Source organism: Pongo abelii, chromosome 5, assembly GCF_028885655.2.
Source record: "Pongo abelii isolate AG06213 chromosome 5, NHGRI_mPonAbe1-v2.0_pri, whole genome shotgun sequence".
NCBI lineage: Eukaryota > Metazoa > Chordata > Mammalia > Primates > Hominidae > Pongo > Pongo abelii.
In genome coordinates, this window is record NC_071990.2 from 29,592,781 (window position 1) to 29,650,197 (window position 57,417).

At 45.9% G+C, this 57,417-nt stretch overlaps 2 protein-coding genes and 1 pseudogene across 3 annotated transcripts; 2 read left to right on the top strand and 1 right to left on the bottom strand.

Moving 5' to 3' along the window:
- Positions 1-8,377: 8,377 nt before the first annotated feature.
- On the top strand, positions 8,378-23,533 carry MOG (myelin oligodendrocyte glycoprotein). Of its 2 annotated transcripts, NM_001132521.1 has the most exon segments (8): positions 8,378-8,621; positions 10,634-10,981; positions 17,269-17,382; positions 18,835-18,855; positions 19,096-19,116; positions 21,491-21,607; positions 21,909-21,929; positions 22,373-23,533. In NM_001132521.1, coding segments are annotated over 8 exon segments (741 nt in total). In that variant the 5' UTR covers positions 8,378-8,536; the 3' UTR covers positions 22,387-23,533.
- A 5-nt stretch (positions 23,534-23,538) lies between these two features.
- Positions 23,539-28,416, bottom strand: ZFP57 (ZFP57 zinc finger protein). Its single transcript, XM_002816626.5, has 4 exons — positions 27,875-28,416; positions 26,946-27,072; positions 26,398-26,499; positions 23,539-24,931 (listed from the first exon to the last, which is right to left on the bottom strand). The coding sequence occupies exons 1-4, from the start codon at positions 28,295-28,297 to the stop codon at positions 23,673-23,675; spliced, it is 1,911 nt and encodes a 636-aa protein (XP_002816672.2). The 5' UTR covers positions 28,298-28,416; the 3' UTR covers positions 23,539-23,672.
- A 21,113-nt stretch (positions 28,417-49,529) lies between these two features.
- Positions 49,530-49,809, top strand: LOC100433630 (immediate early response 3-interacting protein 1-like; annotated as a pseudogene).
- Positions 49,810-57,417: the final 7,608 nt, after the last annotated feature.

Consider the following 57,417-nt stretch of genomic DNA (forward strand, 5'->3'; position numbering starts at 1 on the left):
ACTAAAAATACAAAATTAGCAGGGCATGGTGGCGCATGCCTGTAATCCCAGCTACTCGGAAGGCTGAGGCAGGAGAATCACTTGAATCCAGGAGGTGGAGGTTGCGGTGAGCTGAGATCGCGCCACTGCACTCCAGCCTAGGCAACAAGAGCAAAACTCCGTTTCAAAAAAAAAAAAAGATTTCTTTAAGCTCTTTGCCTAGGGTCACAGGTCTTTCCACAGGACCGTAGACTAGCGTCAGATGTGTTCCTCAATCAATTAGGAAAGGGCGGTGCTGGAATTTGCATCTGAGTATTCCAAGCTTCTATATTCTCATATTCTGGAATGAGGATATTATGAGTCCTGAGACAACTCTAGAAATTCTAGGCTACATAATTATCCCTCCATAAAGTGTTCTCTGCCAGAATAATAATGAAAAAAAAGTACCGTGGTGGCCAGACCCCAAGATGATTGGCGAAGTGAAAATTGCCCAGTTCCAAAATGGCCACCACCGCACTTTCCTGGCGTCGGAGCGACTACGTAGTGACAGAAGGACCATCAGCAGGTAGGTGCTCACAGGGACTGTGCCAGTTGCCAGACTGGCCACCTGGGCCTTTCTTCTCCTGAGCAACAGCCAAGCAGCATTATAGACTTCAGGCCTACCTAGCCCAGGCTGGGTTAAAGCAGATAAACGAAGCGGACAGCGGAGGAAAAGCACGTAACCAAGGGCAGTGGGTCTGAAGCGAAAGGCAAGAAAGGCTCTGCCCTTAGGAACGGGGTGTCACTGCGCCGCTCGCAGGCACCTCTCTTTGACCTATTTGTAATCTGCGACTTATTCTCCGCCCCCAAAGGCTGCTGGTAACCAATTATCGATGGTGAAGCCGTGACGTCAGCTGTTGCGGGTCAGATTGGGAGAGCTTCCTGGTCCTTACCTAGCAAGATCCTGCCGCTAGGTGGCGAAAAGCGAAGGGGCCAAAGAAATGGAAAAGAGGCAAGAGAAAGCGGGAGAAGATGGGGAAGGAAAATGTATATTCTTGTATCATCCTACAGCTAGGCAAAAATATTAGGATAATGTGGCCTAACCTCCAGTTCTATGTTGGCTGGAAAATCCAGGAATGGGAAGCTCACTCCCGCAGTTCCCACTCATTCCCACCACGGTTGGACGGCTCTGAAAGAGGGAAAATTCTTTCTTTTGAGCTGAAATCTGCCTTCAGAGTCTCGCACCCAGCTGTTCTACCCCACGGGGACCTACAAAACAGTCCAAAGCCTCTTACGCAGGACAACCCATTGCATTTTGGTTAAAATCAGCGCAAACCCATTCCCATTTGGTGAGGGGGTAAGGGGAGGGGCAAGCCTCAGTGCCTGATTCACTTGACTCATAAGAAGCTGAGTGTTTTTCCTTTTGAAAGATAAAAATATTGGTGAATCTCAGACTAACAATAGGGAATACACAAAAATGGAAAAAATGTTGATAGATAAAATTTAAACCTTTGGTAGAACATAATTAGTTTTTTGTTCTCTACATTTTTCCATATCGTTTCTAATTTTTCTACACTGTATGTGTTACTTAGAGAAATAAACCAGTAGGCCGGGTGCGGTGGCTCACGCCTGTAATCCCAGCACTTTGGGAGGCCGAGGCGGGCGGATCACGAGGTCAGGAGATCGAGACCATCCTGGCTAACACGGTGAAACCCGTCTCTACTAAAAAAAATACAAAAAATTAGCCGGGCGTGGTGGCGGGCGCCTGTAGTCCCAGCTACTCAGGAGGCTGAGGCAGGAGAATGGCGTGAACCCGGGAGGCGGAGCTTGCAGTGAGCCGAGATCGTGCCACTGCACTCCAGCCTGGGCAAAAGAGCAAGACTCTGCCTCAAAAAAAAAAGAAAGAAAGAAAGAAAGAAACCAGTATGGCTGGGCGCGGTGGCTCACGCCTGCAATCCCAGCACTTTGGGATGACGAGGCGGGTGGATCACGAGGTCAGGAGATCGAGCCCATCCTGACCAATATGGTGAAACCCCGTCTCTACTAAAATACAAAAAATTAGCCGGGCGTGGTGGCGGGTGCCTGTAGTCCCAGCTACTAAGGAGGGTGAGGCAGGAGAATCGCTTGAACCCGGGAGGTGGAGGTTGCAGTGAGCCAAGATCGTGCCATTGCACTCCAGCCTGGGCAACAAGAGCGAAACTCCGTCTCAAAAAAAAAAAAGAAAGAAAAGAAACGAAAAAGAAATAAACCAGTATGAAAGAGCAGCCCCTGGCTGCATTCACCACAGCACCCATGCTCACAAATGCTACAAGCGCTCACTTGCTGGGAGCTGCCTCACATTGATTCGGATCAGTGTTCTCATTTCTCCGACCTACCTAGGAAGCATCTGGCTAAATGGATGTAAATTAGACATTTTATAGTCCATCAGTCATTGAGCCTCGGTGAAATATCTAGACCAATTTAAACACACAAATATTATGGGAAATAGGGCCACAAAAGTAGAAAAGAAAACGTGAATTCCTCTTTATATTTATGCCACTAGAGGGAGTTCCAGAAGAAAATCACTGCATGTAAGGGCTAATGACTGCATTTACTGTGTGGTTACTGTGTACCATTCACAGTTCACAGGGACTCATTCATGTCATTCTCATGATAACCCTGATGAGGTGGATAATATTATTCCCTCACTCACTAAGGAGAAAGCCAGGGTACAGTGAAGTATACAACTTTGTGTAGGGCAATTTATCAATATTTATTGAAATTACCAAAAAAACATGCTCTCTGAACAAACTATCCTACCTGTGTATAAAGCAGAGTAAACTTCGTGGGTGAGTGACCAGGGCAGTCACACAAGGGCCCCATGCTTAGAAGGGGATACTGTGTTTGGGTTCTAAAGCTCTGTGGTTCCTGTCTTGAAATTCTTAGTAATTTTCTCTTTCAATTTGTATCTTATAATGAAGTCTGATGAGAAAGCAGAACGTGGGCTACAGACTTTTGGAGCCTCCACCCAAGTGAGGTCCTGCTCCCCAGTCCTCCCAGCCTCCCCAGGACTGGTTTTCAGCTGCCCGCTCCACCACCTTGTATGCAGGCTTGCTCCCAGCAGGGGCCTGGGCACAGCGGAAAGGAGGGGAGCGGTCAGGCATAAACACCTCCCTTGCCAAATGGAAGGCATGGCCCTAGGCACTTGTGAAGAGCTGCACTTCTTCTAGGTACTCCTGTGCCTGAAGGAGTGTGACATTAAATTAAAAAAAAAAAAAAAAAAAAAAAGTCCAGGGTTGCTGGCTAATGCCTGTAATCCCAGCACTTTGGGAGGCTGAGGCAGGCGGATCATGAGGTCAGGAGATCAAGACCATCCTGGCTAACACGGTGAAACCCCGCCTCTACTAAAAATACAAAAAAAATTAGCCGGGCGTGGTGGCAAGCACCTGTAGTCCCAGCTACTCCGGAGGCTGAGGCAGGAGAATGGCTTGAACCCAGGAGGCGGAGCTTGCAGTGAGCTGAGATTGCACCACTGCACTCCAGCCTGGGTGACAGAGCAAGACTCTGTCTCAAAAAAAAAAAAAAGAAAAGAAAAAAGAAAGAAAACCCACATAATAGGTTGACAGTGGAACCACAGAAAAAAAGGAAAAGGTTGTTTTTTTCCCTGCTTTTTATTTTCTATTTTATAATCTTTTAATAGATTTATTTAACTAGAGACGGGGTCTTACTATGTTGCCCAGGCTGGACTCGAGCCCCTGGGCTCAAGCGATCCTCCAACCTGGTCCTCCCAAAGTGATGGGATTACAGGCGTGAGCCACTACACCTGGCCTTTTCTTGCTATTAAACAAGGAGCTCCATAGTTTCATTTTGCCCCTCAAAATATGTAGCTGGCCTTAGTAGACTGATATTCATTGCCAAATTATATGTAAGGGCAAAAAGGTTGAAAATGATGGCCTGACATTGATCAATTTGTTCCTTTAGGTAACATACAACTGGAATATAACTGCAATACAACTAGAATATAACTCATGAAGGCAAGAATCTTGTCTGTCTTGCTGAAACTTTTATAATCAGGGCCTAATATAAAGTATGACACATAGCACTTGCTTTTAAATATGTATTGATTTAAATTAATTGAGTACATTTTTGCTTCAACCTAGTAAAAATAGATATTTAAAAAACTGAAACAGCCTAAATGTCTTGGGAAGCTACTTAAATAACTATATTATATTCATCCAATAAAATATTGTAAGCTGTATAAAAATAACAAGGATGTTCTTTAGGTACTGATAAGGAAAGAGCTTCAAGATAAATTGTTACCATTTATGTAAAACAGGTGGGAGGAGGGAGAGGGAGGGATGTGTGAGCGCTACTTTCAGTCCTCACAGGCAGTGACTTTCATGGAGCGCCCTCTAGTGGCATACATACAAATATGGAAGGATTTAGAGAAAATACAGATTGGCTTTGGATGGCTGAGATTTTCAAAGTATGTTACTTTATAAGAATCAATTTTTATTTATTTTATTTTTTTGAGATAGGGTCTCACTCTGTCGCACAGGCTGGAGTGCAGCAGCATGATCACTGCTCACTGCAGCCTCTCTCTCCTGGGCTCAACAGATTCATGTCACCACACCCAGCTAAGAATCAATTTTCAGAAGTACAAAAAGCTATATTATCTATTAATGTGGAATTATGAATTAAGTGGACAACAAGAATCAAAACAGTGTGTCTATTATCACTTCTGATAACAGATAAATAATGTAAAGATATATACTTTACAGATTATCTGGAAAATCTTATACAGCACTGTTGCTGGGTATTTATGTAGGAAAGCTACCATTTATTGAGTGCTTACTATTTCACATATGGACAGCATGCAGCATGTTAAAAAATTACCACACACATTTATTGTATTCAATGTGTCACTCTGAATATATTACTGTGTACATGGTCTGTCATTGGACATGGTGAGAGATGCAGATTAAGCTGAAATTACTGAGGACAGCAACACTGAAAGAAAATTGAGCTGGGTATGGTGGCTCAGCCTGTAATCTCAACACTTCAGAAGGCTGAGGCAGGAGGATCACTTGAGTCCAGGAGTTTGAGACCAGCCTGTGCAACATAGCAAGACCCCATGAAAGAAAGAAAGAAAGAGCCTGTGCAACATAGCAAGACCCCGTTTGAGACCAGCCTGTGCAACATAGCAAGACCCCATGAAAGAAAGAAAGAAAGAAAGAAAGAAAGAAAGAAAGAAAGAAAGAAAGAAAGAAAGAGGGAAGGAAGGAAGGAAGGAAGGAAGGAAGGAAGGAAGGAAGGAAGGAGAAGAGAAGAGAAGAGAAGAGAAGAGAAGAGAAGAGAAGAGAAGAGAAGAGAAGAGAAGAGAAGAGAAGAGAAGTTAAGTTTCCATTTAGCCAGGCATGGTGGCACATACCTGTAGTTTCAGCTACTCGGGAGGCTGAGGCATAAGGATGGCTTAAACTTGAGAGGTCAAGGCTGCAGTAAGCCCTGATCACGTCACTGCTCTCCAGCCTGTATGACAGAGAGAGACCCTGTCTCAAAAAAAAAAAAAAGAAAGAAAAAGAGGCGACTCAAGAACTCAAGAATACTTGCAGGATCTCATAACATATGCTATACAAAATCAATTAAAATAACGTTTAAGGCCGGGAGCCGTGGCTCACGCCTGTAATCCCAGCACTTTGGGAGGCCGAGGTGGGTGGATCACCTGAGGTCGGGAGTTCGAGATCAGCCTGGCTAACATGGTGAAACCCTGTCTCTACTAAATATACAAAATTAACTGGGCATGGTGGCGCATGCCTGTAGTCCCAGCTACTCAGGCGGCTGAGGCAGGAGAATCGCTTGAACCCAGGAGGCGGAGGTTGCAGTGAGCTGGGGTCATGCCACTGCACTCCAGCATGGGTGACAGAGTGAGACACTGTCTCCAAAAAATAAATAAATAAATAAATAAAAAATAACATTTAAATGCTGAAAGAAATGAGCAGCTCCCAGGGTGATACAGGGTGGTTTCACTTCTTGGACACATCTACAGCAAGCTCTATTCCTGGCAATACCTGATGTTCCTGTACCCCAGATTTCTTTTTCTATTTTATTTTATTTTATTTTGAGATGGAGTTTCACTCTTGTTGCCCAGGCTGGAGTGCAATGGCATGATCTCGGTTCACCGAAACCTCTGCCTCCCGGGTTCAAGGGATTCTCCTGCCTCAGCCTCCCGAGTAGCTGGGATTACAGGTGCACGCCACCAGGCCCGGCTAATTTTTGTATTTTTAGTAGAGACAGGGTTTCTCCATGTTGGTCAGGCTGGTCTCGAACTCCCAACCTCAGGTAATCTGCCCACCTCGGCCTCCCAAAGTGCTGGGATTACAGGTGTGAGTCACCGCGCCCGGCCCCTATGCCCCAGATTTCTGCAAGTGGCAACACCGCTGGCTTCATTTTGCTGGTGGCCCCTCTGGCCTTCCCTTATATATATCACCTTTGCCCAAAGACCATGTCAGCCAAGGGACTGCTCTCACAGCTCCAGGAATCCTCCCCTTTCAGGAGATTTGAGGCAGTTGAGGGCATGAAAGTAAGTAAGCTGAGCTCATCAGAGGCCTTGTATCGTGGTGGTTAAAAGAGCCAATTCTAGGACTAGAAAGCCTGGCTTGAAATCCCAGCTCTGCCACTCCCTAGTGGTGTGACTTTAGCAAGTTCCTTTACCTCTTTTGTACCTCCCTTTTCTCACCTGTAAGATATGGGTGATAATAGTTTAATATTTGCTTTGTTGTTGTGAGGATTAAAGGTGTTAATACAAGTAAACCACTTAGAACCATGGCACATAGAAGATCTCAGTAAGGTGGTTAGTTTGTTGTTGTTGTTGTTGTTGTTGTTGTTTTCAGAGATGCTGTGATTTCTCCAAAGTGGCTGTGATGGCTCGGCAGGCTCCTGACCCTCTCTGCTCCCACATGCCTCCACCCTCATCCTGCTCTCCCATCCAGCTTTTGACAGCTTGCTCGGTGCTGGACAATTGCACACATCCTACCGCCCCCAAACCCTGCCCAGAAGCATCTTGTGCATAACTCTCCTACCTGAATATGCATCAGGGAGAAAAAGCGTCCCAGGACATTTTAGGTTTTTGAAGGAGAAAATCCCCACTTGGTAAAAAGCCAGGGATCCACAGCGGCCACTTTTTCCATGGGATTCACCCCTGCAATCTTGACTTTCAACCACACAGCACCAGAGTAGCCAAACATTGCTTGTGTCCAAACGCTGGCTGCCTTGCAGGGTGAAAGAATAAGCAGTTCCCAAACTCAGCTGACCATAATGTCCTTCTAGCTCCATACGCCCATCTCGGACAAAAGCAGAAATATATGACTCAGTTGTGTTCCTACCCCTTGCTGCCCAATATAAATTTTTGTGTTGCCCAATATAATTTTTTGTGACGATGGAAATGTTCTGTATTTGTGTTGTCTGATGGGATAACCACTAGCTGTAGTGCTAGTGAGCATTTGAAACATGGCTAGTGTAATCAATGAACCAAATTTTTAATTTTATTTTATTGTAATTAATTTTAAGTGGCCACTTGCTGGGAGTGACTGCTGCATTGGACAGCACGGCTCTAAATTGAGCCTTTTTTCCTTATTTGATGAGGCATACTTGCCCTAAGATTGGGAAGTCTATTTTTGGAACCTGCTACCAATGCTGGTATCACGCTTGCAATTCTCAGCTAAGCCCAGAGGTGAGAGAAAGGTCATTTTCCATTCCAGATCTCACTCTCCCCTGTGACACTGAGGAAACTGGCAAGTGACCTGAAGGCTGGAGAGCGTGTCCTGTATGCTGGCTCTGTCCCTGCTGCCTGTGTTGACTGACATAGTTAGTTGCTGCCCTTGCTGGTCTCCCTTCCTCCAACCTTGCCTGTCTCAGCACACCTGAAATTCATCTCATGACTTCCCTAAAAACATTCTTTGGGAACAAGAAACTAACAAATCCCAAGTGACCTATCACATATACAAACATACAGAACAGAGTTTGGATTCGCGGTAGAAGAAAGGGAGGTTAGACATCAAGAAGAATGGTCTGGTGATGACAGTTGTGAGATAATAGAAATAGGAAAAAAAAATCTAAGTTTTCTTTCTTTTTTTAAGAACAAATAACAATTTATCTCTTTTGACTAGTCGGTAGGGCTGGGGTGGATTGGAGGAACCTTACATATTCCACAAACAAGCCTCTTCCTGAGGTCCTGTAAGTGATCCTTCCCCACTGATTAGCCCCTAGAAGACCCTTCAAAGGTTGGATCTCCAGGAGAGAGTGGGGGAGGAAAGCCCAGTACCAGGCAGGCTCTGCTCCATTGCTCCGGGGGGGTGGGGAAGGCAAACCCTGGTCATCCCCTCAGTCTGTAGCCCTTTTGTGTGAGTGCCTGGCAAGGGTGACGTGGGGCTGTTTCTGCGGGCACAGCTGCAGCACTTACCGGAGTGGAGGCAGGGCCCAGGCAGCACTGCTGTCCAAGATCTTCCCTCGGGCTTTTCAGCAGTAAGGGGACATGCACCCCAAGGGCCTCCACTTGGCCTGACCTTGCTGCGGGGGCTCTCTGTCCCCAGGAACAGTGGAGATGGCAAGCTTATCGAGACCCTCTCTGCCCAGCTGCCTCTGCTCCTTCCTCCTCCTCCTCCTCCAAGTGTCTTCCAGCTACGCAGGTAAGACATGTTTTTTTTTCTGCCCTGGGGAGACCCTGAAAACAGAAAGGCTAGTTTCCTGGGGCTTAGCTCTTTCAATCATCCTTAAGTTGCTATATTATCTTTCTAAAACATAGACCTGCTGACATGCCTCCCTTCCTCAGAAACCTTCCGTGGGTGGTTCTTACAGCCTTCAAGATGGAGTCCAGACTCTTTTTTTTTTTGAGACAGAGTCTCCCTCTGTTGCTTAGGCTGGAGTGCAGTGGCATGATCTCAGCTCACTGCAACCTCGGCCTCCCTGGTTCAAGCGATTCTCCTGCCTTGGCCTCCCAAGTAGCGGAGACTACAGGCGCCTGCCACCACGCCCAGCTAAATTTTTTCTCTCTTTTTTTTTTTTTTGTATTTTAGTAGAGACAGGGTTTCACATGTTGGCCAGGATGGTCTCGATCTCCTGACCTGCTGATCCGCCCGCCTCGGCTTCCCAAAGTACTGGGATTACAGGCGTGAGCCACTGCGCCAGGCCTAATTTTTTAATTTTTAGTAGAGACGGGGTTTTACCATGTTGGCCAGGCTGGTCTGGAACCCCTGACCTCAAGTGGTCTGCCCTCCTCAGCCTCCCAAAGTGCTGGGATTACAGGCATGAGCCATTGTGCCCGACCCAGACTCCTTAATGTGACTAACTCAAGGCTTTCCTTGAACTAGTTCTTACTTGTCTTTCCAGCTTTGTCTTTTCACCTCTCAAAGTGAGATAAAATAATAACAACCTCTTGGAGTTCTCATCAGGATTACATGAAATGAGATATGTAACATGCTTAGCAGTGCCTGTCCATAGTAAATCTCAATAAATGTTGTGGAATTATAATATCTTGTCATGTTTGAGACTTTGCTCTGCATAATCAGGCACCGGTAGGTTTTTATAAAGGAACCCGGCTGTCACGTGCAGAGGAGAAATAAACAAAGATTCCCATCCTCAGGGAGCCACCTGACTGACAGAGGCACAGTGCATCCACTCTCCAGGTCTAGGGGAGGAAGCAGCCTTATTTCTTAGTAGCTCAGAATCTGACTTGAGAAACACATCCACATAGAAAAAAACATGGAACTTGTTCGGGTCAGGGTCCAGGAGCCACAGTGAGGTGGAAGATACAGGGGAAGGAAGAGTGAAATAGAGCCATCCCCAGGGTGGAAGATCTCAGAGGAGAATTTGGGAAACAAGGTATGAACAAGGACTGAATAGTGAGAAGTGATGGAGAGACAGTTAAAGTGGATGGAGTGACAAAAGCAAAACCTCTAAGGGTAGAATAGGCAGCAATTTGGCCAAGTCCTAACAGGGAGGCCCATGGGAGGATTCAACCTCAGGATGCTGCACCACATTCCAAGAGGGAACCTAAAGCCTGGGCTGAAGAGTCAGAGATGGCTACAGCTGGCAAAAAGATGGGCAGATGCTGAGAGGAGATGATTTGTAGAATGTTCTGTCGAGGACATTCACAGTATCTCTATAACCAGAGTCTTTTTTGTTGTTGTTGTTGTTGTTGTTCTCAAGAAGGAAACTTGGGGCCGGGTGTGGTGGTTTATGCCCATAATCCCAGCACCTTGGGGCCAAGGCAGGCGGATCACCTGAGGTCAGGAGTTCGAGACCAGCCTGGCCAACAGTGTGAAACCTCATCTTTACTAAAAATACAAAAATTAGCTGGGCGTGGTGGTAGGCACCTGTAATCCCAGGTACTCAGGAGGCTGAGGCAGGAGAATCACTTGAACCTGGGAGGTGGAGGTTGCAGGGAGGCGGAGGTTGCAGTGAGCCAAGATTGCACCACTGCACTCCAGCCTGGGCGACAGAGAGTAAGACTGTCTCAAAAAAAAAAAAAAAAAAAAAAAGGGAAGAAGAAGAAGAATTGCAATCCTCCCTGGCTCTAGAATTTCATTTAAAAGTCGAGTGTCTTCTTCCTTCCCTGTTTTGAAGCAGCCCTTCTCATGACAGGCTTGCTTGCCAAGGTTCCCTCTGACCTTAAATCTCTTCCTTTTGGTGTCTTGGACAGGGCAGTTCAGAGTGATAGGACCAAGACACCCTATCCGGGCTCTGGTCGGGGATGAAGTGGAATTGCCGTGTCGCATATCTCCTGGGAAGAACGCTACAGGCATGGAGGTGGGGTGGTACCGCCCCCCCTTCTCTAGGGTGGTTCATCTCTACAGAAATGGCAAGGACCAAGACGGAGAGCAGGCACCTGAATATCGGGGCCGGACAGAGCTGCTGAAAGATGCTATTGGTGAGGGAAAGGTGACTCTCAGGATCCGGAATGTAAGGTTCTCAGATGAAGGAGGTTTCACCTGCTTTTTCCGAGATCATTCTTACCAAGAGGAGGCAGCAATGGAATTGAAAGTAGAAGGTGAGTAGTGCTATATAATATTAGGTATTAACTGTTGGGTGGCCAAGAACAATTATTCTCTCAACTGAGATGAGATCCCTCAACCCAAACATCTCACTCCTGGGAATGAATTCCATACAAATGTACACGTAAATAAACAGAAACTCATGCTTAGGGATGTCTGTTGCATCATTATTCAGAGTAGCAAGGAAATTGGGATCAAAATCAATGCCTTTGAGTAGGTAAGTGACTGAATAAACATGGTAGCCATACTGTGAATATTATGCAGGCATTAAAAAGATTATTTTAGCACTAGGCCAGTGGTTTGGAGGCCTTCTATAAGGTATTATTGAGTGATAAGAGCAAGATGCTCTAGGATACAAAAACAAAAACAAAACCCTAGGGCATGGTGGTTTGGCTCGTGGCTACTCAGGAGGCTGAGGTGGGAGGCTGGCTTGAGCCCAGGGGTTTGCAGTTACAGTGAGCTATGATTGCACCACTGCACTCCAGCCTGGGTGACAGAGCAAAGACCTTCACCCCCACTCCCTACCCCGTCTCTAAAAAAAACAAAAACAGAAAACAAAACCCTTGGGCCTGGCGCGGTGGCTCACACCTGTAATCCCAGCACATTGGGAGGCCGAGGCGGGTGGATCACAAGGTCAGGAGATCGAGACCATCCTGGCTAAAACGGTGAAACCCCGTTTCTACTAAAAATACAAAAAAAAAAAAAAAAAAATTAGCCAGGCGTGAGGCAGGAGAATGGTGTGAACCCGGAAACGGAGGTTGCAGTGAGCCGAAATCCCGCCACTGCACTCCAGCCTGGGGGACACAGCGAGACTCCATCTCAAAAAAAAAAAACTCTGTATTTGTGAGCACACACACACACACACACACACACCTGTGCTTGGTCCTAGTGAATAAGCAAGTAAATCAAATGTCTAAATATAGTTATAGAAAGGAGATGTCACCTTTTGGCTGTACCTCCACTATTTCATTCTCCAGAATTGCAGAATTTCTTTTTTTTTTCTTTCTTTTCTTTTCTTTTTTTTTTTTTTTTGAGACAGTCTCGCTCTGTCGCCCAGGCTGGAGTGCAGTGGCGCCCTCTGCCTCCTGGGTTCAAGTGATTCTCCTGCCTCAGCCTCCTGAGTAGCTGGGATTACAGGTGCCCACCACCACACCTAGCTAATTTTTGTATTTTTAGTAGAGACAGGGTTTCACCAGGTTGGCAAGGCTGGTCTCAAACTCCTGACCTCAGGTGATCCACTCGCCTCAGCCTCCCAAAGTGCTGGGATTACAGGCATGAGCCATGGTGCCCAGCCTCAGAATTTCATTTTCAACATGTTTTGCGTGATGGGTGATTTTGGAGAATATTTTTTGCTCTATCGCAGGATGATTAAGATGTGGACAAGGAGAAGTGGATGGAGGGGGAGCTTTGAAAGTTAATTGCTATTTAATTGAAGAACTAAACTGCTTTGAGAGCCTGGGGATCAGATCCTTTGCCTTTTCCTCCTCCCCACCTGCAGTTCAAACATCAGACAATTGATAACTATTGTATCTTAGAGGTGGGAGTGACCATTGCAGTGCTGGGACCAGAAGATGGCATTGTATGTGGAACAACAAAGCACTATTTCTAGGGACTGCCTGCAGGGATATGGAAATAGCTTTGTGTGTCTCAGAATGTTCTTCATACAGCTGTTTTTATTGGGGAAATTCTACTTGTCGAAAAGTTTGATAGTGAGACCCCCTCCAGTTTGCAGATTTTTCTCCTTCCTGCTCAACAACTTCCTAGCTCAGTAACTGCCTCTCCCAACAAACTCCCCCAGTTTCACCACACCAAAAAAGGAAGACAAGCCGGTTGCAGTGGCTCACACTTGTAATCCCAAAACTTTGGGAGGCCGAGGCGGGTGGATCACCTGAGGTCGGGAGTTCAAGACCAGCCTGACCAACATGGAGAAACCCTGTCTCTACTAAAAATACAAAATTAGCCTGGCATGGTGGCGCATTCCTGTAATCCCAGCTGGGAGGCTGAGGCAGGAGAATTGCCTGAACCCTTGAACCCGGGAGGCGGAGGCTGCAGTGAGCCAAGATCATGCCATTGCATTCCAGCCTGGGCAAGAAAAGTGGAACTCCATCTCAAAACAAAAAAAACAAAAAAAACAAGGAAGACAAAAAGAAAAGCAGCTAAAGACTTTGCCTCAGGGGAGAAAGTTCTCTTTGGGGTTGCTATCCACATTCCAACCTCCTGTTCCCACCTCTTAGTCTGCATGCCTAAGAACCTAAAAAGAAACTGTTTTACAAGTAAACAAGGGACCCTTTGCCTAGGCTTTGGAGCCAGGAAGTTGAGAAAAATTTAGGAATGAGATGAAGTAATGGTATTATTGCAAGTCTCAGGTGTAATTACCTCTGCTCTTTCTCTGAAGAGTTTCTAATTTCTCTTTTTTACTTATTTTTTCTTGTCATTTTTGTGATTTTATTACTAGTTGTCTCTAATCCTTTCTTTAAATTCTTCATTATGAAACATAAAAACAAATGCCAGGCACCGCGGCTCACGCCTGTAATCCCAGCACTTTGGGAGGCCAAGGCGGGCGGATCACCTGAGGTCAGGAGTTCGAGACCAGCCTGATCAACATGGAGAAACCCCTTCTCTACTAAAACATACAAAATTAGCCAGTTGTGGTGGCGCATGCCGGTAATCCCAGCTACTCGAGAGACTGAGGCAGGAGAATCGCTTGAACTTGGGAGGCAGAGGTTGCAGTGAGCCAAGAGCATGCCATTGCACTCCAGTCTAGGCAACAAGAGCAAAACTCTGTCTCAAAAAAAACACACACACAAACCAGAGATAATATTATAATGAGCCTCCAAGTGCCTACCACCTTGCTGCAGCACTTGTCAATCCAGGGACCACCCACTTCACCGGCTCCCCACTCATTACCACCCTCCCCTACTCAATTATTGAGGTAAATCCTAGGCAGCATGATCATTTCTTTTTTTTCTTTTTATTTATTTTGAGACAGGATCTGTCTCTGTCACCCGGGCTGGAGTGTAGTGGCATGATCTCTGCTCACTGCAGCCTCTGCCTCCCGGGCAGAAGCCATCCTCCCACCTCAGCCTACGTAGTAGCTGGGACCACAGGCACACACCACCATACGCTGCTAATGTTTTGTATTTTTTGTAGAGACTGGGTTTTGCCATGTTGTTGCTCAGGCTGGTCTCAAACTCTTAGGCTCAAGCAATCGTCCCACCTCGGCCTCCCAAAGTGCTAGAATTACAGGCGTGAGCCACTGCACCCAGCGAAGAACACTTTTTAAAAAATAAATAGGCCGGGTGCGGTGGCTCACGCCTGTAATCCCAGTACTTTGGGAGGCCGAGGAGGGCGAATCATGAGGTCAAGAGTTCGAGACCATCCTAGCTAACATGGTGAAACCCCATTTCTACTAAAAATACAAAAACAAAATTAGCGGGGCGTGGTGGCAGGCACCTGTAGTCCCAGCTACTTGGGAGCTGAGGCAAGAGAATGGAGTGACCCGGGAGGCGGAGCTTGCAGTGAGCTGAGATCGTGCCACTGCACTCCAGCCTGGGCAACAGAGTGAGACTCTGTCTCAAAAAAAAAAAAAAAAAAAAAAAGCCACACGCACACAATAATATAAATAAATAAATAACCACAATACTATTACCACATATTAAAAACTCAACAAAAATTTCTTAATATCATCAAATACCCAGTTTGTGTTCAAATTTTCCTGATTGTTTCATAAATATACTCTTACAGTTGGTTTCTTTTAGCGAGATTCAAACAAGACCCACCTGTTGACCTTTGCCCTTAGGGTTTTCCACGGTCTGAATTTTGTTGACAACATTCCCATGTTGCTATGTAATATGGTCCTCCATGCCCTGTGTTTTTCTGTAAACTGATAGATGTGGAGATGCAACGACATTTGTGTTTGATTTACTTTGGCAAATATAGTTCATCAGTGATACTCTATACTTCTTGTTGCTTTACATCCGGAGGCTAATAATGTCTGCTTTGCTCTCTTTTCTAATTATTTGTGAAAGGAAAAATGTGGGGGGTTGCGAGAAAAAAACCCTTAAGTACATACTCACTAAATCACGTTGCTACAGGTAACTTCCATTAAGAACTTGAAAGTAAAGCGTGCTGCATTTTCCTCTAGGGAACACAATAATAGACAGGAGCCTTAGTCTACAGCTTGAAGGATTGTAATTATACCTAAGCAACCCTCCTGGACCAGTTTAACCTTATTAGCTGTGATGTATCCCTACCTTTGATGTCAATATCCTTACTTAGCTCCCTTAAAGCAGAGATCAAGATGAAAAGGGCTTCAGCTGCAGCATGGCACGTGGAGATTAGAGTGGGGCTTTTGGATGCTGAGGAGCAGACCTAGAAAGGGAAATGGATGGGAGCCACAGAAGTGAAGGTCCCCCTCCCTACTCCACGTCTGCACATCTGTTCAGTTACTGAATCCTGTGTAAGCTACCTTCTTTTTCTTTTTTCTTTTCTTTTCTTTTTTTTTTCTCTTTTTTTTGGGACGGAGTTTTGCTCTTGTTGCCCAGGCTGGAGTGCAATGGTGTGATCTTGGCTTACTGCACCCTCCAACTCCCAGGTTCATGCAATTCTCCTTCCTCAGCCTTCCGAATAGCTGGGATTACAGGAGTGCACCACCACGTCTTGCTAATTTTTGTATTATCGGTAGAGACAGGGTTTCACCATGTTGGCCAGGCTGGTCTCCAACTCCTGACCTCTCCACCCACCTTGGCCTCCCAAAATGCTGGGATTATAGGTGTGAGCCACCGCGCCCTCTGTAAACTACCTTCTTAAAAGCTCTAGAAGAGGGCTCTTAACCTTTTGTTGTGTGTCGTGCACCTTTGGCAAGCTGATGAAGTTGATAGACCGCATCTCAGAATATTTTTTTTTTTTTGAGACAGTGTCTCAGTCTGTCACCCAGGATGGGTTGCAGTGGCACGATCATGGCTCATTGCAGCCTCCACCTCCCAGGCTCGAGTGATCCTCCTGACTCAGCCTCTTGAATAGCTGAGACCACAAGCTTGTGCCACCATGCCCGGCTAATTTTTAATTTTTTTTTTTGTAGAGGCAGGGTCTCACACTGTTGCCCAGTCTGACCTCGAGAACTCCTGGGCTCAAGCAGTCTTCCTGCCTTAGCCTCCCAAAGTGGTGGAATTACAGGGGAAAGCCACCACGCCTAGCCAGAAGAATGTTTTAACTATATCAAATAAAACATTTATACCAAAATACAGTTATCAAAATATTAAATTAACAAGAGTTAGGGTGGCCCTAGTAATTAATGTAATTTCAAAATAGTAATGAACATAAGTGATAGTTTGAGATTTCTGTGACTTTTCTAATGTGACATGAAAATATTTGTGATTTTTGTTGTTGTTGTTTTTTGAGACGGAGTTTCACTCTTGTTGCCCAGGCTGGAGTGCAATGGCATGATCTCGGGTCACCACAACCTCCGTCTCCCGGGTTCAAGCGATTCTCCTGCCTCAGCCACTAGAGTAGCTGGGATTACGGGCATGTGCCACCACGTCCGGCTTATTTTGTATTTTTAGTAGAGATGGGGTTTCTCCATGTGGGTCAGGCTGGTCTCAAACTCCCGACCTCAGGCGATCCGCCCACCTCGGCCTCCCAAAGTGCTGGGATTACAGGTGTGAGCCACTGCGCCTGGCCAATATTTGTGATTTTTATTGACGACAAAGTCAAAGGTTCTGTTCATATTATTGTGGTGTATTGCCTACAGGCATAATTAAAATAAACACTAAATTTCAGTTTAAAGTTTACTGAAAATAAATATGTATTTTTTATTTCCTATTTAAGCTTTGAATCCCCTGACTTCCCATACCATTACCACTGTCCTAGTTCAGGTTCATGTTGTTTTTTACTTTAATTGTTATCACAGTCTCTTAACATTTCTCCCTATCTTCTCCAGTCCTGTAGGTGCTAAATCTAATATAGTCACTTCTCAGCTTGGAATCCTTCAGTGCACCCCCATGACCTTGAGGATCAGATCTAAGTCCCATAGCTGCTCCTTAAAACTCCCCCAGCCTGACCCAATACACAATCTTGACTTTAAACCACTTGTCTTTCTAAATCACTAGCATTTCCTGGAAAAAAACCATTTTTTCTTCAAGGCTAAGCTCAGGGACCAATTCTGTGTCACCTTCTTTGAATCCTGATGATATTCATTTCTTTATTTGGCCTGATTTATTGGGCCCCAGGCACCATGCTGAGTGTTGAGGATTCAGCTCTGGGCAATGTCGATTCTGCCTTTCAGATCCTTTCTACTGGGTCAGCCCTGGAGTGCTGGTTCTCCTCGCGGTGCTACCTGTGCTCCTCCTGCAGATCACTGTTGGCCTCGTCTTCCTCTGCCTGCAGTATAGACTGAGAGGTACAGGGCAGAGGGTGGGTGGATCAGGATCCTTCCTTTAAATGAGCTGGCTTCTTGGAGCTACACCACTTAACATGTATTTGTGAGTGACTTCTGGGTTCGGAACTTCTTCACACTATTGAGTGATAAAGAAAAAAAAAAAACTCCATGATGAGTTTTACATCTTATGGAATGCTTTCATATGAATAATCAGACCTAGCATTTCCCTATGAGCTAACTATGGCATATAGTAACCCCATTTTACAGAGGATACAACTGAGGCCAGGCGTAGTTCAGTGACTTACTCAAACCGATGTAACTTATAAGTGGTAGAGCTGAGGCCTCTGTATCATACCTAGCAGCTCCATGCAACTTGGGAGAGTGTGAGCTTCAAAGTCAGACAGGTCTAGGCTATTAGGAGTTTTGAATAAAGATACTGAAGTGAAAGTCTCTACCACACAGTAGGCGTTCAAAAATTGTTTCCTCCTTCTCCATTAGGTTTAGCTGCTGATGAAGCTCCTCTTTTTTGCCTGGAGCTTTCATTCTGAGCCTTCTCCTCCTACCAAGTGTCTCCCCAATGCCAGAGCAAGAAAGAGTCTTCACTCCTCCCCATGTCCCACCTCCCATTTGTTACTAAGAGGAGAGGAGAAAGTAGCAAGGAGGGTATGGGGAATGTTTTTGGGGAATGGGGGTTGGTGGGATCAACAACAAAGTCCTTTCTCTCACCTTGAATTCATCCCGGATGCCTGCTTTTTTATTTACTTCTTCCACAGGAAAAAGGCCTTCAGCCCACATGGCTGAGCAGAAAGAATCTGAATGTTAGAGTCAGGCAGCCTGGGTTCCATCTCAGGTACTGCACTATATAGCAAATTCCATCTCAGGTACTGCACTATATAGCAAAATTCCATCTCAGGTACTGCACTATATAGCAAAATTCCATCTCAGGTACTGCACTATATAGCAAAATTCTTAGATTCTCCAAGCCTCAGTTGCCTTGTCTGTCAAGTAGAGAAAACATCCTCCCTCCTAAATTGTAGGGAGGATTAAAGTCATGCAAAGTGCCGACTATAAATCCAGTCACAAAGTAGCTAGCTACTCACTAAATGTTCAGCTCCTCCTTCCTCATTCAGATGGGAAGTGGCTTTAGATCTACAAAGTGGCAACACAGTGGGCTGGAGCAGCACTGTGAACTGAGAATCCAAGAAAAGGGGCGAAGAGCAGCTGGGAGGTAGTAGATCCTTGTGCTGGCTTGGGGCATTGCTCACATTCTTTATTCACTATTGTGTCTAGACTATAGCTAGAGAAAGAGCCGCAACCCTTGGCTTTAAATCCAGTGCTCTTCCTACTCTCCTAAGGTTGTTTCCGGGCTGCAGAGAAATAGCTTGAACAAGGGGCCCAGGCGCTGGGTGTGGGAGGGTCCCTACCGATAGCCAGAACATGCAGGAACTAACATGTTGCCTTTTTCTATTTTAGGAAAACTTCGAGCAGAGATAGGTGAGTTCTAGTCATCGTTTCTCCCAATTCTTGCCTTTTGGTTTTTTGTCATAATGGAAATTGTCCCATTCTTGGACCGTCTCTCCCTCTCAATACCCTGTTTTTCCCTCAGTTTCCCTTTCTCTACGGTGGGTGTGTCTTGCCTAGAACAAGTTTTAAGTAATTAAATAACAAAGACTCAGGATAAAAGATCCTTTTTGAGTGCCCTACTAAATCCATTTCCATTTGTTTCTCTTTCAGAGAATCTCCACCGGACTTTTGGTAAGTTCCGGCATGTCTAGGCCCTCCCAGGTCAACTTGGTATTTCACTCTAGTTCCGGTCACCTGGGGGAACAAGGACCCCTGGCTCCTGGTTGGGTCCCTTCCTCTCTTCTTTTTTCTTTCTTTAAATAAGAAGTCATTTGCATTTAGGATTGGTAAAATCATAACAAAAATACTCATGTACTGTTTTTATGTGCCAGGCACTATTCTAACTGCTTTACAAAAATGTTATCTTATTCTGTTTAACTCCTTATGCACATGATCTCTCTTTTCAGGAATGGCAAAACAGAGGTAAATAGATCGTTTACACGTAAACCTGATGTCTGGTTGGGGAGGTGAAACAAACAGAAAAACAAGACACAGCTGTATCACCTGTATTTATATTTCTGCTTTACAAACTCAGGATGTTTCCATGAGTACAGAACATGACTAATCAGAGAAGACCTCATGGAGGAATAGAAAAGCCACCAAGCCCCACTAGGAATTGACCCCTCGAGGACATGGTTTCTAGCCTTTTTGTTCACTGCAGATTGCCCAATGCCTAAAGACAATGGCAACAGAAGAGCACCCAAATATTTGTTAGATAAATGTTGCGGAAACTAGAAGGTGTCATTAGGGCACAGATGGTACCTTCTCTGAGCAAACTTCCTTCACAGCCCCCCCTCCCGAGCCTGTGGGGGACTCTACTCTTGTCACCTGGCACACAGAGTTCTATCCTACGATTTATGAAATTAGACCAGTGTGTGGACCACACACACACACATCTTTACACACCCAAAGAGGAGGAATAGTATCTTTGTTTTGGAGGACTTGACTATGAAAGGTCTTAACTCCTCTTTGTACCATGAATCTCTCTGGCACTCCAGTGAAGTCTAAAGGACCCCTTTGCAGAATGTTTTTAAATATACACATAAAATAGAACACTTATGATTGCAAAAACAATCATTGTATTGAAATATAGTTATCAACCAATAATCACATTTGTGATATAGTAACATAAATATTTCTTTCTTTTTTTTTTTTTTTTTTTTGAGGCAGAGTTTTGCTCTTGTCGCCCAGGCTGGAGTGCAATGGCACGATCTAGGCTCACTGAAACCTCTGCCTCCCAGGTTCAAGCGATTCTCAGCCTCCTGAGTAGCTGGGATTACAGGTGCCCGCCACCACACCCAGCTAATTTTTCTATTTTTAGTAGAGACTAGGTTTCACCAGGTTGGCCAGGCTGGCCTCGAACTCCTGACCTCAGGTGATCCACCCGCCTTGGCCTCCCAAAGTGCTGGGATTACAGGCATGAGACACCGTGCCCAGCCATAAATGTTTCTTTAGCAAAAGTAACACATTAAGTAATTAGCAGCAAGTCTAATAACCTGTAATTTCTTTCTTTTTTTCTTTTTCTTTTTGTTTTTTTTGAGATGGAGTTTTGCTCTTGTAGCCCAGGCTGGAGTGCAATGGCACGATCTCAGCTCACTGCAACCTCTGCCTCCTGGGTTCAAGCGATTCTCCTGCCTCAACCTCCCAAGTTGCTGGAACTACAGGTGCATGCCACCACGCCCAGCTAATTTTTGTATTTTTAGTAGAGACGGGATTTCACCATGTTGGCCAGGCTGGTCTTGAACCCCTGACCTCAGGTGATCTGCCTGCCTCGGCCTTCCAAAGTACTGGGATTACAGGCATGAGCCACCAGGCCTGGCCCAATAACCTTTAATTTCAAAATACTAATAAACATAAACAGTATTTCAAGATTTCTGCAATAACTCTAATGGGAATGAAAATATCTATGGCTTCCATTGGTAATTAAGTCACAGGTACTGCTCATATTGTGGCTAGTTGTAACATGTTTTGTTTTGTTTTGTTTTTTCCAAGACTTGGGGGAATGGGTGTTGGTGGGATCAACAAGAGTCTTGCTGTGTGGCCCAGGCTGGAGTGCAGGGGCAGGATCTCGGCTCACTGCAACCTCCGCCTCCCAGGTTCAAGTGATTCTCCTGCCTCAGCCTCCCGAGTAGCTGGCATTACAGGCACGCACCACCATGCCCAGCTAATTTTTACGTTCTTAGTTGAGATGGGGTTTCACCATGTTGGCCTGGCTGGTCTTGAACTCTTGGCCTCGTGATCCGCCTGCCTTGGACTCCCAAAGTGTTGGGATTACAGGCATGAGCCACCACGCCTGGCAGTTGTTACATTTTTAATGAAAGAAAATGTTAAATGTTATTGAAAATAAGGAGGCAGTACTTTTCTCATCCAAGTTCATGGACTCTCTGAATTCTGTCCCCAGAGTCCTTTGGTGTTCTAGGACCCCAGGTTAAGGAACCAAAAAAGACAGGTGGGTGGGGCATGAGGGGGAACATGTTAACCCTGTTTGTTCTGGTGAACAATTCAGATCCCCACTTTCTGAGGGTGCCCTGCTGGAAGATAACCCTGTTTGTAATTGTGCCGGTTCTTGGACCCCTGGTTGCCTTGATCATCTGCTACAACTGGCTACATCGAAGACTAGCAGGTGCAGTGGCTGGGCAGCAGGCAAGACTATCAAATAGAGGGGGACCAAGTCAGCTCTGAATGGGAAGCAGAAAGAGAATAGAAACAGGACTCAAGATTAGGGGAGCTGGGATTTCCTTATTCCTCTGTCCCCATGCCCAACCCCAGGCTCTTCTGAGAAATTGAAGAGAACCACTTACTGGATCTTTGGGGTCCCCCAGTGGAAAGGGCAGTGTGGGTCACTCCAGGTGTCCATAGGGAGGATGTGGGGAAGGAGCTATTCATCTTCTACTGATCACGTATTTGTTTCTTTTTGTTTTCAGGGCAATTCCTTGAAGAGCTAAGTAAGTTCTCTTCTCTCTCTTATAAGCAGAGAATAAAAAGCCAGGAAAGGGAGACAGAAGCAACAAGAGGAAGAGGGGGGCTATTGAGGGATCACATTCCCAGAGGAAAGGAGGAGCTGGAGAGTTGGGGAAGACTCCTCCTGGGAGGTGGAGGGGAAAGAGGCCAGCTGTTAGAGACACATTTACAGGTGGCAGAGAAGCGGGAGGCACTCCCATCTGCCGCCTGATCCATTCCTCCTTCACTGCCCCTAAGCAGGAATCCCACCTTAGCTGGTCTCATTGCCCATTCCACAGCAACTGTCCAGTGCCTCACCTCTCAGATCAACCATTGAGGCAGTAATGGAGACAAGATGACCCCAAGGGCTTTTCTTCTCCCTAGTTCAATGGTTTTATGATACAAACTACTGACATAGGTTTTTCAAGTTATTTTCTCCTTCTTCTAGGAAATCCCTTCTGAGTGATGTCACATCTTGGCAGGGGTGGAGGAGAGCCTGGTTGCCCAGGGATTGGTCCTTGGGGACATCTCATCCATCAAGTTGCACACTCACAGGCATCTTTGCTGTGGGGACATTCCAATTTGCACTTTCAGGAACACTCTGAATTCCAAGTAGAATTGATTTCCCTTCTTCTGTCATCTACCTTTTCTCTTCCTTCATTTTCCCATTTTTATTACCCTTCTTTCCATTTCTCTCTCCAGTCTTCCACCTGGAAGTCCTCTCTGGCTAAGGACAGGCAGGTGCCCCTCTCTCCATCAGAGGACACCTGTACTGGAGAGCAACACAGGATGGTCTCTGCCATGAACTGGAGGCCAGGAATCTCCTCACTGAAAATTACAGTATGATAACTTTGCAAATGGTGGTTGTTTCTTCCAAGACTCCAGCCCTGATTGCGCAAAACTGAGAGGCATGTGAAGGGAAGGAAGAGGAAGAATGCAAAACATTGAAGAGATAGCTGAGTGAGCTGAAGAGTGAGGATATAGGTAGCCCCAACCCAAATCTGGAGATGGGGAGAAACCTACAGAATACTAGCCAGAGCTCCACCTTGTCTTGGCAGCCTAGTAGGAACCTGGGGAAGCAAAAATGAAAGCTGGGCAACATGCCTGCTTTAGAATGTTTTCCTTCTACTTACACATCTTCCACAGGTCTCAGAATCTTTCCTTCCTCTCATCCTTTTTCTCCTGTCTTTATATCTATCAGAGTATCCACTGTTTATTCAACAACTACTACTTGATGGTCAGACACAAACAAACAAGCTAGGTGCTAATTAATAACGATACGAGTTTTGGCCAGGCACGGTGGCTCACGCCTGTAATCCCAGCACTTTGGGAAGCCCAGGTGGGCGGATCACGAGGTCAGGAGTTCGAGACCAGCCTGGCCAACATGGTGAAACCCCATCTCTACTAAAAATACAAACAATTAGCTGGGCATAGTGGTGGGCGCCTGTAATACCAGCTACTCGGGAGGCTGAGGCAGGAGAATCGCTTGAACCCAGGAGGCGGAGGCTGCAGTGAGCTGAGATCGCACCACTGCACTCTAGCCAGAGTGACAGAGCAAGACTCTGTCTCAAAAATAAATAAATAAATAAATAATAATGAGTTTTCATAAGCACACTTCTAACCCCTTGTCTTTTATGTATTTCCTTCTTTATCCAAGCACCCATCTCCCTCTACTCCAGCCTCATTACCCCAGAGGTCAGTCCTCAGGAAAACCAAACACAAAGAAAGAGCTCAGTCAGAAAGGCCATTTATTTATGTTTCAAGATGCTCACTGCCTCCTTTGTTTTGTCTTCTTTGCAGGCCTTCTCTCTTAGGCCTCTTCTCCTGGGGGTATGGACCCTGGGGGGAGATTGATCACCTCCATGCTTCCATTCCTCCCCAGCCATAGTGGGGGCATCATGAGAGAAGCCAAGCCACTGGCCCAGGATCACTCGGCATTTATGGTGGCTGCTCTGGCACAATTCCTTGCCTTTATAGCCCCTCCAGTGATCCATAAGGTGCTCTTTCTCCCCAAAGGAGAGGTCACAGATAGGGCAACGGTAGCTCTTCTGCTTCCAGTGGGTCTGCTGGTGTCTGACCAGCCTGGAAAATGAGCTGAAAGACTTGCTGCAATGGAAGCAGTAGTTGGGCGGCTCTGTGAGGTGGGCCTTCTGGTGTCTGGAGAGATAGGATTTCTTGCTAAAAGTCACAGGACAATGGGGGCAACAGAAGACATTGAGTCTTGAGGGCTTCACTGGATGAGAGTTGGATCTGGCATCCTGACAGGGGGTTCCAGTGATGGGTGCCTGGGTCCTGGTCACAGGTGCTTGGTTCTTAAGTACAGATGGCTGGTTCTGGGCCATAGGACCCTCAGTTCTAAATATAGGTTCCTGGGACCTGGCCACTGGTGCATGGTTCACATCCAAAAGCCCCTGGATGGACCTCTGGCTTCTGGCGATGGGTGTCTGGAATTCAGCAGGGGTGCCTGGAATCCTCAAAGTACACTCCTGGTTTCCATCCACTGGCTCCTGGTTTTGGTGTATCTTCTGGTGGCGTTTGAGTTCAGACTGGTCCCGGAAGCTCTTCCCACACACAGAGCATGAATGGGGCCGGTAACCCAGATGGACGCGGCGGTGACGACTTAGTCCAGAAGCATCACAGTAGGTCTTGTCACAGAGCGTGCAACAGAAGGGCCTCTCCCCAAGATGCATGCGTCTGTGATAGCTGAGGGACTTGGGGCTCCGAAACAACTTCCCACACTGACTGCAGCTGTTAGTCAGCTTGGGATTGTGAACAAACTGGTGGCTATAGAGGTAGGAGCGCCTGCTGAAACATTTGCCACAGGTGTGGCAAAAAAAGGGTGGCCCAGCCTGGGATGCTTGAAGCACCCGGGTCCTGTCCATAGACCCAGCTGAGGCAGATAGGGGGCACTGGCCGGCACCTCTGCATGCAAGGAAGACCTTGTCATCACTAGTCACCTCATCTCTCAGACTGGCATGTTGTTCTCGAAGCTCTTTCTTCTTGCCTTCTATAGTGAATGAGGAAGAATAACACAAAATTCACTATAAGAACTCCAATAGAGGCTGGGCACAGTGGCTTATGCCTGTAATCCCAGCACTTTGGGAGGCCGAGGCCAGTGGATCACCTGAGGTCAGGAGTTCGAAACCAGCCTGACCAACATGGTGAAACCCTGTCTCTACTACAAATACAAAAATTAGCTAGGCATCATGTTATCTGCCTGTAATCTCAGCTACTAGGGAGACTGAGGCTGGACAATCGCTTGAACCCGGGAGGCAGACGTTGCAGTGAGCTGAGATGTTGCCACTGCACTCCTGCCTGGGCAACTAGAGTGAAACTCCATCTCAAAAAGAAGAAGAAGAAGAAGAACTCCAACACAGCTCTTCATTAAGCCCAAGACACTTCTTGTCTCTGCCCTTGCTCTCCCACCCAACACATTCACCCTCACCTTTGGGCCTCATAGGCTAGAAATAAGAAAAAAAAGAAAAATTTGGCGTTTCAAATTAAAAGCAAATAAAAATTTAACTGGAATCTTTCAACACTGTCAGAAATGTGAATTTTAACTTACAACAACACTTCTTGAAATCTATCTTATCTCATTCTCAATATTGCTCAAACTTCCACAGACACTCCACAGACACCCATATAATAATGCATCATGAACATTGGGCCACTTGAGGGTGAAAAGAGGTGTTATTAATAATCAAGCTGGGATGAGAAGTATAAACCAGGACTGTCCTGGAAAACCAAAAAGTATAGTCAGCCTGGCTTGATATCTCTCTCAACTATTTACTACCAGGGAAAAGCCTCCCTTACTCCAACCCAGCATGAAGCCTATCTCCTTTGCTTCTCTTTTCTCTTGGAAAGAACATTTTAATCAGAGCAGTATCATGGACATAAGCAACCTTCATGTCATCTCTCAATCTCTAGAAACTGAAGACATTTACTTCTCCTGAAAGACTTAGATCTTCAGCCAGCCAGGCACAGTGGCTCACGCCTGTAATCCCAGCAATTTGGGAGGCCGAGGTGGGTGGATCACCTGAGGTCAAGAGATCAAGACCATCCTGGCCAACATGGTGAAACCCTGTCTCTACTAAAAATACAAAAATTATCTGGACATGGTAGCATGTGCCTGTAGTCCCAGCTACTCGAGAGGCTGAGGCAGGAGAATCGCTTGAACCCGGGAGGTGGAGGTTGCAGTAAGCCAAGATTGTGCCACTGCACTCCAGCCTGGCAACAGAGCGAGACTGTGTCTCAAAAAAAAAAAAAGAGAGAGAGAGACTTAGATCTTCAACTTGAAGTCAAGGGACTTGAGCCTATGATATTAAGCTCTCTTTCAACTCCAAGTCTGACCAGGCCGGACAGAGGTACACTAGGAGAGCATCTATAGAGCATTCATCCTCTCCATCAGCTCTCCATCCTTTCAGGGGTTATCCTGGACCCTTTTTTCCTTCCTCCCTGCTTGGCAATTCTTACCTGAAAGGCCTTCTGTGTTTGGGAGATGGACAAACTCTCTCCACTGTTCCTCTTCTTGCTCAAGCTTGGTGATTAGCTCTGGCTTATGCAGAAAGATTCTGGCTGATGTGTGGGAATGAGAAAGAGTTGAGTTGGTCCCAGGTGTGGCCCCTTCACATCTGATGGGGACAACAGGCTACCTCCTGTAGCCTTTGTTTAAGAACCATAACCTGGGACATGTAGATGCAGAAAGGAGACATTCAAAAGGCCAGCTGCTAGCAAAGTACCTGGTTCTCAGGAGTGACTTAGTAAATATGTGTTTGATGAATGGAAAAAATTGTATATTTTGAGAACACTGTCATCATGTTACAAGTGTTATCTTTGCCTTCATGTAGGCTATCATTTCTTCTCTTTACCACTGAGCTTAGTGACTCAGATCTTTCACACCTGGAAAGCATAGAACCAGGGGTCAGTGAAACTAATTATAAGCTGATCTACCTGTCCAGTGAAACCAGATGTTCCAGGGCCCTTAGGACAGGGGGCTTGCTGAGGGAAGCCCAGCCTCTTACCCACAGATGTTAGATTCTTAAAGGTTTCCGACATAACATCCTGGTAAAGGACCCTCTGGCTGGCATCTAGACAGTCCCACTCTTCCTGGGTGAAATTCACTGCCACATCCTCAAAGGTGACTGGCTTCTGGAAGAACAGGAGAGACTCAAGAAGTTTATATAAATATATGTATGTGTGTGTGTGTGTGTGTGTGTGTGTGTACAAGATTAACATCCAGTCTCAAGATTCAGAGAATTAAAACTTAAGAGAAAGATAAAACCATGGAAGGAAGAGAGAAATATTAAAAGACAGACACAAGGCCAGCAACTGTGAAGTATAGAAAGGAGGCCGGGCGCGGTGGCTCACGCCTGTAATCCCAGCACTTTGGGAGGCTGAGGCAGGCAGATCACAAGGTCAGGATTTCGAGGCCAGCCTGACCAACATGGTGAAACCTGGTCTCTACTAAAAACACAAAAATTAGCCGGGCATGGTGGCGCATGCCTGTAATCCCAGCTACTCAGGAGGCTGAGGCAGGAGAATTGCTTGAGCCTGGGAGGCAGGGTTGCAGTGAGCCAAGATCGCGCCACTGCACTCCAGCCTGGGTGACAGAGCGAGACTCCGTCTCAAAAAAAAAGGAAAGGAAAGATGAAGAGAAAGAGAAAGGGAGAAAGATAAGAAGTGGGGGAGAGGAAAGAGGATATGCAGAATATAAATAGGAAAGCAAAGCAAAGGAAAAAATGCTGCCACTCTAACAAATTTCAGGAAGTACTCCATGAAGGATGCCAGGATGGTGCGGCAGATGGAGAAAGGTCTTGCAGCTCCTTTTTCTGGATGTCGTTCAGTCTGGAACAATCTGAGATTTCATTTGACCTGCAGGCAGGAGCATGCATGAAAGAGCTCCTGGAGTCCAGGACCTGGAACCCACCTCTCTCTAGCTTAGTCTCCTCACCTTCTTCACCCATGCCTCCCTCCAGCAATCTCTCTTCATGGCTTCCTGCAGGGTGGCAGCTACCTCGCCCACCCATGGGAGCGTCTTCTGTACAGGTTCAATTGGCTTCAGCTGTTCAAACATCTTCTCTTCTGTGGTGTCTCTTTCTAGCTTTATCCACTCCTGGCCTGGTGCCCAGGGCTGACTGGATTCCTTCCTGGGGCTATCTACCTCCCAGTAACTGGGCAGATGGGGAGGCCCAGCAAAGGCCCCAGGGTTTGATGTGGCTTCCTGTGACAAATGTATCTGCTCCAAGAGGCTGTCTTCCTCTTTTGTTCTGCTGTCCAAATTCTCCTCTTCCACAATTGAGAACAACTTTGCTTCCCTCAAAGCCGGGGCCACAGAGTTCAGGGCCCTGGTCACCCTTGGCTCACCAGCTGCCATTGTTTAGTAACACCAGGCTGGGCTAGGTGTCTGCCCTCTGTTCTACCCTGCTTCTAGAAACCTGAGGTCAGAGAAAAACAAAACATATCAGCAAGAGGGAGGGTAAGAAACAGCTTCCTTATTTGGTCAGGGAATGCCAGCAGTTACTAAACCCCTGCTGTGTGCCATTGGATACTCTCAGCAATGAGGTAACAATTACTGGCCCTGTCTTAAGGACCTAATGCAGAGATGCTAAATAATTTTCCAAGGACAAATGGACATTCTTGATCTACAAAAGTTAATGTTTAAACCTAATGCTAATGTTAGACTCAGTACCATTGGAAATCATGTAGCTGGGGTAACCAGGCTAGGATCTGTTACAGATCACCTTGAGTGAGTCTCTATTCTTTCTGACTTGGTTTCATCAGAAATGTGAGAATAAAGGAGACACTCTCTAAGATCTCTTCCATTACCAAAATTATACACACACACACACACACACAATTGTGTGATCTGGATTTTCAATACATGTAGTAGTTCCCCTTTATCATGGTTTTGCTTTCCAATGCTTCAGGTTACCCATGGTCAACCATGGTTTAAAAATATTGAATGAAAAAATCCAGATGACAGGCACAGTGGCTCACGCCTATAATCCCAGCATTTTGGGAGGCTGAGGTAGGCAGATCATCTGAGGTCAGGAGTTCAAGACCAGCCTGGTCAACCTGGTGAAACCCTGTCTTTACTAAAAATACAAAAAGAAAATAGCTGGGCATAGTGGCACACATCTGTAATCCCAGCAACTCGGGAGGCTGAGGCAGGAGAATCACTTGAACCCTTGAGGCAGGAGAATCATGGTGGAGGTTGCCGTGAACCAAGATTGCGCCACTGCACTCCAGCCTGGGAGATAGAGTGAGACTCCGTCTCAAAAAAAAAAAAAAAAAAAAAAAAAAAATCCAGAGATAAACAATTCCTAAGTTTTAAATTGTTTGACATTCTGAGTAGCATGATGAAATCTTGTACCTTTTCTCTCTGGCCTGCCCAGGATGTAAATCATCCCTTTGACTAGCATATCCACACTGCAGACAATACCTGCCCATTAGTTCCTTAGTAGCTAGCCATCTCAGTTATCAGGTTGACTATTGCAGTATAGCCGTTGCCTGTGCTCAAGAACCCCTTATTTTACTTAATAATGACCCTAAAGCACAAGAGTAGAGACGCTGGAAATTCAGATATGCAAACAGAAGCCATAAAAAGTAAAAATTCTTGTCTTAAGGAAAGAAAAAATAATCATATGCTGAGGTTGCTAAGATTTACAATATAAGTTATTTTGAAAGAGATACTGTATTCACACAACTTTTATTACAATATATTGCTGTAATTGTTCTATCTTATTACTAGTTATTGTTGTCAATCTCTTACCATGCCTAATTTATAAATCAAACTTTATCATTAGTATGTATGTATAGAAAAAAAAAAACATAGTGTATACAGGGTTTGGCACTATCCATGGTTTCAAAGTATCCACTGGGGTGGGGCACGGTGGATCACTTGAGGGCAGGAATTTGAGAGCAGCCTGGCCAACATGGTGAAATCCTGTCTCTACTGAAAATACAAAAATTAGCTGGGCGTGGTGGCACGCTGTAGTCCCAGCTGCTCAGGATGCTGAGGCAGGAGAATTACTTGAACCCGCGAGGTGGAGGTTGCAGTGAGCCAAGACTGTACCACTGCACTCCAGCCTGGGTGACAGAGCGATATTCTGCCTCAAACAACAACAACAACAAAAACAAAGTATCCACTAGAGGTCTTGGAACATATCACCTGTGGATAAGGGGAACCACTGTATACACAGATCTTTGTAAAGAATACTGCTAACAACCCAAGAGCAATCACTTATTCTGGGCTCACAATGAGCCCAGCACTGGAGTTCCCTGCTCATCCTTGGAAATTTCCTGCTCAGATGCAAACATAGCTGAACTCTCACCTTTTCCTGCTGACAGCCACTCACGCCCATCTCCCTCACTAGAGATAGAAAGAAAAGGATAAAGACCAAAAAACTCTGTTGACTATTTTTTCCTTTCACTTTTCGAGAAGTGTTAATAGAACTGAAAATACCAGCAAGGGAAAACGCCCTCGAGGAATAGAGTTAATTTGACCTCCAAAATGTTGTCATGAAAGCTGCATTCCTGGGATATGAATTTTATTTCCTTCCTTTCTTCCTCTCTCTTCTCTCTCCCTTTCCTTTCCTATCTTTCAAAACCACTCACACTCCTTTTATGAGGCATGCAGATCTTGGATTATTCTTCCACTTTCCAGCCAACTGCACTTCAAAACAGCCTTAATGAGGCCGGGCACGGCGGCTCAGCCTGTAATCCCAGCACTTTGGGAGGCCAAGGCGGGCGGATCACCTGAGGTCAGGAGTTTGAGACCAGCTTGACCAACATGGAGAAACCCCGTCTCCACTAAAAATACAAAATTATCTGGGCGTGGTGGCGCATGCCTGTAATCCCAGCTACTAGGGAGGCTGAGGCAGGAGAATCGCTTGAATCCGGGAGGCGGAGGTTGCGGTGAGCCGAGATCGCGCCATTGCACTCCAGCCACGGCAACGAGAGCGAAACTCCGTCTCAACAACAACAACAACAAAAAACAGCCTTAGTAACAGTGCCCTCAAGAACTAGCCTTCCAGTTTTCTGGCAGAGAAGACCTAATGCTGCCGCTAGTCCTCAAGATGGCATTTGCTGGAGGCGGTAGGCAGAGGCCCTAAGTGTGGATCCTAACCCCCTTGGGGACTGAATCTCTGCAGCTGTTGCTTGCCCAGGCACGTTTGCCTCCCATGAACTTCCTTCATCCACAGGGCCCCAGACCTCATGCCGGCGGGAGAAGGAAGGAGACTGGGCATAACTCATTAGACTTTCGACTGTAAGAGCTGGAGGCCGCCTGCGGGCTTATCTGTACCCGGACTTGTCCCCACCCTTCCAGAATGTAAATCCTCTGAGGGAATCTGTCGTCGCCATCTTTCAGTCCTTTGAGTGCACCCAATCTCTCTCCAACCCAAAACCCTTTATCCACAGCAATTCCGAGAATGATGAGAATCCCCTTCACCTGTCACACCCCAGACAGTTGCAAGGCTTAGTGGGATTCGCCCTTGTCGTCACCAATCCTGCTACTCCAGCCACGTGAGTTTTCCGCCTGTCAGCCAAGCAAAATGGCCTTCCTGGAGTCATGCGGCCCTTGGGTCTCTGCTTAGGGCTTCAGGGACCCTTTCCAGCCATTGCCCTGCCCCTACCCACCAGATCGCGGCCCTGGTGGGCGCTCCTGGCCCTGTCCTCGGCGCTTAGTTTGTCATTGCGCGCCCAGCTCCGGAACCCCAGCCTTGAAGCTTCCGGCAGCCAGGAACAAAGCCTGTTTTGCTCACTGTTGCTTGGCAAAGCAGGCGCTTGTTAGCACCCACTGAATACGCTTATGTGCTCAGAAACGGTCCTATTGGTTGGGACTGCCTTTCCCGATGCCCATCTGCCCAGAATCTTCCTTCTGGGATGCAGACTGTTTCAACACATGCCAGGAGCCCTTCCTCGGCCCGGAATCCCCAGCGTGCCCACAGTGGACAGGGCACTTGGCTACACCCCAGACTAACCCACTTTTCCCCGGAGGACCCCAGAGGTTGGAACCCCCTCCAAGATTTGGGGCGCGGTGCTCCCCTGGCCTGCCGAAGAGTCAGAGGAGTGGGGACAACATCCAACATCAGCCTCTACCACCGCTAGCGCGACTCCCCGCCGCCGCGCTACTCACCTGACGCGCGCAGTGGACTGCGATTTAGGGGCGCAGGGTCTCCCGGGGACCAGCGGCTGGAGCGCTCCAGCCCAGCACCCGCAGTCCCGGCCCCGCGGCCCCGCCGCGGCCCCGCCCCGGCCCCGCCCGCTTCCGCTCCCTCCCAGTCCTCAGGCCACCGAGAACCTGCCCCTTGACCCAGCTAAGAGGGTGGGCCCGCCAAGGTCAAGCTTCCCATCCTAAGAATCATAGACAGCCCGGCCATGCACCACCACTTCGAGACTCCGACCAACTGATAACTGCTGGTCCCAACTAGCGCTAGGATTTTCCTTTTCCCAGTCTTAATTGACTCTAGAAGAAGAAGACAAAAAAAAAAAAAAAAAGGCCGGGCGCGGTTGCTCACGCCTGTAATTCCGGCACTTTGGGAGGTCGAGGAGGATGAATTACCTGAAGTCAGGAGTTCAAGACCAGCCTGGCCAACATGGCGAAACCCTGTCTCTACTAAAAGTACAAAAGTTAGCCAGGCGTGGTGGCGGGCGCCTGTAACCCCAGCTACTCAGGAGGCTGAGGCAGGAGAATCTCTTGAACCCAGGAGGCAGAGGTTGCAGTGAGCCGAGATCACGCCACCGCACTCCAGCCTGGGCAACAAGAGCGAAACTCCATCTCAAAAAAAAAAAAAAAAAAAAAAAAAAGGAAAGTATTTACGGAAAAAAAAAAAGACCAAAGTATTATGATTAAAACACGCGGCCGAGAGCGGTGGCTCACACCTGTAATCCGGGCACTTTGGGAGGCCGAGTGGGGCGGATCACCTGAGGTCGGAAGTTCGACCTCAGTGTGGCCAATATGGCGAAACCTTGTCTCTATTAAAAATACAAAAGTTAGCCGGTCGTGGTGACGCACGCCTGTAATCCCAGCTACTCGGGAGGCATTGCCATTACTGGGCAAGGGTTCTTTCAAGAGCATCTTATCTGAATTACTGTAGTACTAAAGAATGTCTAGGCTGGGCCCCATGGCTCACGCCTGGAATGCTAACATTTTGGGAAGCTGAGGAGGGAGGATTGCTGGAGTCCAGGAGTTCAAGACCAGCCTGGGCAACATAGCAAGACGCTTTCTCTAGAAAAAATGAAAACAGTTTGGCCAGGTGTGGTGGTACATGCCTTTAGTCCTAGCTACTTAGGAGGTTGAGGTGGGAGAATTGCTTGAGCCCAGGAGTTTGAGGTTACAGTGAGCTATGATTGCACCACTGCATTCCAGCCTAGGCAATGGAGGGAGGCCCTATCTCTAAACAAAACAAAACAAAAAAAGAATGTCTGCTGATAAACCTTGTGACAGGACATTCAAGAAGGATGAAGAAAAGATTTCTTTTATTTATTTATTTATTTATTTTGAGACAGAGTCTTGCTCTGTTGCCCCAGCTGGAGTGCAGTGGCGCCATCTCGGCTCACTGCAACCTCCAACTCCTGGTTCAAGTGATTCTCCTGCCTTGGCCTCCCGAGTAGCTGGGATTACAGTTACGCACCACCATACCAGGCTAATTTTTTTTTTTTTTTTTAAATAGACATAGGGTTTCACCATGTTGGTCAGGCTGGTCTCAAACTTCTGACCTCGTGATCTGCCTGCCTTGGCCTCCCAAAGTGCTGGGATTACCGGCGTGAGCCCAGCTAGAAAAGATTTCTTGTGGAGTTTTTAAAAAGTCCTTTGAAACAATTCTTTTTTTTTTTTTTTTTTTTGATACAGAGTTTCACTCTTGTTGCCCAGGCTGGAGTGCAATGGCGCTATCTCAGCTCACAGCAACCTCCGCCTCCCAGGTTCAAGCCATTCTCCTGCCTCAGTTTCCTGAGTAGCTGGGATTACAGGCATGCGCCACCACGCCCAGCTAATTTTTTTATTGTTAGTAGAGACAGGGTTTCTCCATGTTGGTCAGGCTGGTCTTGAACTCCCGACCTCAGGTGATCCACCTGCCTCAGCCTCCCAAAGTGCTAGGATTACAGGCGTGAGCCACCACGCCCAACAAAACAATTCTTACTTCAGACATGTAAACATGACCTTCCTCTCCTTCATGCCTTCCTGGCCTTTTTTTTTTTTTCTTTGAGACAGAGTCTCGCTTCTTCACCTAGGCTGGAGTGCAATGGTGTGATCTCGGCTCACTGCAACCTCCACCTCCCAGGTTCAAGCAATTCTCCTGCCTCAGCCTCTCCAGTAGCTGGGATTACAGCCACATGCCAGCACGCCCGGCTAATTTTTGTACTTTTAGTAGAGATGGGGTTTCACCATGTTGGCCAGGCTGGTCTTGAACTCCTGACCTCAGGTGATCCACCCGCCTCAGCCTCCCAAAGTGCTGGGATTACAGGCGTGAGCCACCGCGCCTAGCCTGGCCCTATTTTATCTGGGTCTGACAAAAGTTATTTCATCCTAGTATCTGCAATTTTTCCACAGAAAATTACAGAGACGCACAGTGAATGTGAAAGGAGGGAAATTAACAATAGCTATTGGCAGAGCCAACCAAATCATTACACTTTAGCTGGATCACCTGGGAGTTGAGATGGTGGGGGGAGAGGGGTATAAGGAGGTAGAGTGTCAATGCTTGTTAAGAAAGAATGGCAACAACTGTGCTGCCTTACAGATCAGCGCCTCCTGCAGTCTGTGGGCCCAACCTTAGATCCATTTGTAGGCAACAGTAAAAGGTCTCTTATTTTCATTGCAATGAGCCCTGGCTGCCATCAGGAAGATTTGGCCCTCTAGGTAAGATTTCCCTGAGACAAAGTACTATGGGAAATCAAGTACATATTCGGCCTCTTAGTGCTCTGGGTTGGTGTTACCGTACTGAGGAAGGCGATCCATCGATGAACAACAAACTGACCTAAAGAAATGTAAATACGGCTGGGCGCAGTGGCTCACGCCTGTAATCCCAGCACTTTGGGAGGCTGAGGCGGGCGGATCACGAGGTCAGGAGATCGAGACCATCCTGGCTAACACGGTGAAACTCCGTCTCTACTAAAAGTAGAAAAAATTAGCCGGGCGTGGTGGCAGGCGACTATAGTCCCAGCTACTCGGAGGCTGAGGCAGGAGAATGGCGTGAACCCGGGAGGCGGAGCTTGCAGTGAGCCGAGATAGAGCCACTGCAGTCCAGCCTGGGCGAAAGAGAGAGACTCCGTCTCAAAGAAAAAAAAAAAAAAAGAAAGAAAAGAAAAAAGAAATGTAAATAAATGCTTGCAGTCAGCCCTGTTCCTCTGAAAAAGTCCCCTAGCCCTTATGTTGAAACCTGATGAGAACTTAAAAAAATGTTACCTTGGTAATGGATGGAATCCTCATTCAAGGTTATCCCTGTGCAAGTCAAGCTCAAGTCAGCCTGAAGATGCAAACCCCATGGCCTCAGCCAGAGCCTACGGCTGTGGGTGCTAGATCCAAGGCCAAAATCGATGGCATCAGCCATCAGGATGTTTCTGCCCAATATAAAGTATTGGTTATTCAGTCAAACACTAATCTAAGTACAGATGCTCTTCAATTTAAAATGGGGTCATGTTTCGATAAAACCATTTTAAGTTAAAAATATTTTCAAGTGGAAAATGTATTTAATACACCTAACCTACTGAATATATTAGCTCAGCCTAGCCTACCTTAAATGTGCTCAGAACACATTAGCCTACAGCTGGGCAAAATCACTTAACACAAATCCCATTGTATGATAAAGTGTTGACTATCTCATGTAACTGGTTGCATACAGTATACTGTAGAGTACAGTATCAGTTGTTACCATCATAATTATGTGGCTGATGGGAGCTGCAGCTCACTACTGCTGTCCAGCACCACCAGAGAGTATCATACTCTCTAACCCAGGAAAATATCAAAATTCAAAGTACAGTTTATACTGAATGTGTGTTGCTTTCACATCATCATAAAGTTGAAAAACCATAAGTTGAGCCATCGTAAATCAGGGACCATCTGTACCACTATGTAGGGATTATGCTGTTGTAATTGAAGTCCCAAGACAATTGACCATAAAACAGGTTATCAGGTTGGGCCTGATCTAACCACATGAACTCCTTAAGAGGCAGAAAAAACAAAGATCAAAGAGAAGTTGGGAAGATTCAAAGCAAAAGAAGTATTTAGTGTACCATGGCTGTCTTTCAAGATGGATGTGGCCATGAGCAAAAGAATGCAGGTACCTTCCAGAAGCTGAGAGCAACCCTTTGTTGACAGCTAGCAAGGAAACAGGAACCTAATTCCTACAATCACTTCTTCTCCCCTTGTCTTCTTCCCTTTCTTCGTGTGTAAGCACATTATACTATCTCTGTAAGCACAGAAAATTGCTTAAAATTTAAGTGTAGTTTTCTGATCGCTTATAAAACTGACACAGCTGTAATTATCATCCATGCGAAAAACACCACCCCAGTTAGAAACCTGTGAGCCTCTCCCCAAGCAGAACCCATTGATCCTACACAGGTGTCATCAGAGCTGATTCCTTTCTATGCCCCTTTATCTCTAATGTCCCTATTCTGTTCCTGTTTTCACTTCACCAGCAGCCTCTCCAACTCCCTAGGCCAATGCCCTGAGAATTTCCTTTCCTTTTGCCAATCCTAGGGATGGAGAGTAGGGGTTGGTCTTCAGGATAAGCCACATTTGTCCCTGGAAGCAGCAGCAGAAGTGACAGTATGTTTATGTTGTCCACTTGTAACCTGAGAACCACCTGTTATGGCCTGGAAACCTCGCTCTGTCTTGAGGTCAGAATCCACGGTAACTAGGTGGAGAGGAAACATCTGTCAGCGTGGATTTGGGAAACACTTCAGATTCTGAACCTAACACGGGACTGGGGCACCCCCTTGGGTACATTGTCCTGTCCAGTTGCTGAAAGCCAGGGGTGACAATGGGAGGTCTCAACCTGAGAAGGCCAAAGGGGTCCGGTCTTCTGTTCTCAGCCCGGTGACCACATACAAGTGCTGATGTTCTGCTCTCCTGGATTCTGATTGAGCGGCCTGGGAGAGGACTGGGCTGCAGTCTAAACTGGACAGATATGGCTGGCATGGAGGCTGGGTGTCAATGAGGGAGTGAAGGTGAGCCGCCCGAAAAGTAGATAATTTTTACTTCCATTTTCTTTTTCTTTCCTGAGCACTAGTTATAAAAATATCCTTTTAAAATCTAAAATATTGGCTGGGCACGGTTCACACCTGTAATCCCAGCACATTGGGAGGCCAAGGCGGGCGGATCATCTGAGGTTGGGGGTTTGAGACCAGCCTGACCAACATGGAGAAATCCCGTCTCTACTAAAAATACAAAATTAGCCGGGCGTGGTGGTGCATTCCTGTAATCCCAGCTGCTTAGGAGGCTGAAGCAGGTGAATCGCTTGAGCCCAGGAGGTGGAGGTTGTGGTGAGCCAAGATCGTGCCATTGCACTCCAGCCTGGGCAACAAGAGCAAAACTATCTCAAAAATTAAATCAAATCAAATCAAATCTACAATATTTTTGGATTTACAGAAAAGTTGCAAAGATAGTACATAGTTCTCGTATGTTCCACATTCAGTTTCCCCTATTATTAATGTCTTATTTTATTATACATTTGTGACAGGTTATGAAACAATATTGATACATTGTTACTAACTCCTATTTTATTTGGATTTTATTCTTTTCCCTAACATCACTTTTATGTTCCAGGATCCCATCCAGGATACATTATATTTAGTCCCCTTCATATCTCCTTAGCCTCCTCTGGTCTGTGACAATTTCTCAGACCTCGTTTTTGATAATTTGGTATTTTTGGAGGAGTACTGGTGAGGCATATTGTAAAATGTCCCTTAATTTGAGTGTGGTTGACAGGGCTATAGGTTTGGGGGAAGAAGAGCACAGAGATGAAATGCAATACTTTCAATACAACATACCAAGAGTGTATATTACCCAGTTGATTTATCAAATGATTATGTTAACCTCCATCACTTGGCTAGGGCAGTGTTTCTCAGTCTATGATATATAATTTTTAATAGCAGCCCAAAGAGACTAAAACACTTGCCCTTGCATGAAGAACCCTATTTGACTTCTGGGAGCCCAAGGAGACACAGGGGAAGTCCACAGCGAGAAGAAAAGGGGGCTCAGGTCGTCTGTCCTCAGGCCTATGGCCACTTGGGAGTGCCACCTCTCTGGTGTCTCAGACACAAATTGAGCAATCAGAAAAGGCTGGGATGTCTGTGGTCTGAGTTGGGCAGAGGTGGCTGACCCTGGAACCTGACATCAATAGGGGGATGAAGACAATTTCAGAGCAGCCCCAGTAGTCAGAGGACAAGAGAACTCTGGAGCCCTGCACTGTCTCTGAGGTTCCAATCTTTTCTCCCTCTTCCCAGCCCCTTGATAGAAAACCCTGAGAAAACTAAAAAGTATACTGTTTTTTCTTTAACTCCCTATTCCTTTCCTCTTCTGAGGGTTGTTGTTGTTGTTTTTTTTAATAAACTTATTTATTTTAGAATACTTTTAGATTACACAAAAGTTGCAAAGATAATACATAGTTCTCACATATGTCACACTCAGTTCCCCATTGTTAACATCTTTTTTTTTTTTTTTTTTTTTTTTGAGGGAGTCTTACTCTGTCACCCAGGCTGAAGTGCAGTGGCACGATTTCGGCTCACTGCAACCTCTGCCTCCGGGGTTCAAGCCATTCTCCTGCCTCAGCCTCCCGAGTAGCTAGGATTACAGGTGCGTGCCACCATGCCCAGCTAGTTTTTGTATTTTTAGTAAAGACAGGGTTTCACCACGTTGGCCAGGCTGGTCTCGAACTCCTGACCTCAGGTTATCTACCCACCTCAGCTTCCCAAAGTGCTGGGATTACAGGTGTGTGCCACTGCCCCCAGCCCCATTGTTAACATCTTATATGACTATCATACATTTTTCACAACCAATGAAACAGTATTAATACAATATCACTAAACTTTATTTCAATTTCATTAGCTCTTTCTGTTTTGAAACAAAGTCTTTATCTGTCACCCAGGCTGGAGTGCAATGGCATGATGTCCACTCACTGCAACCTCCACCTCCCGAGTTCAAACGATTCTCGTGCCTCAGCCTCCCAAATAGCTGTGACTACAGACATAGGCCACTGTGCCTGGCTGATTTCTCTGTTTTTAGTAGGGACAGGATTTCACCATGTTGGCCAGGCTTGTCTCTTACTCCTGACCTAAAGTGACCCACTCGCCTTGGCCTCCCAAAGTGCTAGGATTACAGGTGTGAGCCACCATGCCCAGCCAGGTTTCATTAGTTCTTTTAACTTCCTTTTTCTGTCACAGGATTTCATCGAGGATATCACATTGTATTTAGTCCTAATCATGTCTCCTTAAGGCTCCTCCAGGTTGACTTTGTTTTCAATGACTGTCTTAGTCTGCTGAGTATTACTATAACAGAATAACTTGAAACTGGGTAGTTTATAAAGAGAAGATGTTTATTTAGCTCATGATTTTGCAGGCTGGGAAGTTCAACAGGATAGTGCTGGATCTGGCCAGCTTCTGGTGAAGGCCAAATGTTAGGTCAAAACATAGTGGAGAAGGGGAAAAGTGAGTGGCATGTGCAAAAAGATCACATGGGGAGACAGGGAAGCAAGAGAGAGTCTAGGAAACCAAACTTGCTTTTGTAACAATCTGCTCTTTGGTAACTAACCTAGCCCCAACAGAGTAATAAATTACTCACTCATGTGGGAGGGCATTAATCTATTCATGAAGGATCTGCTCCCGATGACCCAAACACCTCCCACTAAGCCCCACCTCCAACACCACCACCACATGGAGAACTTTTTTTTTTTTTTTTTGCCTGAGGTTGGGAGTTTGAGACCAGTCTCACTAACATGAATAAACCCTGTCTCTACTAAAAATAGAAAATTAGCCAGGCGTGATGGCACATGCCTGTAATCCCAGCTATTCAGGAGGCTGAGGCAGGAGAATTGCTTGAACCCAGGAGGTGGAAGTTGCAGTGAGCCAAGATCATGCCATTGCATTCCAGCCTGGGCAATAAGAGTGAAACTCTGTCTCAAAGAAAAAAAAAAAGGAGTAAACAAAATTTAATTTTCCTAATGGAAAAAATTATGGTGCATCCTATAACAATAGAGGACTCACAGAAAACGTTTGCAGGTAGATAATAGAGCAATGAAAACAAAGGTAGGTAAGTAGTAAATAGAAACTTCAGAGTAAATAGGTAAGAATTCCACAAAACTCAGTGTACTGAAGGTTTATTTTACTCTCTAAAGGAGGAAGAATAGTCGTGTTGATGGGTATGTTTAAGGGGCAACGATTGTGTTGGAGTATCAAATATTTCCTGACAGATTTTCTGATGTGTAACAATTTTCCTGAAAATGCAAATGATTCAGATCTTTTCTTCATCTTTCATTATTTATTAATATCATATAAACACCAGCCTGACCAAAATGGTGAAAACCCATCTCTACTAAAAATACAAAAATTAGCCGGTGGCACGTGCCTGTAATCCCAGCTACTCAGGAGGCTGAGGCAGGAGAATCCCTTGAACTAGGGAGGCAGAAGTTTGCAGTGAGCCGAGATCGCGCCATTGCACTCCAGCCTGGGCGACAGAGTGAGACTCTGTCCGTCCCGCGTCCCCCTCCCCTCAAAAAAAAAATAAACAGCAGAACACCTTAACAATGAAGAGAATACAATATCATTCATTTGCTCTCTTTTTTTCTAGTATCGTTTATCACACACACACACCCTCACATCTTTTGATCAATAAGTAAACATCTCTTTCACTTCTGTACCACTTTTTTTTTTTTTTTTTTTTTTTTTTTTTTGAGACGGAGTCTCGCTCTTTAAGTGCAGGGGCGCTGTCTCGGCTCACTGCAAGCTCCGCCTCCCGGGTTCACGCCATTCTCCTGCCTCAGCCTCCCGAGTAGCTGGGACTACAGACGCCCGCCACCGTGCCCGGCTAATTCTTTGTGTTTTTAGTAGAGACGGGGTTTCACCGTGTTAGCTAGGATGATCTCGATCTCCTGACCTCGTGATCCGTCCGCCTCGGCTTCCCAAAGTGCTAGGATTACAGGCGTGAGACACCACGCCCGGCCTCTGTACTATTTTCTCCACTTTGAGGCAGAGTCTCTCTCTCTCGCCCAGGCTGGAGTGCAGTGGCGTGATCTCGGCTCACTGCAAGCTCCGCCTCCCGGGTTCACGCCATTCGTCTGCCTCAGCCTCCAGAGTAGCTGGGACTACAGGTGCCCGCCACCATGCCCGGCTGATTTTTTTGTATTTTTAGTAGAGACGAGGTTTCACCGTGTTAGCCGGGATGGTCTGGATCTCCTGACCTAGTGATCCGACCGCCTCGGCCTCCCAAAGTGCTGGGATTATAGGCGTGAGCCACCGCGCCCGGCCTTTTTAAGACGGAGTTTTGCTCTTGTTGCCCAGGCTGGAGCGCAATGGCCCGATCTTGGCTCACAGCAACCTCTGCCTCCTGGGTTCAAGTCAAGCGATTCTCCTGCCTCAGCCTTCCGAGTAGCTGGGATTACAGGCATGCATCACCACGCCTGCCTAATTTGTATTTTCAGTAGAGACGGGGTTTCTCCATGTTGGTCAGGCTGGTCTCAAACTCCCGACCTCAGGTGATCCGCCGACCTTGGCCTCCCAATTTTCTGGGATTACAGGCGTGAGCCACTGCACCCAGCCTGGTTTAATACTTTTTATTTAGTGGCACGATGTCCAGGAATGAATTAAAGTCATTAAATGAGGACTAGGTTGCTATGCACTTGGCTCTTTCTGGATTTCCTGTGCTGTTCCATTGGTTTGTCTATTCATTCACCAGCGCCACACCGTTCTAGTGACAGGGAATTTGTAAAATATTTAACTATTAGGCATACCTAGACACCCAATTCTCAATTTGTTTTTTCCCCCAAGGGATTTTCTAATTATTCTTATTTATTTTCTCATATGAACTTTATAATCTACTTGTCTAGCTTAAGAAAAAAAGTAGTTGTTGGCATTTTGATTAGGAGGTATTACATTTTAAAATTTACTCTGAAAATGTGCTGTATAATCTTCCTATTTGAGAATGTTCTTCTGTACTACACAGCCATAAAAAGGAATGAATTAACAGCATTTGCAGTGACCTGGATGAGATTGGAGACTGTTATTCTAAGTGAAATAACTCAGGAATGGAAAACCAAACATCGTATGTTCTCACTGATATGTAGAAGCTGAGTTATGAAGACACAAAGGCATATGAATGATGCAATGGACTTTGGGGAGTTGGGAGGAAGAGTAGGAGGCGGCAAGGGGCAGAAGACTACAAGGTGCAGTGTATACTGCTCGGGTGATAAGTGCACTGAAATCTCACAAATCACCACTAAAGAACTTACTCATGTAACCAAATACCACCTGTACCCCAAGAACTTATGGGGAAAAAAAAGTTCTTCCTTTTTTTTTTTTTTTTTTGAGATGGAATCTCATTCTGTCACCCAGGCTGGAGTGCAGTGGTGTGACCTCAGCTCACCACAACCTCCGCCTCCCAGGTTCAAGCCATTCTCCTGCCTCGGCCTCCCAGGTAGTTGGGATTACAGGCTCACACCACCACACCCGGCTAATTTTTGTACTTTTATTAGAAGCGGGGTTTCACCACGTTGGCCAGGCTGGTCTCAAACTCCTGATCTCAGGTGATCCTCCCACCTCAGCCTCCCAAAGTGCTGCGATTACAGGCGTGAGCCACCACACCCGGCCCGAATTGTTCATATCTAATTTTTAAATTTCAGATGTGTTTTAATGTTTTCATTTAAAGTTTGCACACTTCTTAGTAATTTTTTTCATTAAAAACCTTTTTGTTTCTACTATATATGAGGTTATCGCCTCACAAAAATTTTAACTTTTTATTGTTTATATGAACAAAGGCAATTGTTTAATGTTTGGGAATTTATATGTTACTATATGCTATTTCTTTTCTTTTTCTTTACTTTTTTGTTTTTTTTGAGAGAGAATTTCACTCTTGTCGCCCAGGCTGGAGTGCAATGGAGCGATCTGGGCTCACTGCAACCTCTGCCTCCTGGGTTCAAGCGATTCTCCTGCCTCAGCCTCCCAAGTAGCTGGGACTTATAGGCACGCACCACCATGCCCAGCTGATTTTGTATTTTTAGTAGAGGCAGGTTTCACCACGTTGGCCAGGCTGGTCTTGAACTCCTGATCTCAGGTGATCTGCCTGCCTCAGCCTCCCAAAGCGCTGGGATTAGTCGTGAGCCACCTCGCCCAGCCTGGTCCCTTCTTTCAAATTTCATCATCACTCTTTGCTTGTTTTTCTTTTTTGTTCTTTTGAGACAGAATCTCGCTCTGTCACCCAGGCTGGAGTGCAGTGGCATGATCTCGGCTCACTGCAAGCTCCGCCTCCCAGGTTGAAGCGATTCTCCTGCTTCAGCCTCCTGAGCAGCTGGGACTACAGGTGTGTGCCACCATGCCCAGCTAATTTTTGTATTTTTAATAGAGCTGGAGTTTCTCCATACTGGCCAGGCTGGTCTCTAACTCCTGACCTCGTGATCTGCCCACCTCCGCCTCCCAAAGAGCTAGGATTACAGGCGTGAGTCACCGCGCCCGGCCGTTGTTTTTTTTTTTTTTTTTTTGAGAAGGAGTCTGGCTCTTGTTGCCCAGGCTAGAGTGCAATGGCGCCATATTGTAGCAGGACGAGCCGCAGACAAAACTCCTCAGACACCAAGTCAAAGAAGGAATGGGTTTATTCGGCTGGGAGCATCGGCAAGACTCCTGTCTCAAGAGCTGAGCTCCCCCAGTGAGCAATTTCTGTCCCTTTTAAGGGCTCACAACTCTAAGGGGGTGAGCTTGAGAGGGTCGTGATCAATTGAGCAAGCAGGGGGTATGTGACTAGGGGCTGCATGCCCCAGTAATTAGATCGGAACAAACAGGATAGGGATTTTCACAGTGCTTTTCTTTTTTTTTTTTTGAGACGGAGTCTTGCTCTGTCGCCCAGGCTGGAGTGCAGTGGTGCGATCTCGGCTCACTGCAAGCTCCGCCTCCCGTGTTCAGGCCATTCTCCCGCCTCAGCCTCCTGAGTAGCTGGGACTACAGGCGCCTGCAACCATGCCCGGCTAATGGTTTTTATTTTTAGTAGAGACGGGGTTTCACTGTGTTAGCCAGGACGGTATGGATCTCCTGACCTCGTGATCTGCCCACCTCCGCCTCCCAAAGTACTGGGATTACAGGCGTGAGCCACCACACCCGGCCTGAAAAATCCACGTTAGTCTGATGGAATTTCCTGTATAGGTTTTTAGGACACTTTTCTCTTCTCTTGCTCATTTTAGGATTTTTTTTCCTTCACATTGAGTTTAGATTGTCTGATGACTATTTGTCTTGGTGAAATCCATCTTGCAATGTATTTTCCAGGAGTTCTCTAAGTATCTTCTATCTGGATTTTAAATCTCTAGCCAAGGTTAGGGAGGTTTTCCTCAATTATTTCCTCAAGTAGATTTTCCACACTTTTTACCCTTCATTCTCCCTTAGGAATACCTATGATTCATGGGTTCAGATGTTTTACATAACCCCATACTTCCTGAAGGCTTTGTTCATATTTTAATTCTCTTTTCTTTCTTTTTGTCTGACTGGGTTAATTTGAAAGACCTGTCTTCAAGCTCTGAAATTCTTTCTTCTGCTTGGTCTAGTCTATTGTTAAAGCTTTCAGCTGCATTTGGAACTACTTTGATGAATTTTTTATTTCCAGGTGGTTTAATTTTTTTTTTTTTTCTTTTTTGAGATGGAGTCTTGCTGTGTCGCCCAGGCTGGAGTGCAGTGGTGCGATGCAAGCTCTGCCTCCTGGGTTCAGGTCATTCTCCTGCCTCAGCCTCCCAAGTAGCTGGGACTACAGGCGCCTGCAACCAGGCCCGGCTAATTTTTTGTATTTTTAGTAGAGACGGGGTTTCACTGTATTAGCCAGGATGGTCTCGATCTCCTGACCTCGTGATCCGCTCGCTTCAGCCTCCCAAAGTGCTGGGATTACAGGCGTGAGCCACCACGCCCAGCCCAGGTGGTTTAATTTTTTAAAAATATTTATTTCTTGGTAAATTTTTTATTCACATGCTGAATTGATTTTTTAAATTTCTTTGTGTTGTTTTCAACTTTCTCTTGGATTTCATTGAGCTTCTTTATAATCATTATTTTGAATTATTTATTTGGTATTTCAAAGATTTTATTTTTGTTAGGATCTATTGCTAGAAAGTTAGTGTAATTTTTTGGGGGTGTCATAACATTCTATTTTTTCAGAGTATTTTTTCAAAACATTCTATTGTTTTCAACAGAGAAACAAAGGACTTTAAAAATAGAAAACATAGGTACTTCCAGAATCATTTCTTTGGTTCCTTCTCATCTGTAGAAACTTTCTCTTCTTATTTTTGAATTTATTTCATTTGGGCAGGAATTTTTTTCCCTTTATAGTCTTCCCTTTAAGACTATAATGTATGTTGTTTAAGGTCCTTTGCATTTGGTTGTGGATGCTTTCAGTGGCAAAGACTCTGTAGTTGTCCCCTGGTTATAGATAGCCTTTGTATGGTGGCTTTCTCAAATGCCGGTTGTGTTGGTGATGTACTGGGAGTGTGAACAGGCTCACAGCCTCCTGCAGGGCCAGGATGGCAGAGGTTTAAGAAGTTTATCTCATTTTCTCTTTTGGAAGAGATGAGAAGTTTATTTCCACTCATGTGCCCTTTTGTCAACTGATTTGTATTGAGTTGCGTGGTTCAGCCTCCAGAACAGTAGGTGGGCTTATGCCTAAAAGCCTATGTGGCAGAAGCAAGTGAGTATATGCTTCATCACTGTATACCTAGAAAAGTTCTCTGTTGCCTGAGGAAATGTGCTGGTAAGTGGAATGTACAGCAGTCTGGGCTCCCTGCTCAGCACCAGAGAAGGGGACATAGCTGAGTAGAGCTGGATCCCCAAGCCTGCCCCACGTTGGTGAGTACAGGCAGCAGCTTTCAGGCAGGAACGGTGGCATGGGAAGCTTCTGGTGAAACGTGCCTAGGTCTCCACAGATGAGAAGAGGGCTGCCCCAGCTTCATGACCTGGCCAGGCAGGAATGCCACCATTTCCCTGTCATTCCCCAGTCCTGGCATCGGGGACACTCAAATTGACCAGACACTACTCTCTATCTCCAAGCTGCAATGTAGTTGAGACTCATTAAAGATGTCTTCTCCTCAGCTCACCATTTAAATGTCTTTGGTGCAGAGCATCCTCCCTCAGCCCCAAACACATAGGTTTTCTTTTTTTTTTTTTTGAGACGGAGTTTTGCTCTTGTTGCCCAGGCTGGAGTGCAATGGCAAGATCTCAGCTCACCGCAACCTCCACCTCCCAGGTTCAAGCAATTCTCCTGCCTCAGCCTCTCGAGTAGCTGGGATTACAGGCATGCGCCACCACACCTGGCTAATTTTTTTTGTAGTTTTAGTAGATATGGGGTTTCTCCATGTTGGTAAGGCTAGTCTTGAACTCCCGACCTCAGATGATCCGCCCACCTCGGCCTCCCAAAGTGCTGGGATTACAGGGATTACAGGCATGAACCACCGCGCCCGGCCTGCACACAGCTTTTCAGGTCTCCTGCTCTCCACTGCAGGAATGCTGGCACTCCCTGTAGAGAGGGGAAAGGGCCATGTCTTTCACACAAGCCTGGCCCAAATGGCCACACTGCCAGTGGAAACACAGTCATCCCTGATAACCCTAGAAAGTCTCTTCTCTGGCACACATGTGCCAATTTCCCATGGGAGTGGCCATGCTGTGTTTGAAGCAGTGGTGGATGGGGGAAGGGCAGGAGAAGTTCCCCTTTCCATGCCTGATCCTAAGCACTGGGGCTGCTTGGCTGCTGGGATGGAACTACACTCCTTCCATGCAGAGCTGAACACAGTATCCACAACTCTGCTGGAAGTGGTGCAGTCACTCAACCCATGAACAAGGAGCTCTTGGACACAGAAGAGCACATGGTCTGGCCTCCTTTGTCCCAAGTGGTGCTTTTTTTGGGTACTGCAGTCTCCCTTTCCTTAGGAGCAGCAATCCCTGATGGCTAGACCACTGGGAACCCTGTAGCTCCACTGGGTCCAGCCAGCCTTGTGTGGCTGTCACAATCCAAGTGGGCACTGGAGGCATGGCTGCAGGAGCTTCTGTGATGTGAATATACAAAGGTTGGGGTTCCCTGGGAAGGATACAGTCCCCTGATGGCTACACTCCCAATATGGCACCCTGCCAACACTGCCCGAGTCTGGGGGAGGGACACGTGACCCAGCGCAAGTTGGTTGTCTGGTGTGATGCCCTCCAGAAGTTCCCAAATAGCCATGCACATCAGTGTTTGGCTTTGTGAGGGCAGAGGAGCTCTCTGACAGTTCAGATACTGCTGGTCTTCCTTAGGGATGACGGGAGTCAAAACACTCCTATCTTACCTTTCAGTGAAATACCAAGTCTCTCAAGGTTCCTAGCTGATTTCTGCCAGGCTCTTACTTTCTTCTTTTTTTCTGTCTCAGCTTTTCCCCATGGGTTCTGAAACATTCTGACATGATTCTGACAGCTATTTCCACGCTCAGGCTGGGCCCCGGAGGAGTGCCCTCTGCTGGTTCTCTGAGACCTGTGGCTGGGATCATCTCTGATAAGGTTTGGGTGTTTGTCCCCTCCAAATCTCATGTTGAAATGTGATCCCCAGTGTTGGAGCTGGGGCCTAGTGGGAGGCATTTGGGTCATGGGAGCGGTTCTCTCACGAATGGCTTAGTACCCTGCCCATGGTAATGAGTGAGTTTTCACTCTACTCGTTCACACAAGAGCTGATTATTTAAAAGAGCCTAGCAGCTCTCTTGCTCCTTCTCTCTCCATGTGACACACCTGCTCCTCCTTTGCCTTCTGCCACGAGTAAAAGCTTCCTGAGACTTCACCAGAAGCCTAGTGGAGCTGGCACCATGATTGTGCAGCCTGCAGAACTGTGAGCCAGATAAATCTCTTTTGTTTATATATTACCTGACCTCAGGTATTCCTTTATAACAACACAAATGGACTAATACAGTCTCCCTCTGCTGCCTCCAAGGTCACTCCTTGATCTTCACTGCTTTAGGCAGCCTTTTACCCTACTTTGTAGTCGGAGCTTCAGGGGCTTAATGTCCTAAAAGTTTTATTTTTTTAAAATTGATGTTGTTTTTTTTTAATTTTTTTTGAGACAGAGTTTCACTCTTGTTGCCCAGGTTGGAGTAAAATGGTGCGATCTTGGCTCACCACAACCTCCGCTTCCTGGGTTCAAGCGATTCTCTTGCCTCAGCCTCCCGAGTAGCTGGGATTACAGGCACGCGCCACCACGCCTGGCTAATTTTGTATTTTTAGTAGAGACGGGGTTTCTCCATGTTGGTCAGGCTGATCTCGAACTCCTGACTTCTGGTGATCCACCCTCCTTGGCCTCCCAAAATGCTGGGATTACAGGCGTGAGCCACCATGCCCGGCTAACATCCTAAAAGTTTTAAAAATGAACTTTGGCCAGGCTTGGTGGCTCACACCTGTAATCCCAGCAATTTGGGAGGCTGAGGCAAGTGGATCACTTGAGTCCAGGAGTTCTAGGCTAGCCATGGGCCACAATGGCAAAACCCTGTCTCTACAAAAAATAAAAATATGCATATACATATATATATGTGTGTGTATATATACATATATAAATATATATATATAAACATTGAAAATGAGAGTAACACATGCAAACGAAATTTCTCAGCTCATAACTGTACAGCTCAGAGTCTACTCAAAATTCTCCACAGTGATAACCACTCCACAGGCCAAGACAGGGAAGGTTGCCAGCATCTCTCCCATGCTTCCTCCAGACAGGGACTGCTGCCCTCTGAAGTAAACACTCTCCCAGCTGGTAATGCCATGAAGCAGTTTGTTCTGATTTTGAATTTATATATCTGGAATCATAGAGCATCTACTTTTTCTGTGCCTGGCTTGTGTTGCTCAACTTTATTTATTTATTTATTTATTGTGAGATCATCCATGTTTTGTGCATAGCAATAGTTCAGTCATTTTCATTTCTGTAGAATATTCTATTCTCCATTTTCAAGTCTCTCTACCAGTAGAGGCTGCCAAAAGCCCTACTCAGCTTCTGGGGCTCTGAGCCTCCACTCTGAACTTGACAAATACTTTGAACCAGAGTGTACCAAATATGGGGCTCACATATCTGGGTATTTCCTCTTTCTAAACTCTGGCCCCATCAAATCCTCACTGCCTGGGCAGCTCTCCAGACTTTCTGTGGATGTTCTTACCTGCTGAAGAGCCCTGGTAATTGTTCTTGGAGGGAGAATTAGTCTGAAATATGCTGGTATGCCATCATTAGAAGTGGAGCCCTGTCTGGTTTATTTGAAGATAGAGTTAGAGTTTCTGAATCTTCACATTCTAGCTGCCTGGACCAATATCTGAGAGGAGCAGAGGAAACCTGCATAAATCAACCCATACACTGAATCCAGTAAGAAAGGAGATGTGCCTACAGCTGCAGGAGGGGAGTCAGTTGGGCCTCGGGGCAGATCCAGACGGCCATGGCCTTTACCCTGTATTCACTGCTGTAGACACCTCTGCTCTGCATCAGTGCCCTTGCCATACTGCCAGAGGAGCACTTCCTCAAGAACATCAACTGGGGAACAGACCAGAGAATCGGTGGATTCTGAGAGGAGCCAGGAATTAGATCTCAGCTGATAAAACTTACTCAATCTGTAAGAAACAGGACGACAGTGCTATTGATAACAGCAAACTCAATTGCAATTGTATTACTTTTGTTTGTGTGACCATCAGTAGAGGAAATGGAGACTCAGAAGAAGAAATGCCAGCAGAAGCTATTACTTCAGTCATTATTGGAAGATTCACATCTTAGCAGGCTGATCTTGCACTTGACAAAAATGTACAGCTGATAATAAAATCAGAGTTCCTACTTATCTGAGTTTTAACATGTTGCGCTTGTTATTTCATTACAAAAAGACCAGATCTTCAGAGGCAGCCACTTTCCAGGGCTGGAATACCTTTGATTGCTGTTAATAATAGTTCATACTGTGGTAAAGATTGTTAAGAGTACAGGACTGTCACTTCTGTTTTTTTATACTTTTTAAAAAAATTTCTCACTTATCAGGGATGAGTTTTTTTCCCCCAAAGTTTTGAAGTTCCTTGTGACTTAGCCGTGATGTGAGAGCGATTATCCCCTGAACAATTTCTTTCTTTCTTTCTTTTTTTTTTGACAGACTCTCACTCTGTCACAGGCTGGAGTACAGTGGCACGATCTTGGCTCACTGCAACCTCTGCCTCCCAGGTTCGAGTGGTGATTCTCCTGCCTCAGCCTCCTGAGTAACTGGGACTACAGGCACACACCACCATGCCTGGCTAATCGTTATGTTTTTAGTAGAGACAGGGTTTTACCACATTGGCCAGGCCAGTCTCAAACTCTTTACCTCAAATAATCCGCCCGCCTTGGCCTCCCAAAGTGCTAGGATTACAGGCGTGAGCCTAAACAAAAGTTAAAAGATTTTTTTTTTTTTTTGAGATGGAGCCTCCCGGGTTCCAGCGATTCTCCTGCCTCAGCCTCCCGAGTAGCTGGGATTACAGGCCCGTGACACCATGCCTGGCTAATTTTTGTAGTTTTAGTAGAGACGAGGTTTCACTATGTTGGTCAGGCTGGTCTTGAACTCCTGACCTCATGATCTGCCCGCCTCGGCCTCCCAAAGTGCTGGGATTACAGGCATGAGCCACAGCACCCAGCCAAAAGATTAAAAAAAAAAATTACTATGTATAAAAAATAAATAGGTAATTTGGGTAATTTTATTTTGAACTCTTTGGTTAAATATTTTAGGTATCTATTGTCTCAGCAATCAGGAATTAAAATTTATAAACACTATTAACAAGCAATACTCTGATTTGAAGGAGAATCTAATTTGGAAGTCAGTCACATGATGATTGTGTTGTCAAGTTTTTTTCCATGCATTTGTTATTTTATGAATTGGTTTGAATGATGAGGCCAGGCAAGTGTATACATCTTTTCACTGGTAGAAAAATCTGTAGAAAAGCCTGTGCCCTTTTTACAACAATGACTTCTTTTTTTTTTTTTTTTTTTTTTTTTTTGAGATGAAGTCTTGTTCTTGTCGCCCAGGCTGGAGTGCAATGGCGCCATCTGGGCTCACTGCAACCTCCGCCTCCAGGTTCAAGCAATTCCCCTGCCTCAACCTCCTGAGTAGCTGGGATTACAGGCGCCTACCAACACGCCTGGCTAATTTTTGTATTTTTAGTAGAGGTGGGGTTTCACCATGTTGGCCATGCTGGTCTTGAATTCGTGACTTCAGGTGATCCACCTGCCTCGGCCTCCCAAAGTGCTGGGATTACAGGCATGAGCCACCACACCCAGCCTGGATTTTGACAAATGTATAGAATCATATATCCACTACCCTAGTACCATATACAACAGTTCCTTCATCCTAAAAATTTCCCTTTGAATGTTCTTTATCCCTTCTCCCTCCAACCTTTGATAACCATTAACCTGTTTTCTGTCCCCATAGACCTGCTTTTTCCAGAATGGTATATGAATTGAGTCAGATAAAATGAAGCCTTTTGTGTCTGACATTTTTTTCGCCTAGTAAAATGCATTTAAGATTAATTGATGTATGGATTAATAGCTCATTTACATACATATATATATATTTTTTTTTTTTTTGAGACAGAGTTTTGCTCTTGTTGCCCAGGCTGGAGTACAATGGCGCCATCTCAGCTCACCGCAACCTCCGCCTCCTGGGTTCAAGTGATTCTCCTGCCTCAGCTTCCTGAGTAGCTGGGATTACAGGCATGCATCACCACTCCCGGCTAATTTTGTATTTTTAGTAGAGATGGGGTTTCTTCACATTGGCCAGGCTGGTCTCGAACTCCTGACCTCAGCCACATGCCTCGGCCTCCCAGAGTGCTGGGATTAGAGTCGTGAGCCACTGTGCCCGGCCTATTTTTTTTTTTTTTAAATAAACATAGACAGTGTCTCAGAATGTTGCCCAGACTGGTCTTGAACCCTGGCCACAAGTGATCCTTCCACCTTGGCCTTCCAAAATGAGCCACTGCACCAGGGCAATAGCTTTTTTATTTATTTATTTTTTATTTTATTTTATTTTTTTGAGACAGAGTCTCGCTCTGTTGCCTAGGCTGGAGTGCAATGATGCAGTCTCGACTCACTGCGACCTCTACCTACCAGGTTCAAGTGATTCTCCTGTGTCAGCCTCCTGAAGAGCTGAGATTACAGTTGCTCACCACCATGCCTGGCTAATTTTTTATTTTTGTATTTTTACTAGAGACAGAGTTTTGCCATGTTGCCCAGGCTGGTCTCAAACTCCTGACCTCAGGTGATCCACCTGCCTCAGCCTCCCAAAGTGCTGGGATTACAGGTGTGAGCCACCATGTCCAGCCTGACAATAGCTCATTTCTTATGATCCATATGTTTATACCACAGTTTGCTGAGTCTTGCATGGTTGAAAGATATCTTGGTTGTTTACAGTTTTTAGTGAACATATGCAAAGCTGCTATAAATATTCGTGAACAGGTTTTTGTGTGGATATCAACCTTGAATTAACTTGGGTAAATATCTAAGAGCACGATTGATGGTAAGTCTCTCCTTAACTTTATAAGAACTTCTAAACTGTCTTTCAAAGTGGCTTTACCATTTTCCATTCCCATTAGCAGTGAGTGGGAATTCTTGTTGCTCTGTATATTTTCAGCGTTTTTTATTGTAAGTTTAAAAAATTTTAGCTACTCTAATAGTGTAGTAGTACTTTGTTGTGGTGTTTTGTTTTGTCTTGTTTTTTGAGACAGAGTCTCGCTCTGTTGCCCAGGCTGGAGTAAAGTGGTGTGATCACAGCTCACTTCAGCCTCCACCTCCTAGGTTCAAGCAATCCTCCCGTCTCACCCTCCCAAGTAGCTGGAATCACAGGCGCATGCCACCACACCTGGTTAATGTTTGTTTGTTTGTTTGTTTGTAGATACATTGTCTCGCCATGTTACCCAGGCTGGTCTCGAGGTGCTGGGCTCAAGTGATCCTTCCGCCTCAGCCTACCAAAGTGTTGGCATTGCAGGCATGAGCCTCTGCACCCTATTGGCGTTTCCCTAATGACAGATGATCTTAAGCATATTTTCATGTATTATTTACTACCCATATATCTTCTTTGGTGGTGTCTGCTGAGACCTTTCACCCACTTCTAAAATCGAGATTTTTTTTTCCCAATTATTGTGTTTTCATTTTGTTCACATATTATCTTTACGAGTCCTTTGTCACATCTATAACTTCCAGTTTTTTGACAAGCATTTTCTTCCAGTCTGTGCCTTGTCTTTTCATTCACTTACCAGTGTTTTTGTAAAGCAAAAACTATTAATTATGATAAAGTCTAATTGATTTGTTTTCTCTTTCATGGATTGTACTTTTGGTGTTTTATCTAAAAACTCAAACTCAAGGTTAAGATTTTCTCCTTTATATTCTTCTAGAAGTTTTATGGCTGTGCATATTATTTTTAGGTCTATGATACATTTTGAGTTACTTTTTATAGGTGTGAGGTATTGTCAATTTTTTTTTTTTTTTGAGATTGAGTCTTGCTCTGTTGCCCAGGCTGGAGTGCAATGGCATGATCTCGGCTCACTGCAACCTCTGCCTCCCAGGTTCAAGTGATTCTTCTACCTCAGCCTCCCGAGTAGCTGGGATTACAGGCATGAGCCACACACCAGCTAATTTTTGTACCTTTAGTAGAGGCAGGGTTTCACCATGTTGGCCAAGCTGGTCTCAAACTCCTGACCTCAAGTGATCCACCTGCCTCAGCCTCCCTAAGTAGATGGATGCCAATTGTTTCAGCATCATTGTTGAAAGGAGATTCCCTTCTTCACTGGATGACCTTTGTACTTGTATTCAAAATCAGGTGACACTATTTTTGTCCTTCCATTTCTGGCCTCTCCATTCTGTTCTGTTGATCTATATGTCTGTCCTTTTGCCAGTACCACACTCTCCTGATCACTGTCCTTTGCAGAAAGACTGGAAATAGTATCTCATAATTTTGAAAGGTATGTTTTCATCATCATTCAGTTGGAAATATTGTCTAACTTCCCTTATGTTTTCTTCTTTGATCCATAGGTTATTTAGAAGGACGATTTAAAATTTTCAATACTTTTTTTCCCCTAGACAACTTATTACTGATTTCTAATAAAATCTATTTTGGTCCGAGAACATATTCTGTATGATTTCAGTCCTTTGAAATATGTTGTTATTTGTTTTATGTCTCAACATATGGCCTGTGTTAGTGAATGTACCATATTCACTTTACAAAATATATATTCTGGAGTTGTTGAATACAGTGACTGTAAATGTCAGATCAAGACGGTTGATAGTGTTGTTCATTTGTATTTTTAAAAAACTAAGAAAAAGCTGGGCGCGGTGACTCATGCCTGTAATCCCAGCACTTTGGGAGGTCGAGACACGTGGATCACCTGAGGTTGGGAGTTTGAGACCAGCCTGACCAACATGGAGAAACCACGTCTCTACTAAAAATACAAAATTAGCCAAGCGTGGTGGCGCATGCCTGTAATCCCAGCTACTTGGGAGGCTGAGGCAGGAGAATTGCATGAACGTGGTAGGTGGAGGTTGCAGTGAGCCGAGATTGTGCCACTGCACTCCAGCCTGGCCATCTCAAAAAAAAATTAATAAAAAAATAAACTAAGAAAAAATAGATCATCTTTAACTTCCCACTAAATATTTGGCATTTCCAGTGTTGGTCACTCCTATCTGAAGACTCAAGTTACCATCTAGTATGATTTCTTCCAATCTGGGAAATTCCTTCAGTATTTTTCTTGTAGTAGAGTTATGTTTGCAACAAATTATCCTAGTTTTATTTTATCTGGAGACACCTTTTCATTTTTCTTCCCTGAAATATTTTTACTGGATGTGTAATTCTGAGTTAGGTTGTTTTCTTTCAGCACTCAAAAAAATGCCATTTCATTGTCTTCTGACCACCATTGTTTCTGATGACAAATTATAAACACATGGACTGGTCATTCTCATAATTGTCTTCATGTATGTAACATGTCATTTTTCTCTGGTTATTCTCACGATTTTCTGTGACCACAGGCTGCTCAGGGCTGGACTTGGATATGGCCATGAAGTGATACTGCAGGAAGTGAGACCCTGGAATTAATAGGGCTGGGCCCCTTAGCACCTGCCCTTAGCTCTCCTTTCCCCAGGTCCCTAGAAACCCCCTCCTGATCTACACACACACACACACACGCACACACAACTTCTAACAGGACGCTTCCCATTTTTCTCTCCCCCTGATTCCTTCCACTCTCCTGCTTCTCTTATGATGCATTTCTTCTCCCTTCTGCTCTCTGGACCAAGGCCCCAGAGCCGGACTCCAGGGTTGGAGCTCACAGGCTGATTCCTGGGATGACCAGCCTCCACCTGCAGGAGGAGCAGCAGGTACAAGGGAGGGGACAGGAGGGCAAGGCCCCGTTTTGGAGGCTGAGGGACTGGGTCATGTGGTAGCAATGGTTTGGGGGTGGGTCAGCCCCACTGTTTTGGCCTGGAGGTATCTCTTGCCTGAAGCCAAATTCCAGAGTCACTCAGTGGTGGGAGGAAACGTCAGTGTCAACATGGATTTTGGGAAGCTGGATGGACTCAGAGCCTGACTTGAGACCCGGAGGCCCCTTGTGTGCGGAGCCCTGTCCAGGTGCTGGAAGCAGAAGGAGAGCCTGGGAGGTCCTGGCTGGGGAGAAAGGGGAGTGGGATCCTCTGTCCTCGGCCTTGTGGCCACACGGGGGCGCCGCTGCGCTGCTCGCGAATTCTGATTGAGCGCCCTCCGGGACCGGGCTGCGGGCTGAGTGGGCAGACGGGGCTGGTCCTGAGGTCATCCACGCTGGGATGGAGATTCCTCCTGAGCAGCACTGGAATCCACAGGACTCAGGTTAGATTTGTTTGTCTTGCAACGTGAGGCAATTGTGGTGTAGCAAGATCTGGCTCTAGAATTCTTATGGCAAAATAACTGTCATAGAATCCAACCAGAATGAGAGTCCAGGGCCTGTGTTGACTGCCCTGGGCACACCTGACTCTGATGGGGTTGCCAAAATGTAGCTTGGCATTTACAAAAATTCTTTCCGAAGATTGCAACAAAGTCCAAAAGAATTATGTACAATTTCATTTCTGATGTCTCTGGCTGTGCTTTCAAAAGGGCAGGAAGAGCCATGCAAAGAGGCTGAAAGGCCCCTCTGGGAATTCTCAAATCCCTTTCATAGCGGTAACTTGGACCTAGACAGCAAAGCCTGAAAGACATAGGTAGAAGGATCGGGAGGCGCAGCCCTCCCTTCTGATCAGCACGGGCATGGCTGTCTGGATGCTTTTGCCCCTCTGTGTTCAGCAGATGGACTCTGCAGTGAGGCGCAGCCCCTGTCTCCCCACTGCCCCACGTCAGAAGCATCTGTTTCCTTATCTTGTTTTCCACACACTCCTTTCCTTTTTCTGTCTTGTGACCACGAATAAAATAGACAGGCAAGGTCCTATAAGACCAGGTTGAGGAGGGCGAATCACGAGGTCAGGAGTTCGAGACCAGCCTGGCCAACACGGTGAGACCCCCGTCTCTACAAAAAACAATAAAAAACAAAAATTAGCTGGGCGTGGTGGCAGGCGCCTATAATCCCAGCTACTAAGGAGGCTGAGGCAGGAGAATCACTTGAACCCAGGAGGTGGAGGCTGCAGTGAGCAGAGATCGTGCCATTGCACTCCAGCCTGGGTGACGGAGTGAGACTCCATCTCAAAAAAAAAAAAAAAAAAAAAAAAAGATGTTACTGATGATAGTGAAACCATGATTGTGAAGGAACAATGGCAAATGCAGAGAAAGAGCAGAGAGACAGACATAGAGATAGATACACACGTACACACACACATAGAGAAAATGAATATCCATCTATCTATCCATCCACCCATCCACCTTTCTATCTCCTTGCAAGGTAGGTTCATTAACACTTTCACATTTATGCTCTAACAAAAATCTTTCTTTGGCTCACACCTGCCCTCCTTCATCCAGCCAACTGACGTATTTGCTGAGGTCTTGCCACGTGCCGCACTGGGTGCTGAGCATTGGAGTCTGAACAGGAACAGACCCCTGGGATGCACTCCCATGGGGCCCTTCACTGTCCTGTCCCTGGCTGTGAGACATCCTCATCTCCCTGAGGCTCTTGTTTCTGGTCACTGGGAAAAGTCCCTGGCCCACCTCTCTATTGACACCTGGGAGACTCTGACTGTCACTACTTTGAATCAAGCACTGATTTTCAGCATTTATTCTGTATCCACCACTTACTAATGCCCTTTCAATGATTTTCTCATTTAGAAGTTGTTACAAACGGGAGGGGTTATAACCTTAGGCACGTTGTTTAAGAGAATTG

Bases quoted from the DNA above. Each gene is read 5' to 3' on its own strand.
- MOG (XM_054556829.2), top strand. From the start codon at position 8,537: ATGGCAAGCTTATCGAGACCCTCTCTGCCCAGCTGCCTCTGCTCCTTC. The intron at 8,622-10,633 runs GTAAGACATGTT...TGTCTTGGACAG, and splicing joins AGTGTCTTCCAGCTACGCAG to GGCAGTTCAGAGTGATAGGA. The intron at 19,117-21,490 runs GTAAGTTCCGGC...TGAACAATTCAG, and splicing joins GAATCTCCACCGGACTTTTG to ATCCCCACTTTCTGAGGGTG.
- ZFP57 (XM_002816626.5), bottom strand. From the start codon at position 28,297: ATGGCAGCTGGTGAGCCAAGGGTGACCAGGGCCCTGAACTCTGTGGCC. The intron at 26,500-26,945 runs GTAAGAGGCTGG...CCCACACATCAG, and splicing joins TAAGAATCTAACATCTGTGG to CCAGAATCTTTCTGCATAAG. The intron at 24,932-26,397 runs GTAAGAATTGCC...CATTCACTATAG, and splicing joins AAACACAGAAGGCCTTTCAG to AAGGCAAGAAGAAAGAGCTT.